Here is a 72,089-nt window from a genome sequence, read left to right on the forward strand (position 1 = left end):
TAGGGGTCCTACCACTCAAACCTTTAAAGGTACTGTACATTCATCTATTATACTGTAATGAGGTAATACATGGTAGTTATTGGAATTCTCTTTGAATAATTTATTTTATTTTTATATAAAATTTCACAATAATGAATAAATAATTAATAAATACAATTATTCCTATTTATTGTCATTTTAGCCAGTTAAACCACACAATATTATTTATACTATTGGAACATTTAACCTAACATCACATTTGCATTTAAAAATATATTTTTTTCTATCATGTTACAAAATCTTTATTCATCTGTTATTTAATTGACTTAAATGTGTCACTAAGATCTAGCATGTACAAAGATGTGGAATTTAAACTAAGTGTGAATCAACTACAATGCAGGATATGATAACAAATATAGCTCACTTATGCTCTATATGGAGCACTTAACACAAATCATATGATACATCTCCAAACAAAAGACTACAGTGTACAGCAAACATATTTACACCAAAACATATCACAGAGCTGTAAATTCTGCCATCAGCATTGTACAGTTTCATTACAGCCCAAATACTATTTTTACTAAATAGTATGTCAAATTCTTAAAACATGTAAAACACATAAAACCTTTTGAAAGAAATACTAAATATATCTATTTTAATGAAGTAAAGTAATACTTGGAATAGTACCTGATGAACAAGCAGATCCCACTATTTATTAAAGTTGGGTTGCGTACATTGTTTTTGTGATGTGAAGCACTGACTGAATAAAATATATTATCTGCTCTCTGGGCATCAATAGATTGGGGTATGTGGCTGCATTCAAAACTGGCTGTATCCAACAAAAAAATGCTGCATTTGCCATATACCAGATTTATTTAGCATTTAAGAACTCTCGTCTCCTCGGACCTGCAAAATGTGCCAGTTTATTTTGACACAAAATGTTAACACTGTGTATACTTTTCAGTGATTTGAACCTTTCTTTTCTAGATTTAAAGTTAAATTAATTTTGGAGAATATTAATGAACCTATCTGGTGAATTTTTTTCACATCAAAATGATACTATAAAGGACTTTGTCTTTAAAAGTTGATTTTAGAAGGAAGGAGGCAATGGATTAAATACAAGAAGATTACCACAGTCACGGTGCCTGGTTCTAGAAGTAAGTGCCCCTGGTTTATTATGATGGATTTAGATTTCCTTTAAATTCACAAATATTGAGAGGTTTAGCTTTCTAAATGTATAAAACTCACAAAATATTACAAGACACTTTACTGTCATTGACGAAACCTCTGGTTAGGGATTTGCTCTTCAAAATTATACAAAATATGTCAATATACAGTATGTTTAATATATAGATTTGCGGAAGTGAATGAAGCATACTCCTTGAATACAGTACCGGAACCAAGTTCAATACATGTACACAATTTCAAAACCAAGTTTTCTACATAGTTACAGTACCAGAATAATGCTGCTGCCTAAATACAGCATCACAACTAGGCTTACTATATCAATACAGTAGTGGAACCAAGCTTACTGTCTGATTTTGTCTGAATATGTAAAAAAGTATAAAGTTCTGTGTAATATATTAGAAACAAAGATTACAATTGTCTGATAAATAGAGTAGGTTGGAATGTAATATTGCAAAAAAATGTATTTCATAGTAGCATCACTGCAGCATATCTTTAAGAACTCGAGCAGTAATGAATTTCCAAAATCTCGGCTGCATCAACTGGGAATACAGGCGGTCCCCTACTTAAAAACACTCGACTTACATACGACCCCTAGTTACAAAGGACCACTGGCTATTGGTAATTTATTGTACTTCAGTCCTAGGCTACAATAATCAGCTATAACAGTTATCACAGGTGTCTGTAATAAAGCTTAAGTGTTAATCCTGATTCTCATGATAACCCAACATTTTTAAAATCCAATTGTCACAAAGATCAAAAAAGTTGTGGCTGGGATTACAATGATAAAATATACACTTCCGACTTACATACAAATTCAACTTAAGAACAAACCTACAGACCCTATCTTGTATGTAACCCGGGGACTGCCTGTATATTGTTTCAAAAGTAACAGGTACAAAAATTCTACTTGAGGTCTTTATACAGCCTGGTCATATACTGAGCAGTTGCGTGTCACTGTATATCTACATGTGGTACTATAAACAGGGACTTTGAAGAGCAATAGAGAACTCGTGTTTAGTAAATAAAAGAAACACTTTCATGCAAAATACCTGGAGCTATAAAGGGCAATACTTTCTGAAATGGAATAACAAAAGAAATAAATGTATGTCATTGATTTACTAATGGGTGTCAACTATGCTGCCATAATGCTGTGTCCTTACACTGATGACCTAAAGCCAATATGGACTGACAAAATGCCATTGCGATTTGTGGAGGAAAGGCCCTACTTTGGTATTTATCCATTCCAGTGGTGAATACAGCCTTTTAGTCTAATGGCCGTTTCACTGCTTGAAAGTTGGTCAATCTGTTGGATTGTATCTCACTCAGTTAAACTGAACGAATAAGCTGGGTTAAGTTCAACTTTGTGGAATTGTTATAGTGTCAGTGCTGCATTTTATATACACTTTCTACTGTACAGGTGAAACATTTTAGTTTATAGAAGGGATTTATCATTTGACAAGCAACTTGCAACAGTTTTAGTGTGTATTAGGAGCTCTTTTGCACGCCAGATTTATCATAGTTGTATATGATAAATCTGCTAGATGAGGTATTACATGGATTCAGTTGAAAAATCTGGTGTTAAAGTGAAAAATGTAGAAAAAAGTCATAAAATAAGGGAAAAATTATGCAGTTCTCACAGTTTCCAGTGTCCACGCTGCTTGTCATTTAGCGAGCAGGGCCCAGTAAACCACGCCCCCTTATTTTGACAGACAGCTCTGCCTTGTGTTACATTCATGTCATATGACCAATGACTTCATCTCTGATCCTTTAGCCTCCCAACATTAGCAAACTGTACTGTATCTATGTGATCACATGAAATCACAGCAGCATCCATAGAGGATGAGAGAAGTAGAAGTCCATGGAGGCTACTACGATTTCATGTCATCAGAAACCTACATGGGATACATTTTGCAAATGTAAAGGGTACAAGATCTTTAATGATATCACACTGGTTACATGACATGAACTGCTGAATAGTAATGAGGCATAAAGCATGGGAAGGAGTAGATTGGAGGGGGCAGCTGAGCAAAACATACCCCCTCTGATTCCAGGTAATATACACTAAAATTGATTAATGGGGATCTGAAGGAAATAATTCTTAGTTAAAAAAAATGGTGTCAGTTAGTTAATAGGGTTCTATAGGAACCTGTCACTAGCTGTTTATGTTCAAATGTGGTTATGGGTTCCCTTTAAATCTACTAAAACTCTATAAAACTTCATAAATTTGGTATCCCTGTGATCATACTGACCAAAGAATAAAGGGAGGTGGGGGTGTCATTTGGAGCGCACAAAGAATGCCTTAATAACAGGACCCACAAAGCAAATGTTTTTTTGTAAATTTAATCACATTTTGAATTTTTTTCCAGCTTTCCAGTGTATCGCATGGAATAATAAATGGTGCCACTAAAAAGTACAAGATAAGAAGCCTTCACACATCTCTGTGAATGGAAATATAAAAAAGTTATAGCTTTAAGAATGAGGGGAGTAAAAAACAGAAACAAAATACCAAAAAGAGATGAGTCCTGAAAAAATTAAAGTGACACATCAGAACAACAATATTTGCATGCAGTTTACAATCTTGGTATATAAAGTGTTTCAAAATTCAAAAGGCAGGTAAACTAAAAGCAATAAGAAAATATGACATCCATTAGAATGTTCCCATGAGTCTCTTGTGGGACAGACTTACTAGATTATAGAAATGCGTATAGAAGATGGATATTACTTATGGCTACTGGTGGGGGGCAGGATATTGCTTAAGGCTACTGGTTGGGGGGCAGGATATTACTTATGGCTACTGGTTGGGTGGCAGGATATTACTAATGGCTACTGGTGAGGGGCAGGATTTTACTAATGGCTATTGTTGAGGGGCAGGATATTACTTATGGCTACTGGTGGAGGGCAGGATATTACTAATGGCTACTGGTGGGGGGTAGGATATTACTAATGGCTACTGGTAGGGGGCAGGATATTACTAATGGCTACTGGTGGGGGCCATGGTATTACTAATGGCTACTACTGGGGGCCATGATATTACTAACGGCTACTGGTGGGGGGGCACGATATTACTAATGGCTGATGGTGGGGGGGGGGCAGGATATGACTACTGGCTACAATGGGAGGGATATTAGTGATGGCCATAGAGGGGGAAATGAATAATGGCTGTGACATGGCTACTATAGGGGCACTATGACTTGGCTACTGTGGGGAACACTGTTACTGTTTGCTGCTGTGGTGATCCTGTGACTCTTAAAAAAATAAATAAATGTGGACCTATCACCTCCAGCACTGCTGTCACGCGCCACGGTCCTTCTGCCCGTTTGTTTACAGGTCACAGAAGTCGCGCACAGGGAGCTTCTGGCCGGCGAGGTGGCCATCCACTCCCATCAGTCCATATCTGTCAGCATTTTAAGGCTGGTCGGAAGCTCCCTGTGCGCCCCTGTAAACAAACCGGGGCACAAGTTAGACAGACTGCAGTGAGGGTCTTCAACAGAGCCGGCTAAATATCTTTCACAACATGCAGGAGGAAATTTATTACTTGTGTCGTAGGACACAAGATTGTTGTTTTGACTAGCTGTTGGCTTCTACTCTATAAAAGATTAATGTGGCACACAGACATAAAGACAAAGATATATTATTGTGTCTGTGACAGATTTTTCCACAATTGCATGTTCCCAGTTTGCACCACATTTATTACTGAGATGGGACACAATTCTGTTGCACCAACATTAAAGGGAACCTGTCACCAGGAGACCCCTTTTTAGCAACCCCCACGTCCTCATAGAGCATTGCACACAGGGCGTAACTACAGCGTTAGCAGCCATAGCAGCAGCTATAGGGCCCACAGTGTAAAGGGCCCCGGTATCTGACCTGACACATTAAAGAATGGAGGATGTGAACCATTATATACAAATTATGTTGCACATTTACACATTTAGCAGCATATTTTTCAGTGCATACATGTGTGTATGTATGTTAGAGTGTATAAATGTGTGAGCATACAAATATGTATATTTTCTGAGCTTGTAGGGGGCCTCATTCAGACATCTGCTATGGGGCCCTACCTCTCCAAGTTACGCCCCTGATTGCACATACACTGCTAAACATTTTTTGTATGAAAAACCGGTTTTACAGAACAAAAGATAACTTATATATTACATTTGAATGACATGTGCTGTGTGACTAGTCAAGTCTCCCTCTGGGCGGGGCTGCAGAGGAGGGGTTTCCCCCCACTATTGGGAAACCGCTCCTTTGTGTGCGATTTTCAAAAGAATAATCACCCACCCTTTTCCTTGGTTCTTATGCTACCCGGCTCGCTCACCCCTGCACACATCACCTACCCACATCCCACCCGCTTTCCTGAATTCTCACTGACCATGTATCGTACCATCCACATGGACATGGCCGGAAGTTCCCCAGAATTCATCTGTGCATGCGCCACACCACCCTGCCGACTCCGAGTAGCTACGTAGTTTGCGTAGCCTCTGGCGCCTCACTGTCTACATAGCTACTCCAAGTCGACAGCGTAGTGTGGTTCATGTGCAGATGAATGCGGGAACCTCACAGACGGCACCGCTTCATCTGCAAACAGTCCGTGCGCACAGTACAAGACATGCTGACTGCGCAGGCGCAAGAATGCCTGACGCGGTCAGCGAGTAATTCAGGACAGCTGGCGTAATGTGGGTAGGTGACATGTGCAGGGGGGAGGTGAGCCAGGGGACGTTAGAATGAAGGAGAAGGGCGGGTAAGGGGCGAGACAATTTTTTGAAAAGCACACACAGAGGAGCAGTTTCCTGAGGGTAGGGGGAACTTACTCATCTTCAGCCCTGCCTAGTGGGCGACTTGACTAGTCACACAGCACATGTCATCCAAAGGTGATATATAAGTTATCTTTTGTTCTGTAAAACCGATTTTTCAAAAAAAAAATGTTTCGCGGTGTATATGCAATGCTCTATGGGGATGTGGGGGTTGCTAAAATGGGGTCTCCTGGTGACAGCAAAGTGCACCAAGAAAAGATAGGTGCAACTGTTTGCACATCCTTAAAACAGACCAGATTTACTAATAGCGGCTACACTATTAAATAATGTGGCACAACCTGCACCAAGCAATTAACATTCGACCACCATCATGTAACTTTGTGACAAACACAAATTATTAAACAAAAAGTGCACTGAAAATGTCTTGATAAAGTACATTTTTACATAAAACCCAAAGTGAAGGTTTACGCACAAAAAGGGATTTAAAAATAATAACACAAAGTGAACAGATTTATATACCACAATACACAACATCAAGAATTTACACTCCCAAAAATGCTAAAACAAAAAACGTGACATATTTGGTTGCTATCCGCAAATGTTTTAAAAAATATATCACACACACAAAAAAAGCTCCTATTCTGTCAAAATCAAATTTTTCCAGAAATCACCATATAAACAAGAATAACTTTTAAATTCATACACACTATCACCTTCATGCAACTTTGCAGCAAACAACAATAAAATAAAATTTCCTCTGAAATATGTAAAAATCCAGAATACTTATATAAAGAAAATATACTTTTCTAAAACAGCAAGATGTGAGGAGATCATACATACCCCACACCAATATATTCACCAAAATATGCAGCAAAGGGAACATTAAATCCACAGGGGACACAAAACTATTTTTGCAGAAAATTGCTCTGAGCGTCACAAAGATCTATCATTGTATTCTCCCTTACACAATGGTAACCCAAATAAATAACTATATATCCATAAACCAAGCTAATGAGATAATAAAAGTCACTTTTAGGTTTGCGCCAATGTATTTGCTGCACAATAACAGAACCCTTCATGCTTCATAAGATTGAGAGTAAGAACGCCATAACATAGGTATAAATAATGGAGGATGGTGTGAAATAAAAACTTTATGTGTGTGTTTTTGGTGTTACATATAACTTTATGGATATGTTCTGGGTTGCGGTTTAAATATATAATAGCCACATTAGGCGAAGAGGATCGAATGTTCATCGTATCAGTCAGTTTTCGCATAGAAAAAATATCACGAAATAAAAGGCAATAAGAGAGCAAGTGTGCTCTTAGATAGTTCTAGATAGGAGAGGGTCAAAAATATGAACATTAGTTGATATTATTCCTTATCAGAATTTAGTAACATATAAAGTGAATATTTCCATTATCTGTGAGGTGCAGCAGCTCCTGTGTGCAGCAAATTCTCCCTGTAACTGCCGGCTAAGAATTTGGAGGGGGGACACTCTTCAGAGGGCTATATCTCTGGCTCTGTGACATATAGAACATCACTTCTTTTACTAAGAAGGGTCATTTACTAAGGACCCGAATCGCTATCTTTCGTTGGCGTTCCCGAATATTACGATTTGCGCCGTTTTTCCCTGAATTGCCCTTGGTTATTGGCGAATTGGCGCCGGCATGCATGCAACGGAAATCGGGGGCGTGGCTGTCAGAAAACCTGACGGATTCGGAAAAAAACGCGGAATTCTTTTTTAAAAATGTGGAGCTTGACACGCGCTTACCTGCACCCAAGATAGGACAGTGAACTCCAGCGAACTCCGTCAGACTTCAGCGCAGCAGCGACACCTGGTGGACATCGGGCGCACTACCTTAGTGAATCGCCGGAAGACCCGAATCCTCAAAGGAGAACGCACCGCTGGATCGCGACAGGACCGGGTAAGCAAATGTTCCCCTCTGTGTTTCTAAGTGTCAGGAAAACAGGGATATTAACTGTAATATGTAGTTGGGAGTGATTTTTATAAATAAAAATCGCACCTGAAATTCTCACTTTAAGCCTCAATATCTCCTGATCCATGGCACCTAGTAACACAATTCGAGATTCATTTGAAAGAAGAGATTCTCCTCTTTCAGTGGGACCTGGACAAATGCCCACTTTGCCTACCCATAGCACCAGCCCTGGTGGTGCAAACTAGGAACACACACCAAGACCCCCTTGTAAGTACACGCTTTTCAGAAGTTCTGGACAAAATGCAACCGCAACACAAAAGTGGCACAAACATAAAGTGCACTTCATAAATACATGTTCAGGGTCCAAAAACACTTTTTTAGTGCAAACTGAGACAAAAAACTGGTGCACAATAATATATCTGGGCCACGTTGTGCCCTTACTGTAAAATCAGATTAACTCTTCTCTTTCCATATTTGTAGATGAAATGAAAATGCTACTATTTCCTTGTATCTAATTATAGATGAGACAAAAATATATTTGCAACGTCATTCTGCAATTTACATATGTTACATAAATATTATAGATGTAGGAAAATGTACACAACAATTTAAAGCCCAATAGAAATCCTGTAGTTTATAACGTGTTTTAGTATAAATAGGAAATCTATTCCAGGTCATCTGTCAAGGAGCACTAGATGCAGGAATCTCAATACTGCCACCTTCAGAGACCAATTGTAATTACACTTAAGAAGGATAGATTCTACTCAGCCTTAGCCAAATAAATCTCAAACAGCATTCAGCAATGACTTGATACAGATGGCTGTAGACATAGAAATACTGCCAGAATGGTGATCGCAAACTGTCATGTGCAGGGACAGTCAACTTCATTGTGTCTGTCCTTCCACAAGAGTTCACAATCGTTTCTTTCATTGACTACAGTTTTTGTTTCTTGTCCTAGTGAAAAGTTCAATTGACTATGTTCATATTCCAAGGGTGTGATCTAGCCCTTAACTTTACCAGGCTCTTTAAGCAGATGTTCTGAGGAACTGGCCAGACACCAAGTATGAAATAGTTCCAGTCAGATATCCAAGGACAGCTGGGTGCCCTCCACGAAGCTATGCCACCAGGATGAAGGGAGTGTTTGAATGGAACATACTTTTTTCATGCCTTCGTGTCTTATTTGCTATTTGCAGTTCATCACATAAGGACCTGCTTGTCCTCCCATGACCACCTGCTTCAAACAGTAATGTAACCATTGTATTCCCACTTCTCTCATTTTAAAATTGCATCATTTTTATGAGGAAGTAACCCCAAGATCCATCCCCGCTACAATCCTTAATTTTACAAGAGATTAAGTAGGGAGTAGTTGAAGAGAGTGCAGTAAAGGACATGAATGTGGGTGGCAATCTCCATACACATAATTGGGAGATACTGAAAAACTAAGCTGCAGATTTTTTACACTAATCTGAAATTATAAATAGACAGGATGGCCATTAGCAAATTTTCAGCATGTAACCCACAGTGGTACACCTTGTATAGCCCAGACACCTTTTGAGTAGGTGTAGCTGCCATTTTAAGGGTGATTTCATATACACCATCTTTTAGAGCAGTGGTTCTCAACCTGTGGGTCGGGACCCCAGCGGGGGTCGAACGGCCAAAACCGGGGGTCGCATAAAGCCATCGGAGCCGCAATTTTACTGTGTTTTTAAGGTGAGTTGCATGGTTTGGGGTCACCACAGCATGAGGAACTGTATTGCGGGGTCACAGCATTCGAAAGGTTGAGTACCACTGTTTTAGAGAAAGATACATTTTTGGAGAACCTATTTTCCATTGTTTCTTGCTGTGTTTGTCATCAAACTTAATTACAGCCAGATGATATACTAAAATATGCTAATTTGGAAGAAAAATGTAGTATCTGTAGCACAGCAGCTGGAAAGGTAATAGATGGCGTATATATTCCTTTCAGGTTACTTCCATACCTGTGGTAAAGGGTTAATGCACTGACCAGAGACTGCACAGCCCTAATTACCAAGTGCAGCTGAGAGATGGGGTTATAACCCAGAGCTGCATCCTGGGCTGGAGCACTGTGTGAAAGACATTGCTCTGGAAGGCTTGCCAGCCGTGTGTCACTAGTCGCTGTGAGTACGCTGTTTTGCTAGAGAGGGACTTGCTGATGTACAGGTAGTGCTCAGACGAGCTCATTTCTGTTTCCCGCACTGATTGCTGCATTATGCATGAAACACCCAGTGTGCATGAAGAAGGCTCAGCCCATGAGCCCTCTTCATACACCTGCTGCTGCACCATGACATGCCACTATGTTCTTCTGAGGCACATATCTGCACATATCTACAAAACAGATGACACCTGCCTCGTATGGAAAGTGCTTAGCTCATGAGCCGTCTCCATATTAGGTACCGATACCAGAATTTTGACCGTGATATGATACCCAGAGAAGTATCATGATACTCAATACGTATATGATTAGAGATGAGCGAACACACTCGTCCGAGCTTGATGTTCGTTCGAGCATTAGCGTACTAGAAACAGCTTGTTGCTCGGACGAATATTTCACCAGCTCAAGAAAATGGCATCTCCCGCCGTTTTGATTTTTGGCGGCCAGAAACAGAGCCAATCACAAGCCAGGAGACTCTGCACTCCACTCAGCATGACGTGGTACACTTACACGTCGATACACACAGTGGTGGGGCCAGGCGGAGAGGCAGAGCCAGAGCTGGTGCATCAGCGCCAAATGTTTCACGTACTGAAGCTCCCGTGGCGAGGGCTAGATTTACAGAAGTCTGGAGGTTCTTTAAAGAAACACCGGATGAGCGACGGACTGTGGTATGCAAACCGTGCCAAACCAGGATCAGCAGGGGTTCCACCACTGCTAGCTTAACTACCACCAGTATCCGCAGGCATATGAATGCTAAACACCCCACTCAATGGCACCAAGCCCGTTCACCTCCGACCGGGCACACCACTGCTCCTTCCCCTGTGTAATCTGCTAGTAAGCCCCCTGCCCAGGACCCCGGCCCAAACACCTCCCATGCGAAAACCACACCTTCGCCTCCACAATCCTCCACAGCATCCACCAATGTCTCCATGCGCAGCGTTCAGCTCTCCATACCCCAGATGCTGGAGCGCAAGAGGAAGTACAGTGCAACCCACCCACACGCCCAAGCCCTCAACGTTCACATCTCCAAATTACTTAGTCTAGAGATGCTGCCCTATAGGCTGGTACAGACCGAGGCCTTTTGCAACCTCATGGCAGCGGCCGCCCCTCGGTATTCGGTCCCCAGCCGCCACTACTTTTCCCGATGTGCCATCCCAGCCCTGCACCAGCACGTGTCAGACAACATCATCCGTGCCCTGACCAACGCCGTTTCTGACAAGGTCCACCACATACTGGCAAACTTTTATCATTTACCGATATTATTTCAGCGCTTCTTGCGCATCTGTTTACATTCCCCTCACCCGCCATATCCCAAACTTATAAGAACGCTACTACACTTGATCTTATACAAAAGGTTCTTAGAAGTGCTGTTTGGGGAGTAGCCTAGAGACAGGGGCTTGGATTGGCGAAAGCTCGCCTGGAAGCGGAGCGCCAGCTCCATGCCAAGATCCAACTAACATAGTTTTAAGTGCTATTTAACTGGAAAAATAAAAACCCCCCAAACGTGCAAAACTGGGAAAGCAGAATGGACACTTTGCTATACGCAGAACAATTAGATAGAAAAGAAGTGAATCAGGAAATGGAAAAACTAAGGAAAGTATGGCTCACAAGAATCCCCCCACCATGAGTAAAAGAAGAGCTATTAGACAACACTATACCATGAGTAGAAGAAGAACCATTAGATAACTTTATATCTTAAAATGAATATAGGACTGTGCATAGACGCTAAAATGCGTTGATTTGTTCCAGTTATATATTTTGATAAATAAAAGTAAATGTCATCCACCGGGGGGAGGGATGAGGGGAGGGTACAGGATTAGAAGGAATAATGTTATGAGAACAGATGAAGGATGTATATGTAAGTTATGTGTTGCCGATCAAAATTGGAAGTAACTCCTGTAAAGATGTATACGACCTTTATGTTCTTCTGCGCTCATATATTGTAAATGAATTTAAGAAAATAAAATAAAATTAAAAAAAAAAAAAAAAAACATAGTTTTAAGTGCAGCACCTTTAATCTACTACTAGTTCACTGCCTCCATAATAATAATAATAATCTTTATTTATATAGCGCCATCATATTCCGTAGCGCTTTACAAATCATAGGAAACAAATACAAATGTAATGTAACAGAGCACAACATTTGTATGGAACAACAGGAGTGAGGTCCCTGCTCGCCAGAGCTTACGGTTTATGAAGATGATGGGGTAACACGAGGTAAAAGAATTTTTAATGGTCAAGCCATTCTTCTTAGGGAATAGAACAAAATATAATAAATGGAATTGCTGTCGCTTGAACCACTCAGCCGTCATCTTATATACCAGGTCCAGGGTGAATGGGACTGCAGAGAAGTCTGGTGCCTGTTGGTTGCTGGATAACAGATGGGAGGACGACACAGGACGGGTTAGTAGAAGAGTTAAAACTTCATGCAGTTAATGAGTGTTATAGGCTTGCCTAAAGAAATGGGTTTTAAGAGCACGTTTGAAACTTTGGAGGTTAGGTATTAGTCTGATAGTCCGGGGCAGAGCATTCCATAGAATTGGTGCAGCTCTAGAGAAGTCTTGGAGACGCGAGTGGGAGGTCCGCACTAGGGTAGAGGTTGATCTAAGATCACTGGCGGATCTAAGAGCACGGGTTGGGCGATAGACGGAGATAAGAGAGGAGAGGTAGGGGGGTGCAGCATTATACAGAGCTTTATGGATGAGGGTTATTATTTTAAACTGTATTCGAAAGGAGACTGGCAGCCAGTGCTGGGCAGGGCCACTATATATCGCTGACGGCACATTGGGTTAACTTGGTGGAGGCTGGGACCGAGTCTGACCCTGGGGCTGCTCATATACTGCCGACGCCGAGGATTGTGGGGCCTACCTCGGTCCAGGTCTCTCAGGCCTACTATGCCTCCTCCTCCTCCCACCCCTCCTCCACCTCCTCCTCCGAATTACCATCCGTGGGCATGGCGCCATCAGTGGGTAGCTCTAGGCACAGCAGCAGTGCCGTCGCTAACGACAGCCGGCGGTGCTCAAACTGCTGAGCCTAGGCGATAAAAGGCACACCGCCCAAGAGCTATTACAGGGCATCACGGCGCAGACTGATCTGTGGCTGGCACCGGTGAACCTGAAGCCAGGCATGGTTGTGTGTGACAACGGCCATAACCTGGTGGCGGCTCTGCAACTCGGCAGACTGACACATGTGCCATGCCTGGCCCATGTGTTAAATCTCATAGTTCAGCGGTTCCTCAAGACATACCCCAATCTGTCTGATTTGCTCACGAAGGTGCACCGCATCTGTGCGCATTTCAGGAAGTCCAGCACAGATGCTGCCACTCTTAGGGCAGCGCAGCGCCACCTCCAACTGCCCGCTCACCGACTGTTGTGCAACGTGCCCACAAGGTGGAATTCAACATTAACCATGTTATCCAGAGTTTACCAGCAGCGCAGAGCGATTGTAGACTGCCAGATGTCAACTTCCACCAGAACTGGTAGTCAGGTCAGTCAGCTTCCTCAAGTCTACAATGAGGAGTGGACGTGGATGTCTGATATCTGTCAGGTGCTGAGTAACTTTGAGGAGTCAACACAGATGGTCAGTGGCAATGGCGCCATCATTAGCCTCACCATCCCGCTGCTTGGCCTGTTGAAAAACTCTCTGGTCAGCATGAAGTCAGAAGCTTTGTGCTCGTCACAAGAGACGGGGGAAGAAGATTCCCTTGTTGATATCCAAAGCACCCACAGGTCTGTTTCTCAGCGCATATCGGAGGAGGGGGAGGAGGATGAGGAGGAAGAGTAGGAGAATGTTGGCGAGACAGAAGAGGGGAGCATTGCTCAGTCCTTCACTGTTCAGCGTGTATGGGCAGAAGAAGAGGTGTTGGAGGAGGAGGAAATGGACAGGCAAGCCAGTGAGGGAAGTGAATTCTTGCGCGTTGGGTGCATATGGCAGATTTCATGCTAGGCTGCCTATCCCGTGACCCTCGCGTTCAAAGAATTTATTCCAGCACCGATTACTGGGTATTCACTCTCCTGGACCCACGGTACAAGCAAAATCTTTCCACTCTCATCCCTGGAGAGGAAAGGAGTGTGAGAATGCATGAATACCAGCAGGCCCTGGTGCACAAGCTGAAACATTATTTCCCTTCTGACAGCGCTAGCGGCAGAGGGCGTACTTCTGCGGGACAAGTAGTGAGGGAGAGTAGGCGAGCAGGCAGCTTGTCCAGCACTGGCAGGGGTACGCTTTACAAGGCCTTTGCCAGTTTTATGTCACCCCAGAAAGACACTGTCACCTGTCCCCAGTCTCGGCAGAGTAGGGCTGGTCTTTACAGAAAGATGGTGAGGGAGTACGTAGCTGACCATACCATCGTCCTAAATGATCACACAGCTCCCTACAACTACTGGGTTTCAAAGCTGGACATGTGGCACAAACTGGCGCTGTACGCCTTGGAGGTTCTTGCCTGCCCTGCCGCTAGCATGTTGTCTGAGCGGGTTTTCAGTGCAGCTGGTGGCATCATCACCGATAAGCGTACACGCCTGTCGACTGACAGTGCTGACAGGCTGACACTTATCAAGATGAATAAAGCCTGGATTTCTCAGGATTTCCAATCTCCACCAGGTCAAAGAAGCTCAACCTGGCATAGAGTGGAGGTCGTGAGTTCAAAACCTCCTCATTTTCCTCCTTCTCCTCCTCTTTGTACACTAAAGCAGAGGAAACTGGCTATTTTTTGCCAGGGCCAACTGGCTCTAGCTATAGTACTCTATGTATTTAATTTTTCTGGAGGGCCACCTATATATATATATATACACAATCACCGGCCACTTTATTAGGTACACCATGCTAGTAACGGGTTGGACCCCCTTCTGCCTTCAGAACTGCCTCAATTCTTCGTGGCATAGATTCAACAAGGTGCTGGAAGAATTCCTCAGAGATTTTGGTCCATATTGACATGATGGCATCACACAGTTGCCGCAGATTTGTTGGCTGCACATCCATGATGCGAATCTCCCGTTCCACCACATCCCAAAGATGCTCTATTGGATTGAGATCTGGTGACTGTGGAGGCCATTTGAGTACAGTGAACTCATTGTCATGTTCAGGAAACCAGTCTGAGATGATTCCAGCTTTATGACATGGCGCATTATCCTGCTGAAAGTAGCCATCAGATGTTGGGTACATTGTGGTCATAAAGGGATGGACATGGAACAATACTCAGGTAGGCTGTGGCGTTGCAACGATGCTCAATTGGTACCAAGGGGCCCAAAGAGTGCCAAGAAAATATCCCCCACACCATGACACCACCACCACCAGCCTGAACCGTTGATACAAGGCAGGATGGATCCATGCTTTCATGTTGTTGACGCCAAATTCTGACCCTACCATCTGAATGTCGCAGCAGAAATCGAGACTCATCAGACCAGGCAACGTTTTTCCAATCTTCTACTATCAAATTTCGATGAGCTTGTGCAAATTGTAGCCTCAGTTTCCTGTTCTTAGCTGAAAGGAGTGGCACCCGGTGTGGTCTTCTGCTGCTGTAGCCCATCTGCCTCAAAGTTCGACATACTGTGCGTTCAGAGATGCTCTTCTGCCTACCTTGGTTGTAACGGGTGGTGATTTGAGTCACTGTTGCCTTTCTATCAGCTCAAACCAGTCTGCCCATTCTCCTCTGACCTCTGGCATCAACAAGGCATTTCCGCCCACAGAACTGCCGCTCACTGGATGTTTTTTCTTTTTCGGACCATTCTCTGTAAACCCTAGAGATGGTTGTGCGTGAAAATCCCGGTAGATCAGCAGTTTCTGAAATACTTAGACCAGCCCTTCTTGCACCAACAACCATGCCACGTTCAAAGGCACTCAAATGACCTTTCTTCCCCATACTGATGCTCGGTTTGAACTGCAGGAGATTGTCTTGACCATGTCTACATGCCTAAATGCACTGAGTTGCTGCCATGTGATTGGCTGATTAGAAATTAAGTGTTAACGAGCAGTTGGACAGGTGTACCTAATAAAGTGGCCAGTGAGTGTATATATATATATATATATATATATATATTATATCTCCTAAATAAATGTACCATAACAATTTCCCCAATTTTTAACTTTGTACTTGTTGTAGTAATGTTAAACACTTTAACCGACATCGTAAGCGTAACATTATTTTAAAACACTTTGGAAATTATGTAATATGTATGCCAATATATACAATGCTTCTGTGTATATGTACAAATGAAAAATTTTTTATAAAAATTGATTTAAAAAAATCCAACATAAAAAAATAAAAAAAAGAAGTCTAACATCTTTTAATTCTTTCAAATAATAATTTTCCCATAATGGAATGTAAATGGTTCACCTCAACTCCTACAATTAGTTTAAAGCCGAATGTAAAGTGACATTTTTTGTGGGATGAGCTGACATTTTCATTGCTCACATTTTTATAAAAATGTTTTAAAAGATGGAAAATGGCAGAAAAAGTGTAGATTCAGATATTTTGGCTCTATTTTCCGTTACAGGGTTCACTGCCGGAAATAACCATTTTTACATCTTGCTAAATCAGAACTTATGGGATCTGGCAATACCTAACATGTTTATGATTTTTTTTATTTCTTTTTTATCCATTACTGTATAGGGAAAGGGGGTGTATAAACTTCTAGATGTAAAAAAATGTATACATCCTTTATTTATCATTGCCCATTTTCACCCTGTATGGTGTCTCCATGTTTGTTGTGTCCCTTTGTAAGGCTCTCACGTTTCTTTAAATGATTATCCTGCAATTTTAATTATATGATATATTCAATAAAGATATGTGCAACATCCCCCTCCAGGGCCTAGCCTTTTCTTGGGGCCTGGATTCAGCCTGGGTCCAGAATACTGGAGTGGCTGGCGGTTACTGCCTTTGTTGTTGATGGTAGGTGGGTTTGATGCAATATGCTTTCCATCAATAATGAAATGTCCAGCTGCAGCTTAACCTTATTGATAAAATGTCCTGCAGCAGCCTCCCCTCAATAATAAAATGTCCAGCTTAAGCCTCCCCTCACTCATAAAATGTCCAGGAGAAGCCTTGCCTCACTAAAAACATATAACAGACTCAGTGCCCCTTGTCAGAAAAATTAACTCAATACTCACCTCTGGCAATCTCCATGTTTACTCTTCTCCCTCAGCTTCTGGTGCAGCAGTGTGGGCAGAGACAGGTCTGTTTGTTTTGCCCACGCACACTGTATAAAGGCAGTGTGGGCCCTGTCATGACTGTGCAGGTCTGTTTTTACCTGCGACACTGTGGTAATCAATTGTGGAGGGCTGCAGGCCCCTTCCATCCCGGGCCCTGCTCACTTGATGATAAGCCAAGGGGTTTTTTCAGCATAAAAAATGTGCTGAAGAAGTCATCCTATACTTAGTTATATATGGTACTACTGACATAGACCCTTGTTTCGATGTGAACTGAACCCTAGAAAAAACAATGTAGACTACTGTGAATTCCATTTCATCATCTAAGTGCACTGCCCCCATAACAGCCAACAGTTACTTTCTGTGGCATACCAGCATACCAGTCCAAAATGCTGGCAACATTCTACCACTATAACTGCAAAAACACAATGAAAGATAAGATAGTAACACATCTAAAACAAACCATTCTTCCCAATCATTCATCATCAACTCATAAAGCCAAATTCTCTCAAACAAGCAATCCACCACATCGTGAAATTTGAGCTGCCTTATAGCTAAATTCCTTCATTAGTCACAGGCCATTGTAGATTTTTTTCTTCTGTCTGAAAATGTCTCTTCTAACTGTAACAAAATTTGCCGGAGAAAAAATGTTGGTGGAAATGTTTGTAGTTCCTGGTTATAGGTGACAACAGCAAGAAGTATGTAAAAAGAATAGCTGTTTACTTGGCTTGACAGATGTCAAATTCAACAAGTCAGGAACAATGCTGGCAAAGTTACAGTGAGTGGAAAACTTTCAACACCCTCTGAAAAGGAGAATATTAAAAGTAAGAAGGTATGCCATGTGGGATACTAACAAGTTCTGTTTCATCGTCATGACTAAAAGCAGACGTTGCTTGTGTTAACTTGTTACAGGGGAGGAAAACATTGCTGTGTATACAGCCTATGTGGCAGGTAAAGGTGATTAATGCTCAATGGTTGTGACAGCAGTAAGGTCACTTCCTTATATGCATCCGCTGTGTAAGATATCACCTGCCTCACTCATAAAAACATTCTACCTATCAATCTGTAAATCTACCAGCAGCAAACCTAGAGATTACTGTGTGAACAGAGAAGGATGTTCATGTTACTGTTTTACCTTTTATTTCTCAAAACCATGAAGATTTATCATGAAGAAGGTAACCTGAGGATCACTGACAACCTCAGTCATAATGCCTGTATATGATGAGGCCAACCTTTATCTCCTTACAATAAGGATCAAATAACATATTGCTGACTATTTCTTGGTGCATGACTGGGTTACATGAGGGCTATTTCCTTGGGACATCTCAAAGTCAAGACAACATTGAACAGAAGCTTTGTGACAAATATGAATTATAGGATAAACTTTTTTATTTCCCCCTTTCTGGTGTGGAGGGGGGCTTTGGGCAGGTGGCCGGGGGTGGGCATGGCCAGTGAGGAGTGGGCCAGTGTATGATAAATGACCCCCATATTTTCCATCATATATGATAAACTTATATCATTCATGTTAAGATGAAACATATATTCTTTGTGCAGGAAGTTCACCTTTAGTTAAATAGGGTCATTCTTCACTGTTTATACTGTTAATATATACTGTTTTGTGTATGATAGAAGTTTAAATACAACTTTTCCTGGGGTAATGCCCCAAGATCAGGCAGCTACACATGGTCAAAACTCTCCCTACTTGTAGTGGCAAATAATATTGCAATTATCTAGCAGGTAAATATATGTGCCAACTTTGGACATCACATGTGGAGAGAGGGGTTTTTTAAGGCACAAATGGCACTGAACTGTTTGGATATAAGGTTTATATTTTCTGATGGCTTAATTTTAAGGTAAAAATTACAAGATTATAAAAAAATCTATTTACTCTTTCCTGCGGGGGAATGGAATAAGACCGCTATTCAGCTGCTTCTCTTTTAACTAAATGTTTTATGCAGTTCATATGACAATAACATTTTGCAAGTTGAAATGGTTTGCTAAACAAATTTTTAAAAAGAGCTCATTGGTATTTGTGTCACCATATTCTGTTAGAAATAATGTTTATTCTGTTAGCAATAACTTTTTGTTGTAGAATAAGATAATAGGGCACATTTACTAAAAACAGTGCAAACTGCTCTATGTGCAATTTGCCTGTGTGTTGTGAAGGATGCGCCAGATTCATGATTTCTGGCGCCTGTTCTTCATGAATCTTGCACTTTCTGCGTTGCCCCGACAAAGTGCACCAACTTTATTTTGGTACACCTTTAACATGAGGCGTGCGACACACTTCTGTTGCATGTTAATTGTGGTGCACAGTCCAACTGAGTACAAGAACGCGCTCATTTCAGTGACGAAATTTATTTCACAGGAAGAATAGTGCTGCGACACAAAAGGGTTGAGTGTGTCACATGTGGCGTGGACACTTCTTAAATACATGTGCAAGCAGTTTGCACATAAAAGAATGTCCAAAAGAAAACTGGTGCAAGGTCCACAATTAATGTGCCCCAATGTTTGAATTTGTACTAAACTGGGGTACTTCCAACTTTTTGATAATTTTTTTGGAAATAGGAAGCACTAAAATGACAATGATCTCATTACTTACTGAGAAAAGGGTGATTTTATTATTTTAAATGGATTTAAGTGTAGTCCCAGGGGTCGGGCTTTGGTTTGGATGCATTTCAAAAAACAACATGCAGACTGCTCAGCTCTCAGCCGCCACATTTGTGCTCTGGTATAGCTCCTCCCTCCCCCATTTTTGTTGGCTACTATAATGTAGTTATGCCCCCGCTTCTACTATGGAATTTATAGACTTCATGGACTAAGGGCTCCTTGGGTCCACATATTGGTAGATGTGCTCGACAATTTGGCATAGTACTTGTTGACATGACAGGTAGAGGTAGACCATAAGGTGAGTTTACTGTCAGGGTGCAAGTTATAACACACAATTTTAATATAATGCAAATGCTTAGAGAAAGCAGAAAAACATATTTGCCATGCAGGTGTGATGGGCTTCTGTAACTTGTCTATAGTGAAAATGAGGTTCCTGGTGACAGGTTCCCTTTAAAGCCCATCACACATGCAGAAAACAAATCCAGAAAATGACATTGTCTGTTTTTTACAGAATTTATTTGCAAATTATGGAGGAAAATAAGTATTTGGTCAATAACAAAAGTTCATCTCAATACTTTGTTATATATCCTTTGTTGGCAATGACAGATGTCAAACGATTTCTGTAACTCTTCACAAGGTTGGCACACATTGTTGCTGGTATGTTGGATCATTCCTCCATGCACATCTCCTCTAGAGCAGTGATGTTTTTGGGTTGCTTTGCAATAGTGACTTTCAACTCTCTCCAAAGGTTTTCTAAGATCTGGAGACTGGCTAGGCTACTCCAGGACCTTTAAATGCTTCATACGATGGCACTCCTTCATTGCCCTGGCTGTGTGCTTGGGTTTATTGTCATGCTTTAACACCCAGCCACATTCATCTTCAACGCCCTTGCTGATGGAAGGATGTTTACACTCAAAATCTCATGACACATGGTCCCATTCATTATTTAATGTACATAGATCATTCATTCTGGTCCCTTTGCATAGAAACAACCCTAAAACATACAATACAATAGGTAAGGTGTTCTTTGAATGCAACTCATCATTCACTCTCCTCCAAACATGATGAGTTTATATCAAACAGTTCTACTTTGATTTCATATGACAATATGACATTCTCCCTATACTCTTCTGGAACATCCAAATGCTCTCTTTAAAACTACAGACAGGCCAGGATAGATATTGGCTTACGCAGGGGAACGCGTCTGGCACTGTAGGATCTGAGTCACTAGCACCGTACTGTGTTACTGACAGTAGCCTTTGTTTCGTTGGTGCCGATTTTCTGCAGGTCATTCACGAGGCCCCCCCCCCCCCCCCGTGAGGTTCTGGGATTTTTGCTCACTGTTCTTATGATTATTATGACTAAGCACTATGATAAAGCACTAACATCCGACTGGGAATGATGGGAGCCACCGGTCTTTATAGGAACCCGGGAAGTGGGCAACGCCAATCAGCAGCACACTGGTCCTTTAAATCCGCAAGGCCAGCCGGAACGGGAGCCGGAAAGTGGTGAGTTGAGTGACCTCGGAAAGGGGCGCTGCCAAGGGAGAGGGGCACGGGTGTGCCCACGATCCAAGACCTAGATCGCAGGGGCACCCGTGACACTGGGACTACCTATCTAACTACCTATCTACTGGGGGGCATGTGCATATAGTATGGCTCTTACGGAATAACATTTTAAAATATGGGGCATTCATGGCTCTCTCAACCGAAAAGGTTCCTTACCCCTTATATAAAGCAATAATGTAATGACATAGTTTATAAGATGTTGGAACTAAAGATATAGTTGTCCACCTGTATGGCTTATAACTATTTGACAACGTATTGCAAAGTCAGATTGTTTAAAATTTCTCAAGACACACATATCTAGACAGAAGAAGATGTAAGGAAGGAAACATACATGTAGACTCAGATTGTAGATTAGCACATAAATAGGTAACAATCCCTTATTTGTAACAAATCTTATTGAATTTAAAAAAACAAAATTCCACCCTAGATACCTCTCAACATGGCCATAATTTGCAGAAGAATTCCCACAATGGAAAGTATATTTTTAAACTAATTCAAGATCAGTCTAATATGAATACAGCTTTTATCACTATTTCTGACCATTTAGAACAGGTGTGGGCAATTAATTTTCCCATGAGACCTCACAAGAATTTGGAATGGTTTTAGAGGGCCAGACTAGTATACTTAACCAAATACCCCTTTTTATTATGTGCTCCTGCATTGTGACCCCATTCATAATGCCCCTCTCTCATTATTCCCACATGCATAATGTTCCTTTTCATTATGCTCCCAACGCTCATTACGCCGCCATTCATAATGTTCCCTCTCTTAATGCCCCCTTTTATAATACCCCCTAACTTAGAAGAACACAGAGATACAGAATGCTTCTCTGACAAGTTTTGCTGCTAAATAACATCTGAAAACCTATTAGAGAAATTATGTTTTGCCCATAATAAATGTGATAGTTAAAATATTTTCTCCGGCTATACAAAGCCTTTAATAATTACTGAATCAAACAAATTTCTATTCTGATGTGTGGAAATATAATTACCTTATTGCTGTGTACAGTTCCATACAAACGTCCTTTTTCAGCTAAAATACTCGGATAAAAAATTATTAATTTAGAATTGTTTTGACTGAATACGGCAGCAACCACATGTAACACATCATACTGTAAATATTGGTGTATTAGAAAACTGATGAATACTTAAACTTAACAGTTATTACAGTTATATTATGACTTTTTGTTGCTAACTGCTTATTAAGAAGAAAAATTTAAGAAAAATCCCACAAAACCAAATTCAACTGAAACGTGTTCTTACAAGCAGATCACTGGGGTGAAAAAGTTACCATACATCTGTGTTTAGTATGACAAATAGTATTTAATCTTCTAGCTAGAGAAGAAATTGCCAGATATGTCTCATATGACAACAGAAAAATAGAAGGAGTGGTCATCCGTAATATTTTTTGTATGGACAACAAATTTAAGCAAACTTTAGTGATGGCCAAGCTGTCAGTCAATTTGATGGTATCTGAGATTCAAGGAGAACCAGTACAATATATAAGTAATTGTACATTAAATGGAAAGTAAACAGCCTTTTCCTAGCAATGACAGCAATTTATGACATAAGTGCAACTGTTAAAAGACACGTTTCAAGGGAAAGGAAAAAAGAAAGATGAATGAAGAACATGATGTGTTTTTGAGATACAGCCAATATTTTAACAATTGGAACCGCAAGAATGTAATCGGGAAATAACATGTACTGTGTAAGGAGAAGCTAATTTATATAAATGATTGTTGCAAGCCACTATCAACATTGTGATGTAGTAATATTCCTCCAGAAGTTGCCCATAGAACCATAAAGCAATCAAAGAGCGAAAATTACTCAGCAGGAATTGTCATGTGGCGTACAGCATCTAATTCATTATCTATACATGAAATCAATATTTTCTAATTTTCTAATCATTTTACATAAAACCTCTAAAGTGCACTTTACTTGTAATTTCTTATAAATTAGTAGTACTCTAGATCTTCTGTAGAACACTTAAAAGTCTGTATTATATCTAATTAAAACAATGCCACCATATATAATCCTTTAACCACCTTAATTTCTCAATTCTCAAAAAGTAGTGTAAATAATGAATTACTAATTAAGATCAGGAAGATGAGGAGGCTGCTTCAGTTACTCTCCTGCTGTGTATAAGGCTTATAGCACACGGCCGTTGGGGGACTTATATATACGGCAGACGTATATATGTGGTATATATTGGTCTCTCATAGGCTGGCAATGGGCACACGGCACTGTACGCAGCAGTATGGTGCAGAACACGTAGCCTAAAGCAGCATCTTTGTGGATGGAGAGGGGGCAGCGGGGCAGGACGGGCATCTAATTGGCTTAGGAGGCATAAGACTTTTCTTCTCAATATTCCCCAAACCATATCACAAAATAATTTACTCTTTTCTAAAAGCTAATTAATTAAATTGTCTAACATACCCCATTCAACGACTTGTCCAAAGTCCATAGTTTGCATTATGACGTCAACACCAGTGTCCAAGGTCACTACAATGAGAAAGAAAATCCCCTCTCTCCTTTTTTCCCATTTTAACAGCCCCAAGAATTGGTCATATACTTACAAACAATGATATTAAATATATTACAAATTAAAACATCAAAACCAGACCCAACATCCAACAAAGCAAGTTCAGCAACCTATATCACTTCATATATGCTTACAAAACAAAAGCCTACAGTGCTATTATCAGTTCCTACCAGGAATGGAGCTACCAGACCAAGGTACACTAAAGGAGTTAATATGGCTTTTTCATTTATCACTGTATCATCTGCTACCTCATTACAGTGCCTGATTTGTAAAACAGTGCCCCTTAATACAATACTTCCAAAATAATTATGTCATAACTATAGTAACCCTTAAATTTGTAGTTCCACAAACACTGCCCTGCATAATAATTGTGCCCCTAAAAAGTAACATTACACACGCTATCACATTAGCGCCCCAAGCACAGTAGTAGCAGCTCACAAAAATTAAAGGTGTCCACTATATACCCCTTTTTAAGTTAATGGGGCAGATTTACTTACCCGGTCCATCCCCGAACCAGCGGCGCATTCTCTGCGGTGGATTGGGGTTCGGCCGGGATTCATTAAGGCAAATCCTCCGACTTCCACCAGGTGGCACTGCTGCGCTGAAGAGCATCGGAACGCACTCAAGTTCACCGGCCTATTCCTAGTGAAGGTAAGTGCAAGCTCGCGACACTTTTTTTGTTTTAAATGCAGCGTTTTTTCCAAATCCGTCGGGTTTTCGTTCGGCCATGCCCCCGCTTTCCGTTGCGTGCATGCCAGCGCCTATGCTCCACAATCCGATCGCGTGCGCCAAAATCCCGGGGCAATTCAGGGGAAATCGGTGCAAATCTGAAATATTCGGGTAACACGTCGGGAAAACACGAATCGGGCCCTTAGTAAATGACCCCCAATGTGTCCTCTTAATTCATTCACACAGTAATATTGATCTCTTAACTAGAACCTACAAAATAAGTTCCCACTAAAGGAAAGAGCCAAAAAAATTATTTGATATATCAATATCATATCAATGTGGGTCTGCCTACAGCACTGAATTCAACTCAGAGGAGGCATTTGTCTGCCAGTCTTAACTACCATTGCACCTGGCATAAATTTCAGCTACAGTCTACAATAGTATTGCGGTAGCGGTCATAGAAATATTGGCGGTGGCAAGGTTCCCCATTCCTGACCTGCTTTTTGACCTACCCACTTTTTAAAAAAGTGGCAGGACTAGTGCGAGAGTCTCAAAAAATAGTCATACACCAGAAAACTTCTCTATGTTGTTGCCAAGCTTTTTCAAATGGGATCTGCTGTTCTTCCAGCTTTGTTCAGCTACACCCTGTTCCAGAACAACTTGATTGCTAATGTTAAAAAGGTCACATGTTAGCTCCATCCATTGTTATTCATCTGGATAAACCACTTTGCTTACGTAAACAATGAAAGGAAGGTGAAAAGAGCTTTGGGGTCTCAATGGTGAGCCTTCTGTATTGATGGTCCAAAGAACCCTCTTAACGACTATTTGAGAAGAAATTTTGGCTTCAGTCAAAAGTCAAAAAATATCCTATATTTTATTATGTTATTATAGTAATATATTTTTTTATTAAAAAAAGCCATTAAAGCTATATGACAGAAAGCCATATTTCTCTTCAGAGTAGTGAGCTACTTTTTGTCGTCAGTCATTCACCACATCCAAATGGAAATTCTCTTTAGGCTATGGGTATGCACACATGGGAAGAAAACAACTGTCCTTTAAGAATAAGTCAATATGCAGTATTGAGTGACTTGTGTGTTGGCTATTCATTGTAACGTTCTAAACGATGAAACGTAACCAATCAATAGTGAGTCCTTTATACATATCTCTCGCAGGTTTGCTAAGCATCAAGTGAAGCAAAACAAAAACACAATACATGTAACACCGTGTTAAAAAGAGCTCAAAGAGTTCTACATCCCATAGTACAAAAAAATGAACGCTAGTGATGATAACTTGTGTCATGTCGCTCAAACACTGTAACACTTCCCGGCCTCCAGGAATGTACATAGTGCTGTTTTGTAGATAGAAGGTGTGTGAGCTTTTCTGGACATTTTGCGACATTACATATATACGATTTGGCACATAAAATTAAATTCATATTACGATGTCCTTAGCCATTTATAGTTATTCTGGGCCATTTTGATTAAAAACCACATTCAACATACAATTCCCTTACACTCGAGTGAATCATGTTAAGAGCTGGAAAATCCAGACAATTAGCATGAGAGTTTTCCACTGGTAAAACACCATTATAAGATTTTTTTTCACCTGTCATTCTTCAGTGTCCACTCATAGTTTCCGTCAGGAAGATTCCCCAAATAAACTTAGGGTTATAAATCAGCTCTTAGTTATTACGCTCCCATTTTTTTTGAGAATTGAGCTGGTTAATTGCCAAAATCTTCAGGTTTTGTCTTCGGCTGTTCATTTGATACCTAGCACTTTAAATGAAAAGTGATACGTGTCTTCAGTGTTTGTACAAATTCATCTACAATAGAATTCATCTGGACTTGACATAATGTGTCTGACATCTTGTTTTCTCAAATGAATTTGTGAAAGGTTCCTGGAATATAATATTTTGCAGTGTGAATATGATTGTCTTTGTCTTAATCCAGTTACTCTTGCAGAAGTCCCCTATCAGGGTTAAATTCTTCAGAGATAAAGTCATGCAGAATTGTCTCCTAGAATGCCAATATTTAGGACAACACCAGGCTAAATCTACACCAGTCATCATTGCCCTTTCTCTGCAATAAAATACATGTAGTTTATTAAGATGACAATGCTGTTCACTAAATTATGCACATCTGTTCTTCTTACAGCAATTTCTCAAATTTATGGAAGCTCCTAGCTGACCTACCCCAAATTCTGACGTATATTATAGTTAATTTGCTTGGCCATGAAAGGCTGCATTACTAATCGCATCATTAATCGCATGCAATGCAAATACTGGCTGAACACAACCATATGCACTAAAACTAATAACTTTTATCATGCATTTAATGCCAGAAACTGCTATTCAAATAAGGAGTATATTCTCCCATTGTATTTTTATATGTTATAATATCTGTTTAGATTTAAAAAAAATGCATATGAATAGCACTTTATAACCGCTTAACATTGGAAAATAAATTTTTGGAGCAATGAGTATGAGTATAAAAAGGTAATCTCCTATTGCCACATGTGGCATGGGACCTCACAATTTTAACGGTAAGCACCTTCAGAATTTAGCAGACCCTAGAGAGCTGCAACCACACTGAGTTTCATAGGAGTCCTTCTTTTTAGAAACTTCTAAAATCAGGCCATGTCCTGCAGTCTACCTATCTGCCTGAATGTTCATCTCTTCAAAATAAGAAATATGTCTCCTTGTAGTTTCATGCATTATTATAGCCCATACTTGCCCTACTAGGAATTGTGGGAAAAATGATTACACTACATTTTCTCTAGCAGTTAAGGAAACAGCATTCCATCCATCCACCAACGCTTTTTCCATACAGCATCCCAACAAAGAGACACAAATGGAGAGAAGAAGATACAGGCAGTGGGGGAGCCTAATGGACATAAATAGAACAAAGTACCCAAGTCCATTACAAAAGAAGTAAGGGATAGACTCCAGTCTAGAGAGAGCTCTTCACTCAGAGCCATAATTACACTGACAACAGAACTAGAGTCTGTGGACCAGTGGACCCTCTGAACCACTGCGCAAGGATGTAGACGGTACTAGCCAACACCCAGGGCCCGCCGCAAAGCGGGATGGTCTTGCTGTGGCGGGGAGCCACCAGGTTGTTCCATGGGTGCGACTAGGCCTGCGGTGGCAGCCAGGGAGTACAGGGGGAGGAGAGCTGGTGGCTTGGAGACGTCTGGAAACGCTGGGAACACGGGAGCCACCAGGAGCATCCTGGAACGGTGGAAGACACACAGGAAGCACGGAGGTGTCTGGAAAGGCTAGAAGACACCCAGGACACACGGAGGTGTCTGGAAATGCTAGAAGACAGCAGCGTTTGGAAATGCTGGGAGGGCTTTCTCTTCAACAGGAACCGCTGTGGGAATCGAGGTGTGGAAACCTTGGGAGTTCCTTGTAGAAAGCTGAAGATCCGGTGAAGCAGGAAGGGAGGTGCCAGATTATAAGGGCGGGCCAGATTAACAAGCTCCAATCAGGAGGACACTGGCCCTTTAAGGCTAGGAGAGCCGCCGCGCGCACGTCCTAGAGAGCGGTGACGTGCGTGGCCTAGTGTGGGAGGACGCAGCCTAGTGGGGAAGCAGGAGCATTGGAGAGGTAAGTCCAGGCCGGGGAGTATAGATCATGTACGGTAGGTCACAAAAGCCAAATGGCTCCTAAGTTTAAAGCTACACATCCTCCGTGTGCCACCATATAGCCTGCCTGAGGTATCATATCTACAGAGATCCTCCATTCAAACCATTGCATGTTACCTAAATTGTAATCCAAGAGGAAAAAAAAATGAGCCATATCAACCAAGAATTTATGAATGCTTAAGCTCACCTATGGAGCGTCCTCTACTGATTTCCTTTTGGTTTTGGATGGTAATAATAATAATTAAATTTCATTTACCGTATAAACTCAAGTATAAGCCAACCCAAGGCACTTAATTTTAACACAAAAAAACTAGGAAAACCTGCCACCAGTTTATAGCCAGCATATAGTTTCCACCTTGTATATAGCCAGTGCCTGTCCCCTTGTATATTGGCAGTGCCTGCGCCCCAGTATATAGCCAGTGTCTGACCACAGTATATGGACAGTGCCTGCCCCCCAGTATATAGCCAGTGCCTACCACTCAGTATATAGCCAATAACTGCACCCTTGTATATAACCAGCAGCCCCCTGCCCAGCCTAAAAACCTCCAACTGCCGTTGCATATACCATGTAGTAAGCCGATTGCCGACATCATAGTATGTGCAAATGGCGGCGCGCACACTATGATGTTGGCAAGCGGCTGACGCCATGGTGTGTGTGACGCAGCGCTCGGGGACCTGAACACGGAGCCAGAGCAGAAGACTGGAGAGGATCTGCGAGATGCGTCGGAATGGGGAGTACAGAGGGGTTTTTTCATAGACTTCAGTGTAAGTCAAGTTAGGGTTTTTCAGCACAAAAAAAACTCGGCTTATATTTGAGTATATACAGAACTTTACTGCTACTGTATCAGAGGATCAGCTTTGGTTTGTCTACAGCATCTTATCTGCTGCGGGTATATCCCATGTGGACCTTGCCTCAAAGCAACATCACTTCCACATTCATCCTCTCATGGGATTGCCTACTTCTGGACACATGGACTCTGACTATTGAATAGTTATGAAAACTTAAACAGAACGAATATTAGGACACAGTTCTCTCATAGAAACATGTATGAAGTTACCGTTTGTCTGTAATTATAAACGTTTTTTCACATTGTATTCCCTTGTGTGGTGAGGTCAGAGATGCACCGATCACCTTTCAGAAACGAAAGTTCTAGTCCAGTGACGCATATGTAGCAGCATGAAATTCCCAAATCTACATAATGGATTTCAGACACCTTCTCAGGGGAAATATTTCCAGTGCTCAGCCTTTCAAGTAACAAATTACAAATGACTCTTTCTTTAAATCAAAGCCTTTTCCTTGTTATAGCTTCTTCTCAGTTCCCTTATGTCTAATAAAAGCTCCTGCATGGAATCTTAATCCATTGTGATTTTGGTCAGCCTCCATTGCTGAGAAAACCTCTTATATGGTTAGGCTTACATAAAGTTCTTACGTGGTTATGGTTATATTAAAAACATGCTCATTCAGGATGACTACATTCATTAAAAAAGAAGGGGAACAGCTTTCTCAACAAATATTCTGCACTACCATGGTCTTTTAAAGACAACACACCATGACCAGATAATACAGTAATAAAACAACAGATGTGCAGTGGGTTCAGGAGATCACCTTATAAATTTTACTGTGACTAGCAAAGCACCTGCAGCAGGGACTACAAAGAGGTTCCTGCTGACAGAATTTCCTTCTTTTGAACATGTACCTGTCTCTGCAAAACCCGCACGGCTTCTTAGAAAGAGATTTTCCCAGCTTGACTTTATTATCTTATATTCCCAGCAGAGCTGTATTTTTACCCTCTCAAATTAAGCAGTTGCCCTTTAAATTGGGAGCTGAGTGAGATGAGGAAAAAAGTTTGCACCTGACAGATTCATTTTGAGCCTCTAAACAATGTCACAATACATGAGCTAGGCATAAAATGGATTTGGGATTATTTTGCCTGTAGTGCCCCATGACTTGGAAAACATTTGAACTCATTTGAAATCATTTAGAAAAATCTGCTTCTGTTTCTATTAAATATATTTTCTTTATCAAAATAAAAACAAAACATCTGTAAATTTCTGAATTAATTTATAAATAGTTAATTCATTATTTGGAAATTGTCCACTGTTCACTGGAAGAACTTTCAGTGACTACTACTAACATTTAAATGCCTGTAGCTTTGCACGTGGCCATTTTGAGTCATAACTCCAGATTACATCATTGGGAAGTGATAATGCTCCCCAAAAAGGTGGCCACAGCCATTTAAATATCACTGGCATGAACCTGAACTTTGTGGTTTCGCTCCACTCAACACTATTCACAATATCAACATACAAAGCCAATATAGAACCACCATAATCACATTAACAAAGCTCTAGAGTAGCAAAAGAAACCAATCTGTTGTTGAAATTATGTCTCAAGACCCGGATCCCAACCAGTATCAGTGCTGGCATCAATCGCAGGTGTTACATGTATAAATGCCACTTGCAAAGTCACTTGCGGTATATAAAAGGCTTTTGCCAAATGTGTGTTGGCACTAGCATACAAGCTACCATTTTGGGCAGGGTCATCACTTCCGATAACATCAGCGATAATCCTCCTAAAGAGGGAAGCACCATGCACACAACTGCAGCAATTTAAGTGTTTAAGTGTTAACTTTGCCAGCAGTATTTAAAGAGTTAAAGGGAACCTGTCACCAGGCACCTCATTTTCACTAAAGACAGGTGGCAGAAGCCCATCACACCTGCATTACAAATATGCCTTTCTGCCTTCTCTAAGCATTTGCATTACAATAAAATTGTGTGTTATAACTTACCTGGCTTCCTGACAAAACCCTCTGTTTAGTCCCAGGGGTTGGTATTGGTTTGGATACTTTTCGCAAAACAACACGTGGTGTAAATCTGAAATAATTGCCCTTTATAGGGCACTTGGAAAAACTCATAGGCTGCTATAGTGCACGACCAGCGCAATTTCATTTACAGCACCACACAGAAACCAGTGTTAGCGCTATTTGTATTTACAACATCATACAACAGAACCATAAGTGCAGTGTTCACTCTCGGTGAGTCAAAGTAGTGACCAACAGCACTTCACATCCAATAACTGGGCCTCTATGAGGCCACTTGGCTGTGGCAGAGACTGAGTGAGTGGTTAGAGAATTCACTTAAGTCAAATTCTGTATTTGATAGATTCAAAATTTAAATTATCAAGTTCCTCACTCACTGGACTCAAAATTGACATTGTCAGTGTGGTTTTCCCATTGCTTCTTTTAACGCTATGAGAATAATTAGGTCTGAACACCCAGAGCGTCTTAACTGCAGTGAGAGAAATAGTTGTGGTTTTCCCGTTGCTTCTTTTAAAGCTGAGAGAATAACTGTGAGAAAGGGTAGGTGGTTTTGCTTTCCTTCTTTTAACACTATGAGAATAACTAGGTGTGAACATCCACATCACCTTAACTGCAGTGACAGGAAGGGTTTGTAGTTTTCCCATTGCTTCTTTTAACACAAAGAGAATAACTATATCTGATCACAGATTGTCTTTAACCACAGTGAAAGGAAGGGTGTGTGGTTTTCCTTCTTTAACACTATGAGAATAACTGGGTTTCCAGAGCAACTTTAATCTCAATTAACCCCTGGGGTTAAGCCCAGGGGCGTAACTACAGTGGTAGCAGCCATAGCAACAGCTATGGGGCCCACAGTATCAGCCCCAGCATCCGACCTGACACACTAAAGAGTGGAGGATGTGCAGCATCATAATATGTATATAACATATATGTGATAAATATATGCTGCATCTGTGATGTGTATATGTTGTATGTGTATATGGTGTATGGCGTATGTGTATATGGTGTATGGCGTCTGTATGTGTGTATATATGTTGTGTGTATATATATGCTCTATATGAGCATATGTGCATAAGTGAACAAATATGTGATTGTAACTTGCATGTGTGATTTTCACATGGGAAGGGGGGCCACATGCCAAAGCCTGCTGTAGGGCCCTGCCACTCCTAGTTAAGCCACTGCAGGTGCCATCAATATACTGAGTGGGAACGTGCAGGTGCCATCTATATACTGAGTGGGCACTTGCAGGTGCTATCTATAAACTGAGTGGGAATATGCAGGTGCTATCTATATACTGGTTGGGGATGTGCATGGACTATATATATATTGAGTGGGCACATGCAGTAGAGTAGGGTCCTGTCTAGCTTGTCATGGCTTAAAAATGTTTTGGTCAAAAATGTAAAAATTCAAATTGTGTAAGAAGACATACACTTACATATACCAGGAAGAAGACAGTGAACTCCGGCGGACCTGAGCGGGGAAGCGACACATGCAAGATTTTGGGCGCACAATCTCGTGCCGGACTTCATCCTAGTCGGACAACGCACCTAGGGGATCATGACAGGACCGGGTAAGTAAATGTGCCCCATTGCCATTTAAAGAACCGCATAGCAGAACGTGAAAAATTTACCTTGACATTCAGGCTCCAAAGACCATCGGTCACAAAGGGGTTTACAGCATTTTATTCTTTTTTTAATTTACCTTTTTTATTATTTATTTGTTAATTTTAATGTTTAGTACTTTTTCCAGCGCTTACTATCCCCCTTACTACCTCCATTTTACAGACATTTTTGAGTGTTAAAATTTGGGTCCCCATCGACTTATTTTTTTTTCACTATGTTTGAGCAAACTCAACATACCTGGATTTCGGTGAACCCACTCATCACTAATTATGGCTGAATTGTACACCAGGTCCATTTGAGCACCAGAAATACTAAGAGGCCTGAGATTCCTAGTATATCCGATGCATTGTTCACGGTCAGGGGGAAGATGCACAATGTGCCCTATCTTTATATATTCATAACCCCCAAAACTTTAATGTCAGGGCTACACATCGGGAAATTTTTTCCTCAGGCAGGATCTTAATCCAACTGCAACTAGTTCCTATTTTTTTCTACACCACTAAGGGACTGGTGTGGATTTGCACCTAAATCTTGAGAAATCTGGCTTACACATCTGGATTCACATGATAAGTAAAAGTGTAGTGGGCTGGCAAAAAATCACAAGTTTTGCACAGATTGGCAAATGCAACAATTGTGAGATATTTTAAATACAGAAAACTGTTGGACCTACAATCATCAAAATCACTAAAATATTGGAGATGTACTTGTACAGGAAGTTGACCACAGGATCTTAATCTCATGAAAATAGTCTGTCTTTAATTGTTAGTGTCCATGGGAAACTAGGACCATGGGTGTAACTACAGTAGTAGCAGCAATAGCAACTGCTATGGGGCCTGCAGTATCAGGGGGCCCCATCATCCAACCTGACACACAGTGGAGGATGTGCACCATTGTATACATATGATGCACACTGTACAGCATAATATGTATATACCTTATATGTCATGTATAAGCTATATGTGTATATATTGTATGTGTATACATGCTGTAACTTTGTATATGGCACTTTATGTGTATATATGCTCTATATGTGTGCTCACGAGAGGATAAATGTGTGATTGTAACTCGCATGTGCAAGTATACAAATATGTATTTTTTTAAGTGGGAAGGGGGTCCCCATGCAGAAGCCTGCTATGGGGCCCTGACTCTCCTAGTTATGCCCTTGACTATTACATCTCTGTTTTTCAATATAATAGGTAATAAAACTCCTAAAAACTCAATTGGAATACATATTTAAACCTGTGGTCTTTTGACCGCATCATCTGAAAGAAAAACAATGCAAATTAAGCATGAAAATAACTAGCCAAAGTCATGGTCTGAACTCATGCCAGAGATTTCAGGCTGGTAAACCGGCAAGAGGTCATATAAATCAGAGTGAGTGTAACAGATCTGATCCACTTTAACTCAGCTTAGCTGTTATCAATTGCCAGACAGTCTAAATTGCCTTAGTAAAAATGTCTCCCTAATGTAGCGTAACTATTACAAAAAGGACAGAAAGGAAAAGTGAGAAGATTGACCATAACTGTGCAATAATCAAGCTCAACGATTCAAAGCAAGGTTTCAAACAGACCCCAAAGAAGTGGAGGATTAATTTCTTTAGCAAAGAATAATTCAGTTCCCCAGTTTTATCTTACATTTGTTGGTGACAGCTGCTGAAAGGTCAGTTGACAATTGCTTTATAATTACCTAATAATGAGCACAGGGCTTAGGATTTTATTTCTTTGTGCCTAGCTTTCATGTGGTACTAAGGTGCGTTGGAATAATCCTATAGTCATGCAGTAGTCATGTATAGTTTTTGCAGCCTCAAAATGCATATAAGAAAAAAATGGCATTTGCCAAAAGTATATGAACATGTTGAAAGGGTTCACTGCAGCAGAGTGTCGGAGGTGAATCAGTGCTACTGCTGTATGGCACTGATCTTGTTCTTATGGCCACTGATTAGCCACAGCGGTCACGTGACTGCTCATAATTCTGGTCTGGCTTCCTGTGTACACAAAGACAGAGGTCCATAAGAAATATATTTGTGCATATCCCTCCTACAATTAATACAGAATAATCCAACAGTGTAATGAGATCCTCTATTTTGCTGGATGGGCATGCTGTTTGTATTTCTATTGTCAGTAGAAGGGTTTCAAAAGGACTGACCCTTGAATACCATATTTCCAGTTAATGTTTGGTGGTAAATTACTTAAGTACTGTCCTGGTACTCCATAAAGTTATAGACTGCCAATTCATGTGACATACTTGTTATTGCTTATAGTAAACAACTCAATGTGTCCAAAACACAACCGGGCAGATATGAGAACAATGCTAGAGAACAATTTTTAACAATCTTTCTGATATATGCCATAAAATATTGTCTAGCTGTAGCATTGTTTCTAAACTAGAAAAATGCTCAGGTTTTAGGATAGGTACCAAGTTGACAAGACTGTGAGCACTTGATTAGTGAACACAGCATACAGTTTTAATTGGCTGTTTTGGTGTTTAGTGTGTAGCCAATACTAATAGTTTAATGCACATTTTTTTTATATATAGCCATTGTCAGACAAGGGTGTCTGGGGGCCCACCTTAAAACTACAAAACAATATTACCTATATCTTGGGAGTTTGGGATCAGTGAATTTGTAGGTACGGGTGGGAAAGGCAGTGAAATAAAAATAAAGTAATACTTTTCTCCTTCTCTTTCTTCTAGTGCACATTTCTTGGTTTGTATGCAGTAGCTACAGGGATGAAACTAATGTTGGGGATGTTATAAGTGTGATATTGCATGGCAACTGCTGTTTCTGTGGTGTGGTGGGGACCCAGGACCCGGAGTCATGGGGGCTTTGTCTGCCAGTATGGATGCTGGGGGGCAACTGGGTCTTGGTCCCATTGTATAATGTGTGGATGTGCGGTCCAGTTCTGTTTTCTCTTCCCATGTTGGTTTAGTCCATTCTATACCTTCATTTATTTAGTTTTTTGTCTGGTACCAGCACTCCGCCCAATTTGATCCAAGTGTTTTTAAATTGGCAGGAGACTGCATAAAGTGGCCGCCTACCTCCTCTCAGACAGTGTCTGAGACCACATAGAACAGTGAGTATTCAAGACCTGTTCACACATGGTGAGCATTTAAGTCATGTTCACATGGTGCGGTATTGCATGGCATCTGCTGATTCTGTGGTGCGGTGCTGGTGGGGAACCGGGGCCCAGAGCCATGGGGGCTATGCCTGCCAGTATAGGAGCAGGGTGGCAACTGGGTCTTATCCCTGCTGGTGCTGTGCTAGAACAGTGGTGGATGCCATGTAGATCCACTACAACAAAGTCACCATGAAGTGGTTAGTAGGCTTATACATTTTGATCAAAATGTAACTAAGAACCTCAAGTTCGTTTTTGTAGCCTAGCGTCAATAGATGATTGTATGATATGTGGATGTGCGGTCAAATAAACCTTGGATTTTATCGGAGGTAACACAGCCTTTTTTCTGCATTTTTCACTCAAGAATCAAGCCAGTGGCCAATGCACACCACACTGAGGTCACTGCTGATTTATAGTAACTGATGACAACCTTTACAATAACTGATAACAACAACTACCCTTACCTTAGGGTTACTGCATCATGTGCAGTATGTAGGCTTGTCTCACTGAGACGACAGATATTACAGTTCTCTTACAATCTAGATCAGTGGTGGCGAACCTATGGCACTGGTGCCAGAGGTGGCACTCAGAGCCCTCTCTGTGGGCACCCAGGTCCTCAGCATAGAGCTCATAAGACAGGAACATAAGACAGGGTGAAGCAGAGAAGCAAGCCATGGCCTCCTCCTGCAGTACCAGGCCACACAGGACATTGTGTACTGAGATGTGGAAGATATGGACAGAGCTGGATAATAATTTGAGCTCCTGCCATGGGCCCTGCAATTCTTCCATGGGTAGCTACAATAATAATCAGAATTTTTCCTCTTCTACTGTATTGACGTCCTCAGGATGCAAATGCGATTGAAAGCTTTGACAAAGCAGTAAGCAATAAATTATTGGTAAAAGTGCCTTGTTGGCACTTTAAAATAAATAAGTGAGTTTTTGTTGTAATTTGGGCACTCACTCTCTAAAAGGTTCGCCATCACTGATCTAGATGGTTAGACAGTGAATACAGGACTGATCAGACACAGGCAGTGTGTGATTTAGTGCCTCAGAGGTGACATGTCTTCGCCTTCAGTGCATGATTTCTTCTCCCGACATTGATGATGAATTTTCTACCACATATCAGGTTTGTGAAGTACTCCACACTCCACAACTAAAAATATCACAGTAACTAACATTATAGTATATTATTACCTAGATAAAAATGTCCCAAACTGTGCTCCACAGTGTCGAACTGGGATATCTATGGTCTACCTGTAAAATCCATTATTTGGGCCCTTCTTTAAACCACTGCATTAAAATATTTCTAATACCAAAATACCTAAACTGTAGCCAAGTCTTTTTTTCCAGTACAGTATTTTTCGGACTATAAGGCGCACTGGAGTATAAGGTGCACCATCAATAAATGCTTGCTAAAATGCCTAGGTTCATATATAAGGCGCACCGGAGTATAAGGTGCACCTGATTATAAGGATGAATGACCAGCAGGTGGCAGACCTGTGCACAGTTCAAGGCAGCTGTTGTCTGAAAGTATGGTTCATATATAAGGCGCACTGGACTAAGGTGCACCTTTGATTTCTGAGATCAAAGGATTTTTAGTGCGCCTTATAGTCCGAAAAATACGGTAGTAGTTTGCTTCCTAGCCTTGCATGGACTGTTCCTGCCAGCCTTAAGCTCATGTCTATGAGAAACATACAGTAACAGGTTTCTGCCATGTACTTCTCAATCAGGAGCTGGGGGCCCACATAGCTCAGTGGCTCAATAATGGATCCACCTGTTCACGGGTGGGCCAGTATGAGCCTGATGCTCCATAATCATATCTAACCCCAACAACACAACTGACACACTGTGCCAACAGATATACCCCTTAGACTACAACTGAGCACACTGTGCCTTCCGTATACATTAGGTACCTCGGCTTATACTTGGGTCAGTTTATACTTGAGTATATATATAGGTTCATGTCCTGCATAGAGTGCTAAGTTATAGTGCTCTATACAGTACATAAGTCTTGAAGTACTAAAACATGGCTCAATAAATTTTATATGCCATTCTCCAACTTTTATTTTCTCCCCTGAACTAGTGATATTCACACTAGCAAAAACGGAAGCACTCCTTTAAGTAGATGCTGAAGGTTATTTTTATTCAAGTGTAACGGCAAACATAAAGGGGTGTTTTGGCACAGACAGCCTTTATCAAACAGAGACGTGGTGCAATATAGGAGGGATATACACTCATCGGCCACTTTATTAGGTACACCTGTCCAACTGCTCATTAACACTCAATTTCTAATCAGCCAATCACATGGCGGCAACTCAGTGCATTTAGGCATGTAGACATGGTCAAGACAATCTCCAGCAGTTCAAACCGAGCATCAGTATGGGGAAGAAAGGTGATTTGAGTGCCTTTGAACGTGGCATGGTTGTTGGTGCCAGAAGGGCTGGTCTGAGTATTTCAGAAATTGCTGATCTACTGGGATTTTCAAGCACAACCATCTCTAGGGTTTCCAGAGAATGGTCCGAAAAAGAAAAAACATCCAGTGAGCGGCAGTTCTGTGGGCAGAAATGCCTTTTTGATGCCAGAGGTCAGAGGAGAATGGGCAGACTGGTTCGAGCTGATAGAAAGGCAACAGTGACTCAAATCACCACCAGTTACAACCAAGGTAGGCAGAAGAGCATCTCTGAATGCACAGTACGTCGAACTTTGAGGCAGATGGGCTACAGCAGCAGAAGACCACACCGGGTGCCACTCCTTTCAGCTAAGAACAGGAAACTGAGGCTACAATTTGCACAAGCTCATCGAAATTGGACAGTAGAAGATTGGAAAAACGTTGCCTGGTCTGATGAGTCTCGATTTCTGCTGCAACATTCGGATGGTAGGTTCAGAATTTGGCGTCAACAACATGAAAGCATGGATCCATCCTGCCTTGTATCAACGGTTCAGGCTGGTGGTGGTGGTGTCATGGTGTGGGGAATATTTTCTTGGCACTCTTTGGGCCCCTTGGTACCAATTGAGCATCGTTGCAACGCCACAGCCTACCTGAGTATTGTTGCTGACCATGTCCATCCCTTTATGACCACAATGTACCCAACATCTGATGGCTACTTTCAGCAGGATAATGCGCCATGTCATAAAGCTGGAATCATCTCAGACTGGTTTCTTGAACATGACAATGAGTTCACTGTACTCAAATGGCCTCATCTTTCACCAGATCTCAATACAATAGAGCATCTTTGGGATGTGGTGGAACGGGAGATTCGCATCATGGATGTGCAGCCGACAAATCTGCGGCAACTGTGTGATGCCATCATGTCAATATGGACCAAAATCTCTGAGGAATGCTTCCAGCACCTTGTTGAATCTATGCCACGAAGAATTGAGGCAGTTCTGAAGGCAAAAGGGGGTCCAACCTGTTACTAGCATGGTGTACCTAATAAAGTGGCCAGTGAGTGTATATGTGTATAACTACGCACAGTCAGATTGCAATGTGTTCCAGGGAAAGCCCCAGATATATCGATGGAGGCAGTCATCATAGCACTAGGTGTCAGGGCCCAACAATGGATTCAATCCTCTATACTACCAAAAAATGCTATCTCAAGGACTGAATTATCTACAAAACAGTAACACCACAAATTCTTCAATACAACTATCAATACTTTAGTCTTAAAACATCATAACAATGGTCATGAAGATCTAAAATTGCCAAAGAAACACACAAAAAGGGTTTATCATGTTAGTAATAATACAATTAACCACTGGTAAAGTAAAAACATTTTTGGTCACAAAAACCACATAATACAAAGTGCTTTAATATAATATGTAGTACTGGCGTATGGAGAATAGGCACTGGCCAAGGACAAAAGCAAGCCATGTATCCTACTTCATTTAATATTAATGTGCAACCCACATGTGAACACCAACTCAAACTTGTATGTTACCGAACCATAGGAGTTTCAAACTAGACCACCATCACACCACCCTCCTTTCCCCATCTTGTTCGTACATGCTTGCCCTTCCCATCAACAGATCCTGAGATTAGTGTGGCTAACAGCTCATGGAATTAAATATTTATGAAAGATAAAATCTTGCATACTTTCTTGATAGAATCATTGAGGGATCTCTCTACTGTTCAGCTACCTCAGTGGCTCTGCAAATGCAAAATGAAACATACAGTAGCATCTGAAATCTGTCTCAGCAAAATCTGAATTCCAAATGCTGAATAATATTACCTACCTTCTGTGCCCTGCTGGTTGCCCAAACTGCAGGTTATTACCTCAAATAGGATAACCCAATGTTGGCATAAAATGCTCTTTGGACACACAACAGGGAGCAGAAGGTACAGTGTTTATCTTTATCACGGATGGCTTGGTTTCTGGGTGCCATGACACTATTGCAGAACTTCACTTCACTGCCAGTATAATGTTATACCATGGAAGTGACCTCATTTACAGTATTTAGTTTTTACAGTCATGTATTGTTAGCTCTAAAGTTATTATATATAAAATAATTTTTTAAAGAAATATGTATTTTCAGTACCCAATGCGCCAAAATCCCGGGGCAATTCAGGTACAATCGGCGCAAATCGGAAATATTCGGGTCCCCAGTATGTATAGTATACAGTATACTGTATACTGACCCCCAGTATGTTGTGCTCAAGTAACAGAGAAACACACATTTAGGGGCATTCACCAGGGATTACCCATGTCACAGTTTTACAATTTCCAATTTTCACTGTGCATTACTTTTGTATCCATGATGATTCTAGAATGGAGTCTTATCTTAGGGAATATATTTTTTCCCAATTTAGAGCCCCTTCAGTAGTTCATAAATGACTAGTGTAGACCCTGTATGGGCATAGTGATGATATCTTAGTATATATGAAGGTGTGCTCCGCCCTCATAATGAAATCACCTCTACTTTTCAGGCTATGGTACATATGTCAGTCTGATTATGCCCCTTTCCTACCCACTTCCTATAAATTGACACATTTCGGATGTGGATTTGCATGCAGATTTCAAAATGTTAAAGCATATTACTCTACTACCAGGGTTGTCCAGGTATATAAATATTTTTTCATAGCTATGAGGGCTTTAAAAATAAGAAATAACATATTCTTACCCCTATTGTAGCACCATCCATGCACCTGCTGGCACTGACAGCACTGTAGCTGAACATTAGCATGGCAAGAAGTGAGTATATGCCCTTTCTTATTTTTAAAGCCCATGCCATATATAAAAATATAAACAAACCTGGACCACCCCTTTAATACATGCAGATTCTTTTTTAATGAATGAGTTAATCAAAATAAAAAGAGAGGATTTCCCTGTAGTGTGTTATTTTTCAGTTGCTTATGATGTACAGGCACATAATATGTCCCCCAGGTTATATGAGTGCAGCTCAGTATCTCACTCTTTGAAAGCCTTCAGATCAGGATCCCTGCCGTCATTGCTTGTGTACACCTGGTTCTTTGATGTTCTAGGCTAAGCTAAGTTACACTATTTGCGTTGCTGTGATATGAATTTGGGATAAGGTCCATATGGAATTTAGAGGGTCGTAACATGTTGCACTGATCTAATATGAACTCTCCATGAACATTTTCAATTTATCTCCTCTTAGGAGTAAAATTACAGCGCTATCCAAAATGTTGTAAAATATATAAATACATTGTGCCAATGTAATATGAAATAGGCTATAGCAATGTGGGTAATATGGGCTACAGCCCTCCAGGATCATATTTTATAAGCTGATAATAAAACACATTTTTTTCACATCAAATTTTCTTGCTAGTTTCTAAAAAACTTAAGAGGAGCTCAGAATGTCTGGCATTTTTCAAACCTGTGATGGAGTGTGAGCGCTATAGCACATGGATGTTACTATATTACCTTCCCTCTCTGTTTTCATTGCCATAGCAGCTGAATCATTATTTCTTTATTTTTTTGTGTGTTATCATATTGTGTAGGTATAGGGTAAGGGAAATAACTGCAATACATACCATATGTGTATCCACAATGTGCTGCTTAGCACAAGTTAACTCACACTTGTATAATCCGCACCACATCTACATCCTGTAACCTCTGTTTCCCCTTCAATAAAAGATGTTGGTTTTCTATCAGGGCTTTTGATCAAATTATGTAGTTATGCATTATATATTTTTAATTTGTAGCACGTTACCACTGTACGTTCAGGTGTGCCAGGTAAATGTTAACCAAAACAAGGATGTTAATGCTGATGGGAAAGGCAACAATCTGATCTTTTGCAGATTTCTTGTCTCTTAATGGCGATTTAGGAGTTGAGCTTTTTGCTAAGTTTTTTAATATTTTAAAGGTATCAAAACATGACAAAACAATTTACTTACACTGTATAAAAAGACACATATGCATGTTTTTCTTACTATCTGACATGAAATCATAACAAATCTTTCTCCTTTTAGGTCAATTAGGATTACCAAAATTATTTATATTTGCAGAATGAGAGAATTTTTTAAGACTTTTTTATGAATTTCTGCAAAGTCAAAAGTTAACATAAATTTAATTAGTATTTGGTACCATTGCCTTCAAACTGTATGACTTTGATCAAAGATTTTGGAACTCCTCCCACAAGCTTCTGAAAATAGTTGGTGGAAATTTTGGCTTATTCCTCTTTTCAGATCTAATTGTAGGCTGCTTTGCTAGAACCTGTCTTTTCAGCTATGCCCATAAATTTCCATTGTTCATTTGAAGGCCATTTGCACTTTAAAGGAAGTCTACCACCAGGATGAAGACCAAGTAAACCAAGCACACTGACATACTGGTGTGTTCACCTTCTGGCAGGATCTTTTCTTCTTTTAGCTTCTTATGCCCTAGTTTTCCCAATAAAATGTGTTTAAAATTATGCAAATGAGCCAAGAGGCCTCCGGGTTCCATAGGTGTTAATGGAGCCTGGAGCCCCTCAGAATCATTTACATACTTTTAAAGCCTTTTTTTGTGAAAAGCAAGGGCATAAGAAGCTAAATGAAGAGCAGATCCTGATGGAGGGGGCACACACCTGTATGTCAGTGTGCTTGGTTTACAATCCTGGTGGTAGATTTCTTTTAAGATGTTGCTTTAATATTGCCACATAAATTAGGGAGAAGTATCAATCTGTCTACGACAGAAAACTGGAGTAAATTGCATCTGAAGTACCCTGCCCTGCACCACATTTACTGAAGGTTTTATACTGTTTATCGACTCTTTCAAAAAAGGGGCTTGTTAATAAAAAAGGGGAGGTTAATACATTAATACATGTAGCACAATGTTCTTTCCTCATGATGCCATTTATTTTGTGAAGTCCACCAGTCCCTCCTGTGGCAAAACAACCCCACAATGTGATGCTGCCACCCCTGTGTTTCACAGTTTAGATGGTGTTCTCAGGCTTGCAAGCTTCTCCCTTTTTCCTCCAAATGTAATGATGGTCATTGTGACTAAACAGCTCAACTTTAAGTTTTGTCAGTCCAGAGGACATTGATCTGGCTTTTTTATGGAGTAATGGCTTCTCCCTGGAATGATGACCGTTCAGCACATGTTGATACCATACTCTTTTGCTGTGGATAATGACACACTCTTACCAGTTGCAGCTAGCATCTTCACAAGGTTGTTTGCTTTTGTTCTTGGGTTGTTTTTTCTTGGGCACATATTGGACCAAAGCATGTTCATCTCTGGGACACAGAACCTGCCTCCTTCCTGAGCCGTATGATTGCTTGTACTTTTCCTTTTAGTTTGTACAAATAAATAAGGCACCTTTAGGTTTCTGGAAATTGCACCCAAGGATGAATCCCCTTCTTGATATATTTGCTGATTTTGTTATACAAAGAAGCAGTGTTTCAAGTGTGCTTTAAAATATATCCATAGGTGTGTCTCTAATTGTCAGAAGCTTTCAAAGAAAGTATTAAAAATAGCTTAAAAAATCTCTATCTCTCCTTATTCTGTCATTTGGCAAATATAAATCTCTTTGGTAATCTTAATTTCCCTAAATTTCCCTAAGGGAAAGATTTTTTCTGATTTCATTACAGATAGTGAGAAAAATATCATATGCAACTATATGTATACATTGTATGTAAACTTCTAGTTTCAACTGTAAATCTGGTATCAACAAAATCACATTTTTTTCCAGATTTCCAGTACATGGAATTTTAAATAGTGCTGAAAGGTAGGTGTAATTTGTCCTGCAAAAATATGGCCTTTATGTGTCTCTGTAAATGGAAAAATGCAAAAGATATGGCTTGTGGAAGTAGGGGAGTAAAAAACAGAAATGGGAGGAGGCTGTTTTTGAAGGGGTCAAGTGGTAAATAATAGGGTACATCCATCAGTGGAAGATTTATTCTCAGTTCACAAAATAGTGCACCAGCCAGCGTCTATTTTTCATCTATTATAACAGAGCTGTAACAGAATACAACTTTCTGTACATTGAAGTAAATGGCGAACAGAAGGTGAACAGAGACTTTCCATTCACCTGCTATTCTTAGTCTCCATTACAATCTCTTAAAATGTAGATTGTACTAATGGAAACCCCTGATGTTGGGTAGATCTGAGCTTAAAGCTAAAAATGACGATGGGCTGTGTAGTGATAGGGATTTTTTTTATGCAGGGCCCCAACAGCCCTCTTGACTTTTGTAAGGTGAGTCCTAATTAACCCTTTCATGATTGAACATAAAAACTAAGACACACGTCAGTCTTTTAGTGTATGTCAAGATCTTCTCCCGTTTAATATCTCCCAAATGCATAATATCACAGACAGAAGAGTAATCAAAGGGGCGTGAATAGTATACTGCAAAACTATTGGTCATCAGCTCATTCTGGGAAAAAGTTAATTAATTGTGCTCAGTTCTCAGAGACCTTGTACACAGATATTGTTTATATTATCAAAAGCTATACTATCAAAGCTGAGAATGTCTCTAGAAGATAAACAACAAGATAAGAAGGAGAGCAATTATGTATAACAAGTGCCAAGGAGGAATCCTCACAGGCAGACTTTAAATAAAAAAGAACTTAAGTTTGAATTATGAATTTAACTGGACAGTGGTCAGCGAACATGTCTGCTGTATCTAAGATGGCGGACAGTAGTGGTCCGAAACCAGTGCGATCTCCTTAACCGGAGAGATTGATCAAAAAAATACTGATAACCAATAACAACCGCACGCACTCAGAAGACAGACTTGTCTCGCTGACACTACACAAGCTGAAAGTTCTTTTACAACATACAAGCTTAGTCAATGACTATGGAACTTATTTATACACAGGCACAGTTGACATCCTAAAATTGACAGGTGATGATTTGCCCCTTTAGGCCCAGAACTACATGACCACCACCTCTGATGGTGACTTAAAATGGCTGCAGAATTCTTGCAAATTCTAGCATATACACCTTCACAAAACAACTGACCACACTGAGACTTCCTCAAAATATTATTATATAAACTATATTCCAATTATATATTAATATCAATTTATTATATCTACCAGGACCAAGGACTCTAAACCAAGCACACTGACATTCTGGTGTGTGCACCCTCTGACAGGATCTACTTTTTAAAAGCTCAGCATGCTAAGTTACTTACATTACACTGCAATACAAGTGTATTGCAGTGAAAGGGTTTGAACAAGCAATCGGATGAATGCTTGTTCAAGCCCAAGTATGGAATAAGTTGAAAAATTTTTTAAAAGAAGTATAAAACCTGTTTTACAATAAAAAATAAATAAATAAAATTAAAGTCCCCTAATCACCCCAGTTACATTTAAAAAACAAAAAAAGTATATAAAACACAAAAAACACATATTTGATATCAACATGTCCTTTTCATCAAATACCCTTACAAAAAAAATGTTCTAAAAAGCAATCAAAAGAAGTTACATGTCCCAAAATGGTACCACTGAAAAGAACAACCTTTTTCGCTAAAAATAAGCCCTGGACCAGCTCTGTCAAAAAAAAAAAAAAATACAGAAATTATGCCTCTGAAAATGTGTTGATACTAAAAAAGATGCGATTTTCTCCAATATTGGTTTTGCTCAGTAAAATTGAGCAAAGATAAGAAAAACTATATAAATTAGGTATCACTGAAACAGAGAATAAAGATAAAATATTACTGTATATTCTCGTGATAAGCCAAAATGTGCTGAAAAACCTCACCTCAGCTTATACATGAGTCAATAAAAAATATAAAGAAAAACTTATACAAACATACTCACATAAATAAGCTTATACTCGAGTATAAGCCGACCCGAGTATAAGCCGAGGCCCCTAATTTTCTATCAAAAACTGGGAAAACCTATTGACTCAAGTATAAACCTATTGACTCGAGTAAAATGGATTGGTCACAGCCTCCCAGTATATAGCCAGCAAGTCCCCTGTAGTATATAGCCTCCCAGCCCCCTGTAGCATATAGCCAGCCCACAGTAGTATATAGCCTGCCAGCCCCTGTAGTAAATAGCCAGCCAGCCCTCAGTAGTATATAGCCAGCCAGCCCCCAGTAATATATAGCCAGCTTCAGTAGTATATAGCCAGCCACCTTAAGTATACAGCCAGCCAGCCCCCTTAAGTATACAGCAAGCCCCCTTAAGTATATAGCCAGCCAGCTCCCTTAAGTATACAGCCAGCCATCCCCTTTAAGGATACAGCCAGCCCCCTTAAGTATACAGCTAGCCAGCCCCCTTTACTCTACGACCAGCCCCATTTAGTATATAGCCAGACCGCATAAAAAAAATAAACTTTCATACTCACCTTCCGGCATCCCCGATGCTCGTCGTGGCTGTAACAGCTGTAAGAGAAGCGTCCATGCGATCTGCCGGCTGGCGCATTCTATCACATCACCAGTATATGTTGGCCTACAAATCGCATGGACGCGTCTCTGCCTACTGTCACAGAAAAAAGAAGACAGAAAAGGACCCGCGACTAGCATCGGGAAGCCGCGACGAGCACTGGGGACGCAGGAAAGTGAGTACGTAAGTTTATTTTTTTTTATTGACTAGGCTTATTAGCTTATACACAAGTATATATACGGTACATATTATGCTGCAAAATGTGCAGCATTATATGTATTTAATGGTGCATATCCTCCATTCTTTAGTGCATATCTCCTTTCACTAAAGACCCCATATTGGCTCCTATGGCTGGTACCACTGTAGTTATGCCCTTGCATATTGTTTATCAAAAAAACTACCACACAATAGGGAATTCATCTATAAAGGTAATTTTGAGTTATTTTGAAAAATAAAAACACATGTACTATAAATTACAAAAAAAGTTACTTTAACCCCAAATAAAACTAAAAATGAAAACCAAAAATCTTTAACAATTGTTACTTTTTAACTAGCCCTATGTGTCACAAAATAAACTCTAAACATTTTTTTTTTAAGGCAGCGTACCAAAAAAAATTATGTCCCTGCAAATTCACTAAAAGTGCCCATGCATTAAAGAATCTTCAGCCTTAAAGAGTTAAAAGTACCCAGCCTTTAAATATACATTACTGTGACAGCTGAGAGAGGAAATCATGCCCAGCTTTTCTTTATATGTGAATTATGTGCATAAAATTCATGAGGTATAAAACATATATTGGACACAATCTAGATTTTTTTTTAAACCCATAAACTAAACTAAATTAACTGAATATGTTAAGGTAAAGATCTGTAGGAACCGGGTACCATTTTCTGCATACACACACAAGTTAGAAAATTCCACATGATGCTAGACTTGGCCATTTCATTTTATTAATGAACTCATCCAGGAAATAATTGGTTTATTGAAGGGCTACAGCATGTGATTTACATAATCAACGATAAGCTTGTTGTAAGCAACCAAATCATTCTTGTTCTATAAGATGTCAATGCTAAAAGGTCCATGATAAATGCCAGCTGAAGGGTTTGCTTTTACATGCACCTGTGTAGCTAATGGTGACAGAATGTATATAATGCCATCTAGTGGCCACCACAGACACGTCTTTTACTACTTCTAAAATAATTTTGATAACAGAAGCAGAATTAAATAACCTCAAAAATTATCCCCCCAGATCTTCTTAATCTCATTATGCACCTACAAATCAGATTACTAGCTTTTTCTTACTGTTATACTGTCTATTCCTGTCTCCAGAAATACGTGGAGAATCACTTTAATAATAATAATCTTTATTTATATAGCACCATCAAATTCCGTAGCACTTTACAAACCATACTTTAATCCAAATTTATATCTGCACTTGTTATTTTCATAGTTCTGTTCCCTTATGATGGAGTTTCTAATGGAAGACAAGCTCATCCTATTAATGCTGATGGAATCTATCAATTTCAGTGTCTTTCGTTCTTTTCATTGTTATGTTGCTATAACACAGCCGAACTATGGAAGCCCTCAGGATAGTGTGAACAAAGCTTTTACATCGCTAATCAACCAGTAACCTCAGGAAATAGCCTTTCTAGAATTCCCTATTTTAAAAAAAGTGAACTCCAAAGTCAAATGCAAATGAGCTGAGATTAAGTGTCTCTTCAGATGGCCATATCTTTAGTATCTACAACCATGCTTTTGGTATAATATGAAAGAAAATAATCTAATCTTGCAAATGACCTCCCAGAACCACAAACCTTATGCATTTAAAATTAAAAGTATGGTTATAGCTACTATAGAGCCCAACATATAGGTGTCTGAATGATGTTCCCTCTTCACCCTCTCAATTTGTCTCAGCTTAGGCTCTCTTCATCTTTTTTTAACTTACTTGCATTTGATCTTGGAGGTGATTTTTACAGGAAAATATAGTTAACATAAAAGAGGGAATTACTGAAAAGATATTTCATACCCTACCTATGTGGGTAGTGTGTCTACACCCTCTTGATGCAAATAGAAAAGGAGGACAAGGAGGATGGCGCCTCGTGTGATATTGTCAGGAAGGTGGTAAAGGAATGCTGCAAAGCTGCTCACCTGATTACCACTTGATGGTATGCAGAAAGTCACCCAGATTCAGGGACCTTCAGGTCTTGGTCGCTCCTGCAGCTCTCAGGGCTCCAACAATTCGCGTTTTCCCGACGTGTTACCCGAATATTTCCGATTTGCGCCAATTTCCCCTGAATTGCCCTGGTATTTTGGCACGCGCGATCGGATTGTGGCGCATCGGCGCTGGCATGCACGCAACGGAAATCGGGGGGCGTGGACGAACAAAAAACCCGACGGATTCCGAAAAACCGCTGCATTAAAAAAAAAAATGTGTCGCGGAGCTTGCACTTACCTTTACTCAGCCCGGCTCGGTGTATTCCAGTGTGTTCCAGGGAACTTCAGTGCAGCAGGTGGACGTTGGACTGCCTTAATGAATCCCGGCAGGACCCGAATCCACCGCAGATAACACGCCGCTGGATCGCGAATGGACCGGGTAAGTAAATCTACCCCATTGTTCTTCACATACTATTGTGAAGAACACCTTTCTGTACTCATGTCTTCCGATAAGTTAGCAGATGTACGGAAACATCTGCAATGTTTACTTCACTGTGTTCACTGTGATCTTCACTGTGTTCTTCACTTCAATGATCCTTAATGATCCTTAAATGATCCTGTGTTCACTGTGTTAACTGTGTTCACTGTGTTCTTCACTGTTCTTCACTGTGTTTCCTTAAAGTGAAAGCTCGTTCTCGAGCAGGCGAAATACTCATCCGAGCCGTTTCGAGTACGCTAATACTCGAAAAAGCATCAAGCTCAGACTCGCTCATCTCTACTGGTGATATATATTCGTTGCCGGGGGACGGGCAAACAGCAGAGTGCAGGGAAATAATATTAGCGATGATAATAGTAACAAAATAATGGGATGTATTGATGGGAATAAAACTATTATTAAATCATGATGTGTATATATATATACATAAATGTAAAATGTTAGGTTAATAAAATTAAGTAAAATACAATAAGCGAACAGATTATAGATTACATAGATTAATGAATAGATGGAGAAATGAATAAATATAAATATATATATATATATACATATATATATATATATACAAATGCATCATCTCAAAGGTGCATATAGATACATGGACGTTAAAAGAAAACCAAAAGAGGTTAAAATGAGTGTGCTGCTCTGATGGGAATTAATGTAAATATTTCAGGCCCCACTGGCGTGAAGGTGGTGGATCCGGGCAAATAATCGCAAAAGCTAGCAATAAGCTAGCATTTGCGATTATTTCAGGGCCTTGGCGACACTGGCATAGCGCAGAGGTCCTGATAAATATCCCCCTTCAGTTTATAGATCCAGTACATTTCCCAGTTCTTAAGTCTATTGAAACGCTGGGGAACTGAGGGGTTAATAAATTCAATTGGCGTGATATTAAATTCTTTGTAGTCACGCTTGTGGTATAATGCCGCATGTCTAGAGACACTATGCTGTAGGGAACAATTGGTAATGTTAGATCTTTGTTTATTTAGACGTTCCCTCAGGGGTTGTAAAGTGTGCCCCACGTACTGTAGTTTACGTGTGCACTCCATCAAGTACATAACATAGTTAGTGTTACAGTGCTAACACTTTTTATGCAGAAAGTCTCGCAACTAGGTTTGTACTCTGGCGTGCAGCAGGACTCACACTCCACATCGATCACCGATCAGCATCTTTCCTAACTTTTTAAGTGGCGCAGCCCTTTACATCAGCTCACCCACTACCTAAGGCATTCTATCCAATCCCACAGGATTGAGGTCCATAGCCGCAAATTTGTGATTCCAGCACTGCAACCAGTGTATGTTTGTTCCTGAGGAAGAGGACAATTCATCCTAGAAACGCGTCATCCACAAAAAATAGCCTTCATTATACAATTTGGACTTTACTCTTCCATTCTAGCCTTAGGGGCAGTGCGCACAAATACATCCGTGTTTTTTCATTGTTCCTTCCACTCTCTGTCTCTAGCAGTCTTTTTCAGTGACTGTCTTGAGCACTCTCATTATAGTGACTGTCTCGAGCACTCTCATTCCAGTGACTGTTGGTCTCCGGCACTCTCAATCCCGTGACTGTCTGTCTCGGGCACTCTCATTCCAGTGACTGGCAGTCTCGCGCTCTCTTATTCCATTGGCTGTTGGTCTCAGGCACTCTCATTCCAGTGAATGTTGGTCTCGGGAACTCTCATTCCAGTGACTGTCGATCTTGGGCACTCTCATTCTAGTGACTGTTGGTCTCGGGCACTCTCATTGCATTGACTGCTTCTGTCTCCGACTGTCAGAGATTTATTAGAAGTGTCTGAATGCAGAACTGCTGTAGTTGCCCATGGCAGCCAATCAGAGCTCAATTTTCATTTTTGCACAGCTGTTTATAAAATTACAGCTGATTTCTGATTAGTTTCCATGGGCAACTGGAACAATTTTACCTCAGGCAGTTCTGATAAATCTGCCCCTATCTCTGTAACTCTATACAGCTTACCTCAAACATAAGTGTCTTATAGTAAATAACTGCACTTAGCTATAACAAAATAGAATTGGTTAACAAAAAAAATTATATATATATATATATATATATATATATATATATATATATATATATATATACATCTATCTCTCCCTGTCTCTCAGTGACTCTCCCTGTCTGTCTCTCACTCACACTCCTTGTCTGTCTCTCTGTCATGCACTCTCCCCATCTGTCTTACACTCACTGGCTGTCTCTCTGTCATGCACTCTCACTGTCTGTCTCTCTATCTCTCAGTTACTCCCCCAGTCTGTCTCTCACTCACACTCATTGGCTGTCTCTCTGTCACTCACTCACACTCACTGGCTGTCTCTCTGTCAGTCACTCACTCTCCCTGCATGTCTCACTCTCCTCGCCTGTCTCTTTGTCACTCACTCTCCCTGCCTTTCTCTCCGTCACTCACTCTACCTCACACATAAGCTGTATTATACACATTGGGGCAGATTTATCAAGCTGTCTGAAAGTCAGAATATTTCCAATTGCCCATGGCAACCAATCACAGCTCCCCTTTAAAATATTCATGAGCACTGGTGAAATGAAAGCTGAGCTGTGATTGGTTGCCATGGGCAACTAGAAATATTCTGACTTTCAGACTGCTTGATAAATCTGCCCCATTGACTATAGTAACCAAACAAAGCTCAGAGCTCATGTTAATAACCTGTGGCAAAATAGAACCTGAGCTGTGATTGGTTGCTTATTGCCACAGCACACAATGGATCCTGTGTATGGTGGTTATCATATTACCTCACATATTACTTCACAACTTAACTCATACATTTTGTTTGTGTTATCGCAAGCATTTTGAAACGCATCACAACAGTTGAGAGGAAATTTGCCTAATTACATTGCTGTCAACATTGCATTTACGCAATGTAACATTCATGTTAACATTTTGTTAACATATATGGTTTGACACTTTGTTAACATATGTGTTAATTTTGGGGTAACACTTTTGTTTTGTAAATGCAATGTTGACAAAAATGTAATTAGCCAAATCTCCTCTCCAGCTTTTGTGATGCGTTTGAAAATGCATGCGTTTACGCAAAAAAAACGTAATGTGTGAACACAGCCTAAGCTGTATTATATTCATTGCCTATAGTAACCTATGAAAGCTTAGTATGCCTCACTCCCTCTTTCCTCCCCCGTCTGCCCCTGCTACCTGCTCGCATTTACCTACTAGCGTCCAACTTTGGGACTACTTTGGGTATTGTATGACCAGTTTCAGGGACATTATTATTTATGCACTTTATCTGCACAGGTCACTTTGTGAATTCTGTTTACCCATTGTTTATACATGAATTGTTATTGTACGCTGTACCTGTGTGCGGATATTTGATTGACCAACTTGGGACAGGGAGTTTTGGGCATCACTTGCACCTGGTAATTGCATACATCCATTGGATGTATTTTTAAGTGTTTTTAACTTTTGATTGTCCTGTATATATAGTTTTCTCATGAATTAATAAACTTTGTTATAATTGCTATATCCTATATATGCATCCACCTTTGTCTCTGTTGTGGTTACATATAGTTTACTGGGATGCGTGGATGTGATCACATATAACGCTACAGTAGGTAGTGCCCACTCATTTCTTTGTTTCACTATCAAAGCATAGTGCTCATATTAATGACCTGTGGCAGGACAGCAACCAATCACGGTTCAGCTTCCAACTCCCACAGCATCAGCAGACATTGGCTACTGTATATCATGGGTAATAAGTTGATTTTGGAAAGGGCTGGATGAAAATTGTGGAACAAAACGTGGTCTAAGACTTTCCCTGGGTCACAGCCAACAACTGTGCAAAATTTGGTGATTGGAAATCGAATGGTGCAGATTCCTTTAGTGGACATACATACATAAATACACACACACACAAACACATACACTCAGCTTTATATATTAGATTGTTGTACCACATTCCTATGGTGCTCTGTATAAACTAATAGTGGGTGCTGCTAAATATGATATAAAGAGCAAGTGCTGCTTTGCTATATATGAATTAATAAGGCATGGGGACAGATGTGCTACATATAAACTACTAGCTGTAGATCCCGGCATTGCCTGGGATAGTAAATAACTGCACTTAGCTATAACAAAATAGAATTGGTTAACAAAAAATAATATACATCTATCTATGCATCTATCTCTCCCTGTCTCTCAGTGACTCTCCCTGTCTGTCTCTCACTCACACTCACTGGCTGTCTCTCTGTCATGCACTCTCCCCATCTGTCTTACACTCACTGGCTGTCTCTCTGTCATGGACTCTCCCTGTCTGTCTCTCTGTTTCTTAGTTACTCTCCCAGTCTGTCTCTCACTCATTGGCTGTCTCTCTGTCACTCATGCACTCTCCCTGTCAGTGTCTCTCAGTTACTCTCCCAGACTGTCTCTCACTCACACTCACTGGCTGTCTCTCTGTCACTCACTCTCCCTGTCTGTCTCTCTGTCACTCTTTCTCCCTGCCTGTCTCTCTGTTACTCACTCTCCCCAACTGTCTCTCACTCACACTCATTAGCTGTCTCTCTGTCGCTCACTCACACTCACTGGCTGTCTCTCTGTCAGTCACTCACTCTCCCTGCATGTCTCACTCTCCTTGCCTGTCTCTCTGTCACTCACTTTCCCCACCTTTCTCTCTGTCACTCACTCTACCTCACACATAAGCTGTATACACATTGGAGCAGATTTACTTACACGTTCCTGTCACGATCAAGCAGCGTGTTCTCTGTGGAGGACTCGGGTCTTCCAGCGATTCACTAAGGTAGTGCGTCCGATGTACACCAGGTGTCGCTGATACACTGAAGTCCGTTGGAGTTCACTGGAGTTCACAATCCATTGCTGGGTGCAGATAAGTGCATGTCAAGCGACACTTTTTTAAAAATGCGACAGTTTTGCGAATGCGAATCCAACGGGTTTTCTGACGGCCATTTTCCCCCCGATTTCCGTCACATGCATGCCGGCACCGATGTGCCACAATCCGATCGTGTGCGCCCAAAACCTGGGGCAATGCAGGGAAAATCGGCGCAAAACGGTAATATTCGGGTAACCCGACGGAAAAACGTGATTCAGGCCCTTAGTAAATGACCCCCATTGACTATAGTAACCAAACAGAGCTCATATTAATAACCTGTGGAAAAATAGAAGCTGAGCTGTGATTGGTTGCTTATTGCCACAGCACACAATGGATCCTGTATATGGTGGTTATCATATTACCTCACATATTACTTCATAACTTAACTCATACATTTTGTTTGTGTCATCGCATGCGTTTTGAAACACATCACAACAGTTAAGAAGAAATTTGCTTAATTACATTGCTGTCAACATTGCATTTACGCAATGTAACATTCATGCTAACATTTTGTTAACACGTTTACATGTTTTGACACTTTGTTAACATATGTGTTAACATTAGGCTAACTCTTTTGTTTTGTAAATACAATGTTGACAAAAATGTAATTAGGCAAATTTCCTCTCCAGCTTTTGTGATGCGTTTGAAAATACATGCGTTTACGCAAACAAGACGCAATGTGTGAACATTTCGTCGGGTTTCCCAAATATTTCTGTTTTGTGCCGAATTGCCCCGGAATTTTGGCGCACGTGATCGTATTTTGGCACATCGGCGCTGGCTTGCACGCAACAGAAATCGGGGGCTGGGCCGCCGGACAACCTGGCGGATTCGGACAAGCCGCGGAATTTAAAAAAGGATTTGTATCGCAAGATCAAGCACTCACACCAGGAAGCAGCAACACATGCAGGAACTCGGACGCACGATGTTAGTGATTTACGCTGGACATGAATCCTCGTAGGACAACGCACCACAATATCGCGAGGGGACCGGGTAAGTAAATCTGCCCCAGTGTGTCCGCTAATTGTGTGTGTCTATGTAAACATATCATTGGTTTACCCGGGTATACCAATAGTTTTTAGTATACGCATATATCTCAGAACCGTATTTTTGTGTAATACACACTACAATTTTATTACAGAGTATAGTGTGGTAGCAGTGATGTATGTGTCTGAGTCACTGTATTTACAGCAGTATGTGTATTAGCTATAGTTGTCCTCCAGCACAAGGGAGAATTAGCCAAAGATATTGTAAGAGACTATACATCTCCAAATAATAGTGATTATTGAAGGGGTGTATAACTACTCTTTTCCTATGACATCATCAATCTGATGATCAGAACTGCTTAGGAAATATTCACTCTAGCAGTACACTACCAGGGCTAACCCTGTGGTATCATGTTTCAGGATAGCCTACACTCACCGGCCACTTTATTAGGTACACCTGTCCAACTGCTCATTAACACTTAATTTCTAATCAGCCAATCACATGGCGGCAACTCAGTGCATTTAGGCATGTAGACATGGTCAAGACAATCTCCTGCAGTTCAAACCGAGCATCAGTATGGGGAAGAAAGGTGATTTGAGTGCCTTTGAACGTGGCATGGTTGTTGGTGCCAGAAGGGCTGGTCTGAGTATTTCAGAAACTGCTGATCTACTGGGATTTTCACACACAACCATCTCTAGGGTTTACAGAGAATGGTCCGAAAAAGAAAAAACATCCAGTGAGCGGCAGTTCTGTGGGCGGAAATGCCTTGTTGATGCCAGAGGTCAGAGGACAATGGGCAGACTGGTTCGAGCTGATAGAAAGGCAACAGTGACTCAAATCGCCACCCGTTACAACCAAGGTAGGCAAAAGAGCATCTCGGAACGCACAGTACGTCAAACTTTGAGGCAGATGGGCTACAGCAGTAGAAGACCACACTGGGTGCCACTCCTTTCAGCTAAGAACAGGAAACTGAGGCTACAATTTGCACAAGCTCATCGAAATTGGACAGTAGAAGATTGGAAAAACGTTGCCTGGTCTGATGAGTCTCGATTTCTGCTGCGACATTCGGATGGTAGGGTCAGAATTTGGCGTCAACAACATGAAAGCATGGATCCATCCTGCCTTGTATCAACGGTTCAGGCTGGTGGTGGTGGTGTCATGGTGTGGGGAATATTTTCTTGGCACTCTTTGGGCCCCTTGGTACCAATTGAGCATCGTTGCAATGCCACAGCCTACCTGAGTATTGTTGCTGACCATGTCCATCCCATTATGACCACAATGTACCCAACATCTGATGGCTACTTTCAGCAGGATAATGCGCCATTTCATAAAGCTGGAATCATCTCAGACTGGTTTCTTGAACATGACAATGAGTTCACTGTACTCAAATGGCCTCCACAGTCACCAGATCTCAATCCAATAGAGCATCTTTGGGATGTGGTGGAACGGGAGATTCGCATCATGGATGTGCAGCCGACAAATCTGCGGCAACTGTGTGATGCCATCATGTCAATATGGACCAAAATCTCTGAGGAATGCTTCCAGCACCTTGTTGAATCTATGCCACGAAGAATTGAGGCAGTTCTGAAGGCAAAAGGGGGTCCAACCCGTTACTAGCATGGTGTACCTAATAAAGTGGCCGGTGAGTGTATATATCATGCACTGGCTATGTTGTTGACCTTAGCTGACAACTTTAGATAGGTGGCGTAGATGTCACAACATGGAAAGTCTAACAAATTCCTATTATCTACCAGTATTCTAGCTCAAAAAACACACTATACGCTACTAACACTTGACTGAACTCTCTGAAGATGCTAATTACTAAAGTTCACACACAACAATTGAGCCATCTCTGCCAATTAAAATTCAACACTGAAGCCCCCGACATGTTTCCCCGAGATTTTGGCTTCATCAGCTTGCGTGCGGCGTCCAAAGCGTACTATATATAGTGTGTGTGAGTGTCATGTACACAGTAGATACGCCCAATCAGAGTCCAACTAGCAGTTACTGTTATTGGCCTATCCCTTTGCCCTTTATCATATGATGCGGTCATGTGTATGCCGCGTCACACAAGATCATGTGTGTAAACTAATCCACATCGGCGCCCAAGTCGGGCATCCACAGCGCCTGACAGGATCTGGATCATATGATATGATCATGTGGGCGGGACGTCACCGGGGGTCAAATGACCTATTACATGGCTAATGCATCCCACACAAGCAAAGGGTAACGGGCATATTCAGTCCATTATGGCGTATGTGTTGGGCCATTGTTGATGTGGGCAAATAGCCAGCAACGCATAGACATTAATGGGATTTATCTCCAGTCGGCAGTGTATCTTAGGCGCATGCGCATGCCTAACATTTACTCCATCATAGGATATTTATCAATTCACAGTATACAAATATAGAACACCGGAAGAGAGGGGTAAGCATACTGATGGTACAAATATATATTAGTGAAATTTGTCCCTGAAAACAATAATTAAGTGGATGAATATCCAAAATTTTCAGTTGGCTATTTGAAAAGAAAAAAGCATGCAAGAATTAAATCTATAAAATGAATAAATTCTTCACAAAATTGCTGAGTAGTCATCTTATTTCATAATGTTCGTTAGTGGTCACATCTGAAATATATTAGTGCCTATCCTGGACACCAGATTAAATTGAGGTTTACATAGAAAGACAATTAAAGTACCCAAGCTAGGAAGTATTAATAGAAATGGAGTGAAAGTGAACCCCCCCCCCAAAAAAAAAATTTCAAAGTTGTGGGATCACCTCCATGGGGACTCCAGATGTGTTGTGAAATAGATGTATCCGTTTTCGTATTAATAGAGCTGAGTTGGCCCAAAATTCTTCCCCATAGCTCCGGAATGGTTTTCCCTACATATAGTTTGGGAAAAGAGCACAATACCACGTAAATTACATTCATGCTGTTACAGTTATAGAAATCTTTAATCACAAAAAAGTCTTGATTGAGGGGATTGTGGAAATTCTTCAATCGGTCAATACTGGTCAATTCCTGGTCAATACAAATTCTAGTAGATTAATCATGAAATCATTGTGTGCTCTATATTGTACCCCCTTAGTACCAATGATGTGTTGTACTGCATTGAAACCTAGATGGTGAGCACTGTTGCTACTCTACATCAAGAATTGTTATTTTTGTCTGCTTCGTGACCTCCATATCTGTTAATTTAGATATTGCATCCTTGGTGTCTCTAAATTATGAAGGTAAGGTCTGTACAAATGGTTGCAGAAGACAACCTAAATAGGCACTGCTCGGTTGCATCAGATTGTTACAACTAGACCCTATTGGTCTACCGGATATGGGATGCTTTTGTTTGTGTACCTTCGGCAATGCGTAGGAGGTCGCAATGGTTGGATTGTTGCAAAACTGAAACTTCAGTTTGTCTTCACTTATTAGGTTGTGAAGAAAAGCCTTATCTAAAATCTCTTCCAATTTAGATACATATTTGCTTGTGGGGTTACTGGGCAGGAACTCATAAGTCCTTGTGTCCCTCAACAATGTTGCCCCCCTTGTCTGAGGGTTTTACAATCAACTCATTGTTATTCTGTAACTACCTACTCCTCTATTCCATTGTCACTTAGAGGAGGAGAATACTCATTGGCTGAGTAGGGGATTGTGGGTGAAGGCTCAGTAGTAGGAATACAGGAGGACCACTTGTCCAGCATAGTGACTGAGAGTGCATGGAAGAAAAGCGAATGTCCTGCACTAATGCAGACACAGAAGAGATCTATAGATAGTTCTAATAGCCCAGCAGTTCAGCACCAGTGGAAAGGAAGTCATGCTGTAGAAGCTTCACCCCTGCAGAGCAGCCTGATTCACATAAGGACATATGGTCTACCACACAGATGATTCCTGCCTGCCACTCCACTGTTGACTGTTTATGTTTTTTTTTCCTGTTTGCAGGTGTTGCTTTTTGCTCACCCCTTTATACTCCCCTTACAATATATCAGGCAAGTTATTTAATATTTACCTCTTGTGAACAGGAACAGTGCTTAGGCAAGGTTTTACCGAGTCAACCCTTCCCAGCAAGATTCGGTGGGATGTATTTCATCATGAATTTAAAGTTACCATACACCCTTCTTGTATAGCAGAAAGCAACTAGTGGTGTGAAGTTGTATTAGTTATGTACAGCTGTAAATTTAACAGCCATTATTAGTGCTGTTGTAGAGTAGCAGTGGTGTAACTAGGAGAGGCAGAGCCCCATAGCAGGCTTCTGCATAGGATCCCCTTCCCATTTAAAATTATTCATATTTGCATACTCACACATGTAAATTACAATCACACATTTATACACTAATGCGCAAACATAGAGCAGATACACAGACAAGCAGTGCCATATACAAATATACAATATATATATATATACTCACATTCAGTATATACAGAGACCATACACCGCATACACATACATCATATACACATCACAGATAGAGCATATATACATCACATACAGTGGCCAACATTTAAAAAAAAACAGGGCCAACTGTGCTATGTCTGTGAAGTGTGCAGGATGTGTCTGATTCCTGAATTGCGGTGCACATTCTTCATGAATCTAGTGCCCCCTTGCACTGCTCTGGAAGTGGACAGCATTTTTTGGTGGGGGAACTTTCTTCATGCTGCAGAATTGTGGCACAGACACAATTGTTGCACACTCTGGAAAGAATTGTGGCACTAACACCCCTTTTGGTGTACATTTTTTCTGTCTTTTCGGACACAATGCAGCTGTGACACATAACTGGCGCAGGCACTTTGTAAATACATATGGTGGAATATCTCGCAAAAAAACACATTGAATCGAAAAACCAAAAATATATGTGTTAAATATTTTTTAAAAATCTATCCAATGATACAAAACTCGCCACCCTACACCCAGCCCCTAAGGGTGGGGGCAGGGAGCAACTTTAAAATCTAACATGGGAGACCCCATTTTTTTTTTTTTTGTAGAATAGGATTCCCCAGGAAAAATTCAATCTACAATGCAAGCCATCTTCATTGACAGATATCAAAATGGGTAAAAAAAATCTAAATGGGTAAAAAAATTGTTCAAAAATGGAGATATCTTGAGAAATACAAATCAACCTGCGGTGAGGTGGGGAATCTCTAATTTTTTATGTAGTAACTACACTCAGAGTAACTCAGGAACAACAAAGTGGACTTAGCAGTTTTCTGTTTTCTTCGTGTTACTGGTTTAATGTTAGTCCCCTTTCCTCCAACACATGGCAGAGCTTGATTAACTTAAGCCTCCTCCCCTCTGAAGATGCAAATACGTTTTCCAGGATGGGACGAGGAAAACAATGCCTCTTTTGCTACCTCGAAAGGCAGCCCACTTTACCATCAAGCATGACTTCCAGGAAGCCTAATGACATGATGTGGGATTAAAGTCAAACCAGTATATATATTACAGAAGGAACACATTCACAAATGTAAGAGGCGTGGTTTTCCTAGTCCCATTATGGAAAACATATTCACATATTTCCCAGAATCCCCTAGTGGATCATCATAGGCTATAAGTCTACAAATGCCTGCAAGGCGGCCTTAATTGGCAAATTCTCCGCAAGGAGAACTCTTACTTGTTACCCCACTAAAGATACAAATATCTAAAGCTCTACAATAAGTGCTTACATTTGGTAACATTGGATAGCTTTTAGAAAATATTGCATGCTTATATTTTCTGATTTTGGATCTGATGTGTATTTATCAAATATCTCGCTTTTCAAATTTAGTTTTTTGGTACTAATTGAAAAACACCTAGAACAAATCAATGCAATTTTCCTAAAAAATCCAAAAAATTGGGGTTCCTATTTATGATTTTCAAGTTGCCCCCAGACTCACCTTGGGGTGGGGGTAGTGGGCCAAGTTTAGTATTTAAAAAATATTTCACACTTATATTTTTAGTTTTTTAATCCAATGTGCATTTTGCGAGATATTCCACTGTCCCAACCTTTTTGTTATACCCTGTATACATACATAATAGGTATTATTAGTTCTATACCCTGTGCCATGAATGAAAAGTTAGAAAAGGTCAGGTACTATGCTGTATACTATGACTGAAATAAAATAATCATACCTCAGGAAATTAGGCTCTGTAAAGTTGTGTACAGATTTTGCAGTCATGATAAGTATTATATGGTCCCTTTTGTCTTTTTCTTAAAAGGTCAGAAAATCATGTCAGTTTCATGGATCTACCTCCTATAATTCTAATTTCCTTTGTTCAGCAATTTGAATATTATTATTTTATTGACACAACACGTGTGCAGTTCCTTCTAATACTCTCACACCAATTTCTCAGTAGACAGTCTGTTCTCTGTTTTGTACCAATACAAGGTCTCTTTCATCTCCCAGTTTTGCTGTGATTACTGGCAAATAGGCTTTGTCATGTTATTGGCAGGCAGCAATTAGTCTAGTTGAGGATTTCGGCAAAGATTCATGTAAATCCTAATTCCTTGTAAAGACAATCCACTCAGCAATAGTTTAAAATGTACATTTCCTCAGGCCTTTTAGAATCTTAATATATTGTAATTGCATGTACCTTACTAGTAAATTGTGATGTCCTCATAAAACCTTAAAAATAATTTTCTTACAGGTTTCATAGGATTTGGAGGTCCAAACGTGACTGGGCCCGAACACTGATTGTGAAAGAATTTCTCCTGCTGTGGTACAAATGTAACAGACAAAGGGTAGACATTATAGGCAAATAGAAAGAAAACCTGGATAAAGTATTAGTTTTGTGGGTGGTGACCACATGTTCTCATCCTTTTTGGCTGTTGTTTTGGTTACCTTTGCATTCTGGCATTGCTCTTGCCCCTAAATGTAGCATGATGTGGTGTCTGTTACCCACATAAGGAGCTCAAGTTGTATAGCTCATCCAAGTGACCACAGAATGGAGCATGACACAGGCCAGCACCATCAATAAATGCCTGCTAAAACGTCTAGGTTCATATATAAGGCGCACCGGATTATAAGGCACACCTGATTATAAGGATGAATGACTGGCAGGTGGCAGACCTGTGCACAGTTCAAGGCAGCTGTTATCTGTAAGTACGGTTCATATATAAGGCGCATTGGACTATAAGGCGCACCTTTGTTGTTCTCAATGCATTCCACTATGCATTTCATTTATTGAGATTTAGGATGTGGTATTTTTGTATCCTCTTGAACACTAAATAGGGCTATGATACAGTGTATGATTTGGTACATGTGGGAGTACAATGTTGTAAGATGTATATATTATTTAGGAGCACAGTGTGGGCCATAATTTTTATACAGGTGTTACTGATTATGCTGTAAGTGATTGATATGTGGAGATGTGTAGCATGGAGCTGAAGACATCTTGAAAGTAAATTATGCAATAAGTCACAGAAGGGAGAACCTTCCTGTAACCAGGACAAAAAACAAAAAGGGCCAGGCCGACATAAAAAGATGATTAACTTAAACAGTAAGTGATGTCATTGTCTTGTATGCAATACATCTTTTTCTCTACATATTTATGTGTGGTATATTTACTTGTGGTACATAGATATGTGCTCAGTATATTCATTTTTGGCATATTTTTATTAATTGCAGGTATATTGACATTATTTTACAGACATGTTTGTTACAGATGTATTTGAATGTTTCCTATAAATTGTGTATGTAAATGTATCTGTAGCATATACCGTATTTTTTGGACTATAAGGCTATATTCACACGAACGTATGGGGGACGTATATACGGCCGACGTATATACGGCCGATATACGTCCCCCATACACTTCTATGGGCGCACGGCACCCTACGGGAGCGGTACGGTGCCGCACACGTGCGGCACCGTACCGTTCCGTACCCGGGAAAAAGATAGGACCTGTCCTATCTTTTCCCGTAATACGGGGCCGTACGCCATAGGTTGCTATGGAGAGGGGCGGGGGTGAGCTGCGCTCACCTCCTCCTTCTCTCCCCGTACACTGCCGTTGCCCGCTACGGTACGGTACGGGCTGGCAACGGCAGTGTGAATATAGCCTAAGACGTACTTTTTAACAAGAAAAAAGCTTGCTAAAAAGTCCCTGCGTCTTATAGACCAGAGGTCAGGAGTATCCAGCACTGCCAGACCCTCCTGACCGCTGTAAGGGAGATCGGGTGATGCCCTGAAATAGAGCTGCACCCGATCTCCCAGAGAGGAGAGCCTCCGCACTGCTCTCACCTCTCCTGGGTGTCCTACAGGTACAGGACCTGCGGTGATGTCAGAATCATGTGACTGATCACATGCTTCTTACATCACCACAGGTCTGATACTGCCATGCTGCGCTGGGACACGGTATGAAGAAGGGGAATGGGGGAAGTGTGTGTGTGTGGTTCTGTGTGTATAGCTGAGCTGTGTGTGTGTAGCTGAGCTGTGTGTGTGGTTCTGTGTGTGTAGCTGAGCTCTGTGTGTGTGGTTCTGTGTGTGTAGCTGAACTCTGTGTGTAGCTGAGCTGTGTGTGTGGTTCTGTGTGTGTAGCTGAGCTGTGTGTGTGGTTCTGTGTGTGTAGCTGAGCTGTGTGTGTGGTTCTGTGTGTGTAGCTGAGCTGTGTGTGTGGTTCTGTGTGTGTAGCTGAGCTGTGTGCGTGGTTCTGTGTGTGTAGCTGAGCTGTGTGTGTGGTTCTGTGTGTATAGCTGAGCTGTGTGTGTGGTTCTGTGTGTGTAGCTGAGCTGTGTGTGTGGTTCTGTGGGTGTAGCTGTGCTGTGTGTGTGGTTCTGTGTGTGTAGCTGTGCTGTGTGTGTGGTTCTGTGTGTGTAGCTGAGCTGTGTGTGTGTGTGGTTCTGTGTGTATAGCTGAGCTCTGTGTGTGTGGTTCTGTGTGTGTAGCTGAGCTGTGTGTGAAAATGTATGTCTGTGTATGCTGTGCTTTAGTGCGACCAATAGGTATATTTTAATTGGTGTCAAATATATTTTTCCTTTTTTTGGAAGCCTAAATCTGGGGTGCGTCCTATAGTAAGAAGCGTCTTATAGTCCGAAAAATATGGTATATGATCTAAGTGTGTATATGTAGGTGCAGCATATAAATGGTGTATGTGTGTGTTTTGCATTGGGACCCTTTGGAGTCTTGTTAGGCCACTGCCTATTAGCTTATATAAATGACACAAAGGTCGTTGTCCAAACAGCTCTCACAATAGGTGGAGGAATCAACAATTGAGCTTCCAACACCGGCTGTGGATAAGTGTTGAATAATTTACATAGTGCTTATTTTTGCTATATACTTATATCCCCATGGTCAAATCCAGTAGACTATCATGTATATATCTGTACATTTCTCAAATACTTATTTAAAATCCACTGCCAATAATTCTTCATCTGTTGGAAATAATATGCTAAAGACATATGGACAAAAAGAAACCAAAAAAGAGGTGTTTATGCTAACAAAAAGTCTTCTATCCAACACTGTATCCCAGGGTGGTAAGAGAAAACAGGTGGCATATTCTAAATTATGTTTATAAAGAAAGAAAAGTATGTTTGCCTAAACCTGCCATGGGAAAAAGACCAATGGCATTGCTGAACACAATGTTCTGCCACAAGATTAACTGAATTTAGTATCTGAATATAGGCGTTTTCTTGCGTTGTTGTTGGTCTACAGCTGCACAAGTAAAGCTTTTTTGTATTTTGCTACTTAGGTATGTAGGGAGCCTGGGTCAGATCTTATGTGGTGTGGTTAAAGTAATTAAAACCTGAACTAAAAACTTGGACGTGTGCAGTGGTGAAAACTCATTTCCCTTGTATAGCATATGTGGTCAAGTGCCTTTGGAGTAATGCATGCTGCGTTTGTCAGCAGACAGAGCCAATTCCGATATGCCAGTAAAACATTATTGGATAGACTACAGAGAATCCTCAGCTTTTCTGATAGCCAGCTGTGCTGACAACAGAATCCTAAAAATGTTATTTCATTTGCCTCTCCTTAAGTATGAAAATGGTATGGCTCTGCCAGTTTTTTTACGTTTCATTGTAGTTATCCATGCTGATATTTAATATTTGTCATTCTGTCAGATGGTGGAAAAAAAGACAATTTTATTCAACTACTAATGTCTGTATTTTTTATACAGTCTGGTCTAGAATTTTATTTTAAAATACTCTATTGAAGGACATCTACCACCAGGATAAAGGATTGCAAATCAAGTACACTTAAATGCAGGTCTTAGCCCCCTCTGTCAGGTTCTGCTCTTGTGTTAGCTTCTTACAACCTTATTTTTATGAAAAATAGGTTTTACAAATTATGCAAATGAAACTGCATAATTTGCATAATTTTTAAAACCTTTTATTCTTTAAAACATGGGCACAAGAAACTAAAAGAAGAGCAACACTGACCGAGTGGGCACATATCAGCATGTAAGTGTGCTTGGTTTACAATCCTTTATCGTGGTGATAGATTTCTTTTAAGAAATTTTAAGAGATTTTTTTCTTCTATATTAGGCTTGGGGCCACAGTGGGAGTACTATTGTCAGGGATCTGGTCACTGCTGCAATACTCCCCATATAAAAGCAATAGTAATAGTAAGAGGAAGAAACTGAACATTTTAGCATAATTAATTAGGGAGGCATTATATATAATATGTTTTATAAGACATTATGAAATACTATATTACTATATTATATTACTATATTATAGATATTATAAATATATATATATAATATAGACCTGTATTTAAAGGGTATAGTTTATATGTTTTGAGACATATATATATACTACCGGTAAAAATTTGGGGTCACTTCGAAATGTCCTTATTTTTTAAAGAAACGCACATTTTCTTTCAATGAAGCTAACACTTAATGAATCATAAATACACTCTATACATTGGTAATGTGGAAAATGACTATTCTAGCTGCAAACAGCTAGTTTTCAATGCAATATCTACATAGGTGAATATAGGTGAATATAGGCCCATTTCCAACAACCAACACTCCAGTGGTTTAATGGTACATTGTGTTTACTAACTTTGTAAAAAGTCTAATGGATGTTTAGAAACCCTTGTTCAAGTATGCTAGCAGAGCTGAAAACAATTTGGCTGATTAGAGAATCTATAAAACTGACCACCTTTGAGCTTGTTGAGATTTTGGAGCATCACATTTGTTTGTTCTCTGAAACTCTCACTATGGCCAGAAAAAAAAAATCATTTGAAACTCGACAGTCTACTCTTGTTATTGAAAATTAAGGCCATTCCATCCAACAAACTGGCAGGAAACTGAATATTTCCTACAACGGTGTGTACTACACTTCAGAGGAGAGCCCAAACAGGCTGGCTAATAAAAGGAAAAGATTAATATGGGCAAATGAACATTAGACAGAGACAGAATGGAAACCGGGTAATTAGACTTACCGGTAATTAGGTTTCCATTAGTCCACCACGACGGCCCACCTGGAGGATGCCCCTTGACCTCTATAAGGTTAGGACGAAGAGAGGTTAAAAGGCCCCTCCCGCAGCCTCCCTCCAGTGTCTACCAAATAACTACACTGGAATGGATGCAACAAGATTTTATTAATGTTAATATCACACATTAGAAAAAAGAAAACCTTTTTACAAGCAAACGGGAGGGAATGGTCTAATGGAAACCTAATTACTGGTAAGTCTAATTATGCGTTTCCACTTCGTCTCCACCTGGAGATGTAACAAATGAGATGATAATTTTAGGGCGCGATGACAGCTTATAAAAACTTTTCGTCCAAAAGATTGGTCATCTGATCTTTGCAAGTCCAAACGGTAATATCTTGCGAATGTAGAAGAAGAAGACCAGGTAGTCTCCCTGTTTTTCGGCCCAAGATGCTGCCATAGTACGTGTTGAATGGTCTATGTTCTACTTCATAAGCATGTTGAGATGGCAAGTTTCAACCACCTTGCTATAGAAGCCTTGGATGCTTTTTTGCCTTTGTTGGATCCCTGAAATTTAACAGATTTGAGTCCTTCCTCCATGTTTCTGTTACTTTGATGTAGTGTATAATAGTTCTTCTTACATCTAGGTTGTGCCATTCAGATTCTTTGCAGTTTCTTGCATTCTGGCTAAATGATGGAAGGATTGATGCCTGTGAAAATTAGACATTACTTTATGAAAGAAATTTGGATCGAGAGAATCCATCCATCAATCCGAGGATTGATGATCCTATCTTCCAGTATTCTAAGATAGGGTTCATTAATAGTAAAAGCTTGCAATTCTCCAAGTCTTTTGGCAGTAGTTATAGCCACAAGAAACAGAGCCTTAAGTGTTAGGAGTTTGATATTGTCATCTGTTAAAGGCTCAAAAGGGTCCTTATAAGGACATTAAGAACAAATGACAGATTCCAAGATGGGACTACTGTCCGAGTTTGAGGTCCAAGTCAGGAAGAGGCTTTATAAAGCGTTTGACCCACCTGTGATCTTCAATGGGTGTGTCGAAGAAGCAACCCAAGGCTGATACTTGAACTTTTAGAGTACTTGTCCTTAGGGCCAAGTCTAGACCAGATTGTAGAAATTCCAGGATCTGTAAAATATTTGGTTTATTCTGATTAGGTGGTTTATCTCTACAGAATGATACAAACTTTTTCCATATTTTTAGGTAAATTGCAGAGGTAACAGGTTTTTTACTTGCCTTTAATGTCTGAATTACCTTTTGAGATAGTCCCTTGGATTCTAGGAATGACCATTCAGGACCCATGCCATCAATCTGAGAATGGCGGGCTGTGGATGCAGAACTGGCCCCTGATGGAGTAGATCTTCTATTAGAGGTAGCGCCACTGGGTCCCCTAAGGATAATTTCTTCAGAGATGGGTACCAAGTCTTTTTTGGCCAGTCTGGAACTATTAGGATGATCTTTGTTTTGTCCTGGCAGATCTTTTGCAGAACCTTTGATATTAATGGAATTGGTGGGTAAGCATATGCTAGTTCCATATCCCATTTGTGACTGAAAGCGTTTAGCGTTTGGGAAGCCTCGCTGATTGCTAGCGAAAAGAAATGGTTGCACTTGGTATTTTTCCCGTTGGGAAAAATCAGTAGCGAAAAACATCCTGATTCAAGCACCAATCATGTGTATCCAGTCTGTTTCTCCTTAAGAAATCCGTTGTCTCATTTTATGACCCTTTCAAATGGGTGGCTGTTTAAAGGAAAGAATATTTTCTTCTGCCCAAAATAAATTTTTTTGGGTAAGATTGAGGAGTTTTTCCGATCTTGTTCCCCCTTGTCTTTTGATGTAGGAATCCGTTGTTGTGTTGTCGGACAGTATTCGTAAGTGATGATTGTATAGATGGAAAGGCTGTGATGTTAGTGCTTGCCAAACTGCTTTAAGTTCTCCGAAGAACTTCTTTGGGTCTTCTTCTTTTATTATGGTCCACCACCGAAGGGATGTTTTTACCTGATGTGGAATCTTTATTTTGGAATTCAGATGATGTGGATTTTTGTCCCATGATGAAAGAATCCATTTCTGTAGGGTTCTGGAATGATTCTGGGCCCATGCTACAGACTGAATGCAGGAGGTTAGTTTCCCTAGCAGTTTCATTGCCGATCGGATGGATATTTGATCCTTCTTGATGAACAACCGGATCTGCGGTACCAAATTGTTCCCTTTTCCTGTGGAAGAAAACACATTTGTCTTTGTGAGTCCAACAAAACCCCCAGGAACTTCTTCTGTCTTTCTGGCGCTAAATCCGATTTTTCGAAATTTATCAACCAGCCTAACCTGTTGAGATGATAGATCTAGAGCTATCTAGGTCTGTTGAGATGATAGATCTAGAGCTGCTTGTGATTCTGCCACAATCAAAAGGTCGTCTAAGTAAGAGATTGTGATTATATCTTGTTCCCTTAGGAAGGCTACTACTTCTATAATGATTTTCGAAAAAATTCTGGGTGCAGAAGAGATACCAAAGGGTAAGGCAGAAAATTGGAAATGTATTATTTCTCCCTCTGGAGAGTGAATAGCCATTCTTAGATATTTCTGTGAGGAGTGGTATATAGGAACATGATAGTAAGCATCTTTTAATTTTATTGTGCAAAGGAAGGAATTGAGGTTGATGAGTGGAGTAGCAGAACTCACCAATTCCATTTTGAATTTCTGATAAGCGATAAACCTATTGGGGCATATTTATCAGGACCTCTGCGCCATGCCAGGCCCTGGCACTTGCGCCCACGCCCCTTCAGTGGGGCGTGAAGGGGGGGTGCAGCCATATGTGGGCCCATATGTGAAAAGTCGCTGGCTGCGTTTTTTTTCTATCCCAGGCGCTGCCTCCTGATGTATCCCGCTGCGAATATGCAGCGGTGGGGCTATCATACGCTGCCGCACGAGCCCCATTGAGTTGTTTCAGATTGATGATTAGTCTGTAAGATCCATTGGGTTTTTATACTAAGAAGAGTGGGGAGTAGAACTTCTTTGATGACCTTCATGAGAGATAAGGCCTTTAATTGAGTCCAAATCTGCTGAGAAGAAAAAGATCACAAGAAATTTTTCGGGGGAAAGATGGGAAAATTCGATATGGTATCCATTGGATACACTAGGGTACATTTACTTACCTGGTCCAGTCCGGAACCTGCGGCGTGTTGTCCTAAGGTCGTGCGCCCGATATCCAGCAGGTGTCGCTGCTGCTCCGAGCTCCGCCGGAGTTCACCTTCTTCCTCCTTATGCATGTAAGTGCGTGTTTTAAATTCCATGTTTTTTCCGAATCCGTCGGGTTGTCCGACGCCACCCCCACCGATTTTCTGACGTGTGAAAGGCGGCGCAGATGCGCCACAATCTGATCGCGTGGACAAGGCTCCTTCTTTTGCCACGATCCTAAGACATTCAGCAGAGGAATCTGCTAAGAAACCTCCTGCTAACTTTAGTACCGGTAATGATTCCAGAAGTAGTTCCTTGGATGGGTCCGCTTTAATATGAACTTGTAGTTCATTAAGCAAAAAGAAGAGTGTTCTTGCAACTGAAGTGGCTGCAATGTTAGACTTTAAACTGATCAGTCGTTCTATCCATGAAATCTTTGATTTGAGCTGTATCTTCAAAGGGAAGATCTGTATTTTTTACCACCTTAGACATTTTAACGTCCCAGACTTTGGTTTCATCATTATCAAAGGCTAGTCAGTGACAAAATTCTCTGGTTAACTGGTCTTTTCTCAGGTTCACTCCATTCGTCCTTAACCATCTCCTTCAATGTGTTGTTAATGGGAAACACCCTCCTCTTCCTAGACCTCAATCCTCCAAACAATTCATCCTGAATAGACATTTCTGGAACTACGTCTTCTAATTTCAAGTTGTCACGTACGGCTTTTAGAAGGTTATCCAGATGCTCATTGGAGAAGAAATAGCGAGATGCAATATTCTGATCTAGATTCCTATCCATTTTTCCCTGAACTATAAGGTCTTCATGTGAACCAGAGGGGACCTCTGGATCTTCGTCCAAAGGGGAGTCACATTTCTTAGAGTTGATCTTTCACACATTGAATGGTGCAGTTTCTAAAATTCCATAATTTACGTGGTTTTACTGCTATTTAGGCCTCTCAAAGTCACTTAAAGCTGAGCAGGTGCCTCTAAATAAGGGTTTTCATAAAAATTAGAAAAACTGCACCAACAATTCTGAACCTCCTAACAACCTAAAAAAGAGAGATGATGCATAAAAAGCAGCACGGATATAAAGCAGACATTTGGAAAATGTTAGTTATAAAGTTACATGGGTTCTATGACTATCTGCCTGAAAAGCAGAAAAATGTGAACTTGAAAAATGAAAAAAAAAATTAAATTTTTGCCAAATTTTCATTTTTTTCATAACTAAACACAAAAGATATCATCAAAATGTTTTTATTACTTTGCAGTACAATGTGTGATGAGAAAACAATCTCAAAATCCCCTGGATATGTTAAAGCATTACAAGGTTATAGCCTCCTATAATGACACAGGGCAAATTTTAAAAATCAAGCCTGGTCCTAAGGCCCTAAAATGGCTTAGACCTGAAGGAGTTAACATAAATAATACAATAATATAATATATACTTTATTGGGGAAGCACTGCAAAGTCAGTTTTGGTGTAACGTGTACATCTGAAATATATAGTAGGAGCACAGTGTGTTCAGTAAATAACAGTATGAACAATCTGGAGATTTAATCGGGATGAAATTAACATCTGTGCCTGTTCAGGCTTCAGCGCCTCATCTTTACTCTGTGCATTAAGTTTCGGGTGTGCTGATAAGTGTAATATTGTTTCATCTTATCCTTGCTAGTCTTAACACCGGTTTACTCCTTTCCTAGCAGCCTTGATTGATTTCCACCACACCCTTCTGCGTCCTGTGGACTCTGCTATGGTTTGCAAACCGTTAATCCACTGTGCTAGACAGAATCTCTGTCACTTTTCCAATAATCCAAATCTCATAAAAGGTTTGCTGACTAACCATCTTTTGTTGGTAGTCATACTACAAGCTAGATGACTACTAGTCACTACTGTGACTACTGTATTTAAATTATTTGAGCCTTTCCCGTTTTCTCACTGTTTACCATATATTCTGTACTGCATTCGTCCTCTTGGTATTTCATACCTATACTTCTCTTTGGTGTTTGTATTGTCTTGTCTTTTTCCTTTTTTTCCCTAATGCAAGCTATTGGTACTCAATATGCCAAACTCTAGCAATGGCAATAATTAACAACACAAATACAGGACCTATGTTTTGCTTTTCAAGGATGAATGCTCAAATAGTAACTTTTGTGTTGTGGAAGAACAACAATAAATCATCTTCAAAAATGTTTAACAATAAAGTGTGGCTGCTATTGTCTTTTGAGTAGATACAGTGTGAGACCTCTTTCTATGGGTTTGGTATATTCACTCTTATACTATGGGTTGACCACAATTTTTTCTGTCTATAAAAGTGCTACCATAACTCCATCTGGCTTCATTATCATAATGCTAATTGTCAGGGACTTAAAGGACACCTGTCATCAGGTCTGTGTCACTAGTCCTGTCACCTCTACCTGTTGGAGCAGCTCACAAGGATTACATCACAGCCTTAATCTAGTCATTTCATACATTAATCATTGCAAAATCATATTTTCTTTATTATGTAAATGAGACTGGTCACATGGTCAGAGGCAGTGATGTCACCCCTA

The sequence above is a fragment of the Engystomops pustulosus genome, chromosome 1 (assembly GCF_040894005.1).
Source record: "Engystomops pustulosus chromosome 1, aEngPut4.maternal, whole genome shotgun sequence".
NCBI lineage: Eukaryota > Metazoa > Chordata > Amphibia > Anura > Leptodactylidae > Engystomops > Engystomops pustulosus.